This window comes from Bombina bombina, chromosome 2 (genome assembly GCF_027579735.1).
Source record: "Bombina bombina isolate aBomBom1 chromosome 2, aBomBom1.pri, whole genome shotgun sequence".
Taxonomy (NCBI): Eukaryota; Metazoa; Chordata; class Amphibia; order Anura; family Bombinatoridae; genus Bombina; species Bombina bombina.
The window spans coordinates 864,237,912-864,306,705 of record NC_069500.1 but is presented as its reverse complement, the minus strand read 5'-3'; the positions used below and the strand labels follow the sequence as shown (position 1 = coordinate 864,306,705).

The window sequence follows — 68,794 nt, the reverse complement described above, 5'->3', positions numbered from 1 at the left end:
AGCAAAAGACAAATTTTAAATGGCATTCTACCTCCAAAAAAAGCATCATAGCAACAGAATGAAAACCATGACATTGTTTATTTGAAATGTAATATGAGTGACTGACCTTTCTTTCATGTAATTGGCAAGAGTCCATGAGCTAGTGACGTATGGGATATACAATCCTACCAGGAGGGGCAAAGTTTCCCAAACCTTTAAAATGCCTACAAATACACCCCTCACCACACCAACAATTCAGTTTTACAAACTTTGCCTCCTATGGAGGTGGTGAAGTAAGTTTGTGCTAAGATTTCTACTTTGACATGTGCTTCTCAGCATTTTGAAGCCCGATTCTTCTCAAAGTACAACGAATGTCAGAGGGATGTGAAGGGAATATCACTTATTGAATGCAATGGTTTTCCTCACGGGAGATCTATTTCATAGGTTCTCTAATATCGATCGTAGAGATTCATCTCCTACCTCTCTTTTCAGATCGACGATATACTTTCATATACCATTACCTCTACTGATAACTGTTTCAGTACTGTTTTGGCTATCTGCTATATGTGGATGGGTATCTTTTGGTAAGTATGTTTTTATTACTTAAGACACCTCAGCTATGGTTTGGCACTTTATGCATTTATATAAAGTTCTAAATATATGTATTGTACTTATATTTGCCATGAGTCAGGTTCATGTATTTCCTTTTTGCAGACTGTCAGTTTCATATTTGGGGAAAACAAACATATTAAGAAATATTTTTCTTACCTGGGGTTTAAAATTGACTACATTTTCTTTGCAAACGGGTGCGCCAAATGCTAGACTTTATTGCGTCATTCTTGGCGCGATAATTTTTTTTAGCGTGAAAGTACGTCCGTTGACGCAAGTTCGTTATTTCCGGCGTCGTAGTTGACGCCGAGTACCTTGCACAAGGTTGCGTCATTAGTGCTTTATATGTTGTTCTTTATTTTACATTTTGCAAGATGTCTCAATCTGATCCTGTCTCAGAAGTATCTGTTGGAGCTTTGCTGCCTGATGTCAGTTCTACTAAAGCTAAGTGCATTATATTTCCGAATGTCATTTGTAATAGTTGTCATGATAAACTTTTACATGCAGATATTGTGTCCATCAGTAAATAGTACATTGCCTGTTGTTGTTCCTTCAACTTTTAATGTACGTTCTGGATTTTGATTGTGATTTCTTTTTAAAATGATCTGAAACACTGTTTGACAAACTAATCTATATTGTCTATGTGCTCACATAATCTTCTTTCTTCTACAAGATACGACGAGTCCACGGATTTCATTCTTACTTGTGGGATATTATCCTACTGCTAACAGGAAGTGGCAAAGAGCACCAGAGCAGAGCTGTATATATATATATATATATATATATAGCTCCTCCCTTCCCCTCCACCCCCAGTCATTCTCTTTGCCTGTGTTATACTAGGAAGAGGTAAAGTGAGGTATTAGTTTTAGTTTCTTCAATCAAGATTTTTTTTAATTTTTAAATGGTACCGGTGAGTACTATTTTCCTCTGGGGGATATGGAAGAAGATTTCTGCCCTGAGGTTGATGATCTTAGCAGCTGTAACTAAGATCCATGTTGGTTCCCACACTACTTCTGAAGGTAACACAAGAGACAAATTCAGTGTGGAGAAAGGTTTCATGCTACAAGCAGCATTGAGGTATGTGCAGCCCTTTATTTCCGAGGAGACTTGATATATCAGAACTGGCTGGCATTTATTTCCCTGCAAGGGAATGGGGTAAGCAGTAGACCTGTTAAACAAAGGGGTGTTACTGGGAGACCTATGTTTTATTTTTTCTGTTGACAATCACTATAATGGGCTTTGACATTATATGAGACACTGGGAGAGGCAGGAACTGTTTATCGGGTTTTGTGTTACACTAAATAACCGGTTTGTCAATACTGGTGTGTTGTTTGTGGTTTAAATGTTCCACTTAGTTTTTGCTTAAAACCGCGTCACCATGCGGTTGTTTTAGGCCTACTCGAGCATCGGCCATGATGGGCGGGGCTTAATTTTGCGTGCTGAGATGCGCACTTCCTTCTGGCTGAGAAGCAGCAAGCATTAACTCAGGTTGACAGTGGTTCTCTTATCCGGATCGTTGCGAGTCATTTTAAAGTACCCTGGGGGCAGGTAGACAGGGGGTATTTTTTGTAAAATTTGACATTTTTGTTATTTAAGTTCATTTTAGAGGTTAATTTCTCCCCTTACCCTTGGGGTGCAATAATTTTTGGAGCCATTAATGAGCTACAGTTAATTTTTAAAGCAAATTAACGTTTTTGAAGCAGTTTTGGAAAAATTGTGCACTTTTATTTCTTAAAGGCGCAGTACACATTTCTCAAAATTTGTTTAAAGCAATAAATAAAGTGTTTAACTACTTTTGTGGCTATTACTAGTCTGATCAACATGTCTGACATTGAGGAATCTCATTGCTCTATGTGTGGCTATTGTGGAACCCCCTCTTACATTGTGTACCTCTTGTACTGAAAAGGCCTTACATTGTAAAAAGCATATTTTAGGTCAAGAAAGTGTGCCTAAGGATGATTCTCAGTCTGAAGAGAATCAGGATATGCCATCCAATTCTCCCCAAGTGTCACAACCTTTAACGCCCACCCAAGCGACGCCAAGTACCTCTAGTGCGTCTAATTCTTTTACTCTGCAGGAGATGGCTGCAGTTATGTCAACTACCCTTACAGAGGTATTATCTAAATTACCAGTGTTACAGGGTAAACGCAGTAGGTCAGGTTTTAATGTGAATACTGAATCCTCTGATGCTTTATTGGCTATTTCCGATGTACCCTCACAGTGCTCTGAGTTGGGGGTCAGGGAAAAGCTGTCTGAGGGAGAGCTTTCTGACTCAGGGAATGTGTTACCTCAGACAGATTCAGACGTTATGTCCTTTAAATTTCAGCTTGAACACCTCCGCCTGTTACTTCGGGAGGTTTTAGCGACTCTGGATGATTGTGACCCTATTGTGATACCACCAGAGAAATTGTGTAAGATGGACAAATATCTAAAGGTGCCTACTTACACTGATGTTTTTCCGGTTCTAAAAGAATTTCGGAAATTATAAAAAAGAATGGGATAGGGGGGCGGAGCCGGCCAACGTCTGTGATGGCCGCATGATTTCTAGCTCCGGTTAAAGGAGCTCTTTCCACGGCACTTTCAGGGGACATCCAGGCCACTATAAAACTGGGAAAGGCAACTTAGCCTCAAGCGAAGCTTCGGAGCACCGAATGCAATGCCCAGATCACTAAACTGAGAAGTTTGGCGACGGAACCAGATCCCAGACCACAACGGGCCTAAGTGCGCACCACACTAAAGTAAAAAGACAGTGCACGCGCCATTGCTACAAGAGGTAAGAGTGAAACACTCAGTGCTCCAGCGATCACACATCAACCTATCGATTGCCCCCTCTGAGAAAAATGACCTGTAGCCCTGTCGCCAGCACGATTTAACACCTGGAAACGGCCGTGCAATACAATCAATAGCAAACCTCATTTAGGCCTTATCGGACAGACTATCATTAGCTACTGGGGCAGAAACATCACATTCCCTGCAACTATAGCCTTCTAGACATCACTTATAGCAAAGTGCAGAGACGAACAGCTGCTTATGGTGTACTATCTTTGAGCATGTGAGCAATCCCTAACAGAAACTGCATTAAACAGCTTAAAACGACATCGATCTATAGGAGTACACAAGCTTAAAAATCTACAAGTCACTTCACTAATGGTTGTGCTTAAACAGATCGACATAGACTGACAGCATACAATTGGTAAAGATACCATTTTACATCGCATCTAAATGGGACATTTGTTTATTTCCTGAATATCTCCATCCTGAACCAAAACTCTCTGTGCTACCTTTACACTGCAAAGTGATTAAGCTAAATTATAGCTTGGAGATTGAAACTCGCCAGACACACTAATATTGCAAAGCCAGAAATGGCATCTAGACGCACACCTAGGCCAGATAAAAATATTAAAAGCCTAGCACCTACCAATGCAAAAATGGACAATTTCTTTAAAGTTCTAGAATCCTCCATGTCAGCTACAGCTGATCCAACAGACACTGAACAAACCACCTCTGAAGTGGACTCTCCTACTCTCCTCACTAAAGCGGACATACAAAATCTGCCGACTTTGCATCCTTTTTCACCCAAGTGGGGAAACTTATTAAAGAAGGACTATCTGAAGTCAGGAAAGATCTCTCAGACTTGGGGGATAGAGTTTTACAGACAGAAGAGGATTTGGAACAATTTTCAAATACTACAGAACTCCAGAACCGTACTCTTCAAGTGCATGATGATATGATACAGCAACTTCAAAACCAAGTCGAGGATTTAGATAACAGAGGGAGACGGCAGAATCTAAGAATAAGAGGCATCTCAGAGAAAGTTACAACCTCTCAAATCCAGCAACACCTGCAGCAGATGTTCCAACACATCCTACAAGAAGACGTTTCAGCCATCCCTCTAGACAGAGCCCACCGGGCACTACGCCCGAAACCAGCAGACGACAAGCCGCCTAGAGACATAATCCTGCGATTTCAAAACTTCAAAGACAAAGAGAAAATAATGACAGCCTCGCGGAAAACCCGCCAAATCCTGTTCGAAGGAGATACAGTACAAATATATGCGGATCTGAGTAACATCACACTACCCAAACGCAGAGAGGCGAGATACCTCACTACACACCTGCAAGACTTAAAAATACCCTACAGATGGGGTTTCCCTTTCTGCATTAAAGTACTGCATAACTCTCAGATTGTCACATATAGTCACCCAGACGACCTCGAGCAATTTTGTGACAACCTAAAAATTCCACCTCCATCTACACTCTCGACACCCACTCCAATGTCAGGAGATAATCTACCATCACTGGCACCCGAAGCAACAGAGACTTGCCTGGACAAGAGTCTCCAGGAAAGCTAACCAGGGGAGCCAGAAAGCAGCCCGACAAGAAGAAGGACCAACCTGAAAATAAAGAGCTAAGAGACTGGTTACCCTTACAAATGTTTATTACCCGGTATAACAATATGCCAGAAACCTAGAAATATCTGGTAACTTGTATAGAAAATGTTTTATACCTAAATTTAGATAATTGTATTATTACATCAAAATAGATTTATGCTAACTGGCCAAGCCCTATCCATCCCCTAGCTAGGCAACCCCCTATAACACATTTAAGCTCCAAATGGAAATGCTCCGTCATGGTAACTTCCTTTATTTACTATGATCCCCCCATCTGGTTTGAAATACTGTTTTAAGTATTGTTGTTATATTGTTAGTTATGCTGTGTTATTGTTAATGTTTTATTTGTTTTACTTATATTCTTTATTTCTCCTGTTAAGTGTAGTCAGTCCACGGGTCATCCATTACTTATGGGATTATATCTCCTCCCTAACAGGAAGTGCAAGAGGATCACCCAAGCAGAGCTGCCATATAGCTCCTCCCCTCTACGTCATATCCAGTCATTCTCTTGCACCTAACTATAGATAGGACGTGTGAGAGGACTGTGGTGTGTTAAACTTAGTTTTTATTTCTTCAATCAAAAGTTTGTTATTTTAAACGGCACCAGAGTGTGTTGTTTCTTCTCAGGCAGCATTAGAAGAAGAATCTACCTGAGTTTGTCTATGATCTTAGCGGTCGTAACTAAGATCCACTTGCTGTTCTCGGCCATTCTGAGGAGTGAGGTAACTTCAGAACAGGGGATAGCATGCAGGGCCCACCTGCAAGGAGGTATGTGCAGTAAATTATTTTCTAAGGAATGGAATTGACTGAGAAAATACTGCTAAAACCGATGTAATGTAAGTGCAGCCTTAAATGCAGTAGTAGCGACTGGTATCAGGCTGATATGTATGTATGTATACTCTGAGGTATTTCTGGGGAATGGAATTTCACTAAGAAAATACTGTCTATATTAAAGTAATATTTGAGCCTGCACTGCAGTGAAAGCGACTAGCAGCAGGCTTATTAATAACACTTTATAATTTTCATTTTTAAAACGTTTACTGGCATGTTAATCGTTTTTTCTGAGGTACTTGGTGATAAAACTTTATGGGCATGATTTTTACCACATGGCTGTCGTTTGTTTCTGAATAAAAACAGTTTACTGAGCTTCCCCACTGTTGTAATATGAGTGGGAGGGGCCTATTTTAGCGCTTTATTGCGCAGTAAAAATTTAGTCACAGTCTTCCTATTTCTTCCTCCATGATCCAGGACGTCTCTACAGAGCCCAGGGGTCTCCAAAACTAGTTTTGAGGGAGGTAATCAGTCACAGCAGATCTGTGACAGTGTGTTTGACTGTGATAAAAAAAGTTTATTATTTCAACTGTTATCCGTTTTGGGTATTAAGGGGTTAATCATCCTTTTGCTTGGGGTGCAATTCTCTGCTAACTTTATACATTTTCTGTTAAAATTTGGTTGTTTTAACATATTTGGTTCATCGTTAATTCAACTGTGTCACATTTTTATGTTTCTTAAAGGCGCAGTAGCGTTTTTTATGTAGCTTGTAAATTTATTTAAAGGTTTTTTTCCAAGCTTGCTAGTGTTATTGCTAGTCTGTTTAAACATGTCTGACACAGATGAAGCTGTTTGTTCACTATGTTTAAAGGCCAATGTGGAGCCCAATAGAAATTTGTGCACTCAATGTATAGATGTTACTTTGAATAAAAGTCAAACTTTATATGTGAAAAATATATCACCAGACAACGAGGGGGAAGTTATGCCGACTAACTCTCCTCACGTGTCAGTACCTTCGCCTCCCGCTCAGGAGGTGCGTGATATTGTGGCGCCAAGTACATCAGGGCGGCCCATACAAATCACTTTGCAAGACATGGCTAATGTTATGACTGAAGTACTATCTAAATTGCCAGAATTTAGAGGTAAACGCGATCACTCTGGAATAAGAACAGAGTGCGCTGATAATAATAGAGCCATGTCTGATACTGCGTCACAATTTGCAGAACATGAGGACGGAGAGCTTCATTCTGTGGGTGACGGATCTGATCCAAGTAAACTGGATTCAGACATTTCAAATTTTAAATTTAAGCTTGAGAACCTCCGTGTATTACTAGGGGAGGTTTTAGCGGCTCTGAATGATTGTAACACGGTTGCAATTCCAGAGAAAGTATGTAGGCTGGATAAATATTTTGCGGTACCGGCGTGTACTGACGTTTTTCCTATACCTAAAAGGCTTACAGAAATTGTTAACAAGGAGTGGGATAGACCCGGTGTGCCTTTTTCACCCCCTCCTATATTTAGAATTTTTTTTCCAATAGACGCCACCACACGGGACCTATGGCAGACGGTCCCTAAGGTGGAGGGAGCAGTTTATACTCTGGCTAAGCGCACCACTATCCCGGTGGAGGATAGCTGTGCTTTTTCAGATCCAATGGATAAAAAGTTAGAGGGTTACCTTAAGAAAATGTTTGTTCAGCAAGGTTTTATATTACAACCCCTTGCATGCATTGCGCCTGTCACTGCTGCGGCGGCATTCTGGTTTGAGTCTCTGGAAGAGACCCTTAGCACAGCTCCATTGGATGAGATTATGAACAAGCTTAAAGCCCTTAAGCTAGCTAATTCATTTATTTCTGATGCCGTAGTACACTTAACCAAACTTACGGCTAAGAACTCCGGATTCGCCACTCAAGCGCGTAGATCGCTGTGGCTTAAATCCTGGTCAGCTGATGTGACTTCTAAATCTAAATTGCTTAATATTCCTTTCAAAGGGCAGACATTATTCGGGCCCGGTTTGAAAGAAATTATCGCTGACATTACTGGAGGTAAGGGCCATGCCCTGCCTCAAGACAGAGCCAAACCAAGGGCTAAACAGTCTAATTTTCGTGCCTTTCGTAACTTCAAGGCAGGAGCAGCATCAACTTCCTCCGCTCCAAGACAGGAAGGAACTGTTGCTCGCTACAGACAGGGCTGGAAACCTAACCAGTCCTGGAACAAGGGCAAGCAGGCCAGAAAACCTGCTGCTGCCCCTAAGACAGCATGAAGTGAGGGCCGCCGATCCGGAAACGGATCTAGTGGGGGGCAGACTTTCTCTCTTCGCCCAGACTTGGGCAAGAGATGTCCAGGATCCCTGGGCGTTGGAGATCATATCTCAGGGATATCTTCTGGACTTTAAAGCTTCTCCTCCACAAGGGAGATTTCATCTTTCAAGGTTATCAGCAAACCAGATAAAGAAAGAGGCGTTTCTACGCTGTGTACAAGACCTCTTACTAATGGGAGTCATCCACCCAGTTCCGCGGTCGGAACACGGACAAGGATTCTATTCAAATATGTTTGTGGTTCCCAAAAAAGAGGGAACCTTCAGACCAATCTTGGACTTAAAGATCCTAAACAAATTCCTAAGAGTTCCATCGTTCAAAATGGAAACTATTCGAACCATCTTACCCATGATCCAAGAGGGTCAGTACATGACCACAGTGGATTTAAAGGATGCCTACCTTCACATACCGATTCACAAGGATCATTACCGGTATCTAAGATTTGCCTTCCTAAACAGGCATTACCAGTTTGTAGCTCTTCCCTTCGGGTTAGCTACGGCTCCAAGAATCTTTACAAAGGTTCTGGGCTCTCTTCTGGCGGTACTAAGACCGCGAGGCATAGCGGTAGCTCCGTACCTAGACGACATTCTGATACAAGCGTCAAGTTTCCAAACTGCCAAGTCTCATACAGAGTTAGTTCTGGCATTTCTAAGGTCGCATGGGTGGAAGGTGAACGTAGAAAAGAGTTCTCTATTGCCACTCACAAGAGTTCCCTTCTTAGGGACTCTTATAGATTCTGTAGAAATGAAAATTTACCTGACGGAGGACAGGTTATCAAAACTTCTAAATGCTTGCCGTGTCCTTCATTCCATTCAACACCCGTCAGTGGCTCAGTGCATGGAGGTAATCGGCTTAATGGTAGCGGCATAGTACCTTTTGCGCGCCTGCATCTCAGACCGCTGCAATTGTGCATGCAAAGTCAGTGGAATGGGGATTACTCAGATTTGTCCCCTCTGCTAAATCTGGATCAAGAGACCAGAGATTCTCTTCTATGGTGGCTTCTCGGCCACATCTGTCCAAGGGGATGCCCTTCCGCAGGCCAGATTGGACGATTGTAACAACAGACGCCAGCCTTCTAGGTTGGGGCGCAGTCTGGAATTCCCTGAAGGCTCAGGGATCATGGACTCAGGAGGAGAGACTCCTTCCAATAAACATTCTGGAATTAAGAGCAATTTTCAATGCTCTTCTGGCTTGGCCTCAGTTAGCAACTCTGAGGTTCATCAGGTTTCAGTCGGACAACATCACGACTGTGGCTTACATCAACCATCAAGGAGGAACAAGGAGTTCCCTAGCGATGATGGAAGTCTCAAAGATAATTCGCTGGGCAGAGTCTCACTCTTGCCACCTGTCAGCGATCCACATCCCAGGCGTGGAGAACTGGGAGGCGGATTTTCTAAGTCGCCAGACCTTTCATCCGGGGGAGTGGGAACTTCATCCGGAGGTGTTTGCCCAACTGCTTCATCATTGGGGCAAACCAGATCTGGATCTCATGGCGTCTCGCCAGAACGCCAAGCTTCCTTGTTACGGATCCAGGTCCAGGGACCCGGGAGCGGTACTGATAGATGCTCTGACAGCACCTTGGGTCTTCAACATGGCTTATGTGTTTCCACCCTTCCCGATGCTTCCTCGATTGATTGCCAGGATCAAACAGGAGAGAGCATCGATGATTCTAATAGCGCCTGCGTGGCCACGCAGGACCTGGTATGCAGATCTAGTGGACATGTCGTCCTGTCCACCATGGTCTCTGCCTCTGAGACAGTACCTTCTGATTCAGGGTCCTTTCAAACATCCAAATCTAATTTCTCTGAGGCTGACTGCATGGAGATTGAACGCTTGATTCTATCAAAGCGGGGATTCTCAGAGTCAGTGATTGATACCTTAATACAGGCTAGGAAACCTGTTACCAGGAAAATTTACCATAAAATATGGGGTAAATACTTATATTGGTGTGAATCCAAGAGTTACTCATGGAGTAAGGTTAGGATTCCTAGGATATTGTCTTTTCTACAAGAAGGTTTAGAAAAGGGTTTATCTGCTAGTTCGTTAAAGGGACAGATTTCAGCTCTGTCTATCCTTTTACACAAACGTCTGGCAGAAGTTCCAGACGTTCAGGCTTTTTGTCAGGCTTTGGCTAGGATTAAGCCTGTGTTTAAGACTGTTGCTCCGCCGTGGAGCTTAAACTTAGTTCTTAACGTTCTGCAAGGTGTTCCGTTTGAACCCCTTCATTCCATTTATATCAAGCTGTTATCTTGGAAAGTTCTGTTTTTAATGGCTATTTCCTCGGCTCGAAGAGTCTCTGAGTTATCGGCCTTACATTGTGATTCTCCTTATCTGATTTTTCATTCAGACAAGGTAGTTCTGCGTACTAAACCTGGGTTCTTACCTAAGGTAGTCACTAACAAGAATATCAATCAAGAGATTGTAGTTCCATCATTGTGCCCTAACCCTTCTTCAAAGAAGGAACGACTTCTGCACAATCTGGACGTCGTCCGTGCCCTGAAATTTTATTTGCAGGCAACTAAAGATTTTCGTCAAACTTCTTCCCTGTTTGTCGTTTATTCTGGACAGAGGAGAGGTCAAAAAGCTTCGGCTACCTCTCTCTCTTTTTGGCTTCGTAGCATAATACGTTTAGCCTATGAGACTGCTGGACAGCAGCCTCCTGAAAGGATTACGGCTCATTCTACTAGAGCTGTGGCTTCCACTTGGGTCTTTAAGAATGAGGCCTCTGTTGAACAGATTTGCAAGGCTGCAACTTGGTCTTCACTTCACACTTTTTCAAAATTTTACAAATTTGACACTTTTGCTTCTTCGGAGGCTGTTTTTGGGAGAAAGGTTCTACAGGCAGTGGTTCCTTCCGTGTAAAGATCCTGCCTGTCCCTCCCGTCATCCGTGTACTTTTAGCTTTGGTATTGGTATCCCATAAGTAATGGATGACCCGTGGACTGACTAAACTTAACAGGAGAAAATATAATTTATGCTTACCTGATAAATTCATTTCTCCTGTAGTGTAGTCAGTCCAAGGCCCGCCCTGTTTTTTACGGCAGGTCTAAATTTTAATTAAACTCCAGTCACCACTGCACCCTATAGTTTCTCCTTTCTCGTTTGGTTTCGGTCGAATGACTGGATATGACGTAGAGGGGAGGAGCTATATGGCAGCTCTGCTTGGGTGATCCTCTTGCACTTCCTGTTAGGGAGGAGATATAATCCCATAAGTAATGGATGACCCGTGGACTGACTACACTACAGGAGAAATGAATTTATCAGGTAAGCATAAATTATATTTTTTTCTAGCGGGTCCTCGTACTAGAGGGGATTGCTACTCCCTATACAACTTCTCTTTTCCCTCCTACCCTTTATCCGGCAGAGAAGAAACTGAAAGGTACCAACAACAGACACCCAAGCTCAGGTACTATAACATACAACTCGTACACGCTTACATTGAATCAGTAGTAACCCTTTCCACATTAAATATAGCATTCTATAGGATATACAAGCAACATTACGCAAACATCATTATGCATAACACATATGGCGGTCCCTGATCTTCTATTAATCTCCCAAAATGTTAAAGGCCTAAATTCACCCACCAAAAAGTCCATTGCCCTCAATTGGTTTCACAAACATAAGGGAGAGGTGATTTTCCTACAAGAAACCCATTTTTGTAAGCATATGATACCGAAATGCTCCTCTAAAAAATTCCCAGTAGGATACTTTAATTCAGCCCCTGCTAAACGAAACGGAGTAGGTATACTATTTAGACATAGTGTCCCTTTTCAGCTCACCCAGCAGCACACAGACAATGAGGGCTGATTCTTGATCCTAGTGGGCACACTCTACAACCGCCAAATCACTTTTGCAACATATTATGCACCAAACACGGGCCAGGCTCGCTTCTTCAAAAAGCTAATCAGAACAATACTAGAGGTGACACAAGGTACACTGATTCTGACAGGAGATAGCAATGTGGCTATGGAACCGCCACTAGATTGTTCTAATAAAAAAAGCTCAATGCCCAAGAGTTCTTTGAGTGTCATCTCAAGGGTCCTACGCAATGCAACACTCTTAGATACCTGGAGAATCCAACACCCCACACAAAAGACATATACTTTCTATTCAAACCCCCAAAAGTCATATTCCAGAATAGACCACATATTCATAGACCAGAGGAGCTTACCCCTAATGAAACATACGGAAATTTTATCGACCCCATGGTCCGATCATTCGATGGTAACGCTATCTTTGGCCCTACCAGACAAGCCCCTTACTGATCCACATTGGCGACTAGACGAGACACTGCTACTGCAACCACTAATTAAAGATAAAATTACGCGCTCACTTAAAGACTACTTCTTGCACAATGCAATCCCAGATACATCTCCTGCCCTAGTCTGGGAAGCACACAAAGCAGTAATTAGAGGGGAATTCCTGATGCAGAAATCTATAATGAGGAAAAACTATAATAAACAATACAACATACTGATTCATCAACTCCGAGATATAGAGAGGTTACATATGCAAACCCCAACTAATGAACAATACATAACTCAATTAGCGAAGACTAGACACGAATTAAATGAATTGCTCAGCAGAGAAGCGCAGAGAAAGGCAATATATTTAAACAAACTATATTTCATAGAAGGCAATAAGGCAGGTCCACTATTGGCTAGAACCCTTAAAACTCGCACGAACACCCAATTTATTCACAAATTGTCACAGCCAGCCACACCAGGGGAATACACACATGACAGTACAACAATCGCAGAGGTCTTTAGAGATTACTACAAAAACCTTTACAATATCCCTGCAACCCCATACTCCTCGGACCACGGGGCAATAGATTCTTACATACAGAAGGCCAATATTCCAACTCTACCTGACCACATCTCGAAACAAATGGAGGACCCCATATCCCCCCAAGAGGTCATTGCTGCCATAAATAGTACACCACTACGTAAAAGCCCCGGCCCAGACGGCCTATCGGCCTCATACTATAAACAGTTCCAATCCATTTTGGCCCCTCACCTCACGAATCTTTTCAATTCTCTCGATAAAGATGGACTGCTTTCCCCTAACCTCCTGGAAGCCCATATATCGGTTATACCTAAACCAGGTAAACCTCCCACAGAACCAAGTAACTATCGCCCAATATCCCTATTAAATGGGGATATAAAAATATACGCCAAGATACTGGCAAACCGGATCAGTAAAATACTTCCAACTTTGGTGCATGTAGACCAGGCCGGCTTCGTGCCGCTCACGGAGGCCAAAGACAATACGATTCGGGTTCTCCATTTAATGGAATACGTTAAAACAAAACAGATCCCTGCCGTCCTGGCCTCCACTGATGCCGAGAAGGCTTTTGATAGGCTGAACTGGCCTTTTCTGCATAGTACACTAAAACACTTCGGGTTTGGGGAACTAATGATTAAACGAATTTTCCATCTATATAATGGCCCCTCTGCAAAGGTCCGCGCAAATGGGGTCTTATCACACAGTTTTAACATAAATAACGGGACTAGACAGGGTTGTCCACTATCACCCATTCTCTTTGTCCTTACGATGGAGATCTTAGCTTGTCATATCAGGAAAAATCCAGAAATACACGGCATCCCCATTGGTCCAGACTCCCATAAGCTAGCTATGTTTGCAGATGACGTGTTGGTCACAATGACTCTTCCTGACATATCACTGCCCAACCTGACCCTGGAATTTGATAATTTCAGTAAATTCTCGCATTTCCATATCAATTATTCAAAGTCCGAACTCCTAAATATCTCAATGACCCCCAGTACCTTCGCAGCTTTCATACCATCATGTCCATTTAAAATCCAAAATTCACATTTAAAATACTTAGGCATAATACTATCCTCTAATTCCTCGAGATGGTTTGCCCTAAACTACCGGCCCCTTCTACACTCTATACAACACTCCCTATCCTCCTGGAAGGAAAAACCCCTGTCGTGGTGGGGCAGGATACAATCAATCAAAATGACAATACTCCCCAAAATCTTATACATATTACAAGCGATGCCAATCACACTTCCTAAGACATTCATACAACAACTTCAAAAAGCCATAAACACTTTTGTGTGGGGAAGGTCACGCCCAAGGATAGCTCGAGGAACAATGTATAGATCCCTCCAAAATGGGGGACTGGGCCTACCAGAGTTAAACTTATATTATCACGCATCAGTACTGCAGAGAATCCTGGATTGGCACTGTAGAAGAGAATCTAAAGCATGGGTGGCGATTGACTCCCAGCTACTTAAATCCCCTAACCCAGGCCCCCTATGTTGGCTCCCTAAAGCCAGACGCACCCCTGCTTGCCAATCATCCACACTTTACCGACACATATTTAGCACATGGGATCACTTAATTAAAACCACACCGGCCCTGTCCACCCTTGTTTCCCCTCTTACCCCAATTTTTCCCAACATAGAACTGATGGGGGGATACGAAAACAGGAGAAAAGACACACCAATTACTGAACTATTAGACTCTGTCCCCATGGCACTCCTGCTTACACAAGGCAAACTAAAACCCAGGGAGGAACTCTCACCAATTTTATTCGGCTCCTTTGCCCCATGGCTAAAATATGCACAATTACGACACTTTATACAGACTACTCCCAATAAAGAAGACCTTATTAGATTACCGACACTTTTTGAGCAAACTACTGGGGAGCACTACTAGAGGTACATTATCACTTGCTAAAGGAATGCTCCAAAATGCACAATCCTCTCCACTCCCTCCATATGCAGCTAAATAGCATAAAGAACTTGACATAGAAATGGATGCTAAACAATGGCTACAAATTTATCAAAACACACGTATCTCCTCCACCTCACCTAAAGTAATTGAACTCAATTACAAAGTGCTTATGCGCTGGTACTTGACACCAGTTAGGCTAAATAACATTTACCCTACCTCCTCACCCTCGTGCTGGAGAGGTTGCACTGAGCGAGGCACCACATTACATATGTGGTGGTCATGCCCCAAACTTCACTCATTTTGGAAGGGAATAGCATCCATATTGGGGAAACTGGCGGAGACAGACCTTCTTTTAAACCCGAAATTGATCCTCCTAAACGAAACCCCCCCACTCCACTGTAAAATTAGAAAGACATTGATACGAATAGGACTCAATAGCGCCAAAACGCTGATCACCCTACACTGGAAGTCCTCTTTAATACCTTCACAGGATAGCTGGTTACAAAATACTGACAAGATGCTTTCATGTGAAGAATATGGCTACTTTAAAAGAGGTAAATCTGCATTTTATGCAGATGTCAGATTCTACTGGGATTCTATCACTAACACGCAAACACAAAAGATCCCCCACATGATAAATGCGCCACTAGAATAGAGAGGCTATAAACACATTACTGAACATATTTTGCCTCATACACTGTCGATTGCGATTGCTCCACTACCTTATTGCAAGCTACAGTTCAGGGATGTCTCTGTCGGATATCACCCTTTTCCCTATTTCCCCCCCCTCTCCCCCTTTATTTTCTCTTTATACTTTCTTACGGTTCAATTTAGAAATGATTGTAGGTTCAGAGCACAGTAATTGTAATCCTCTGTAATAGCTCCACTTTAACTGATATACCTGGGCAATGATAAGACCAACACTTACAGAGAACAAATATGGACAATAAAGAACTCTATTAAGGTCTACAATTGCCAGGCAGCTCAATTTTCAGAAGCCCACACTTCAGGCATCAGATGCCTAGAGTTTGTGGTCAGTGTTGTGGATAACAGATCAAACACTGTGAACTTTATGATTCTGTGTGTGTAGATTACACTTTTGTGATTTCTTTTCTTTTGTTAAACTGACTATTTGTTGACAAAACCAATAAAAATCTAATTTATAAAAAAAAAAAAAGAATGGGATAGACCAGGTATACCGTTTTCTCCCCCCTCCTAATTTTAAGAAAATGTTTCCCATATCAGACACCATTCGGGACTCGTGGCAAACGGTCCCTAACGTGGAGGGAGCTATATCTACCCTGGCTAAGCGTACAACTATACCCATTGAGGACAGTTGTGCTTTCAAAGACCCTATGGATAAAAAGTTAGAGGGTCTTCTAAAGAAATTATTTATTCATCAGGGTTTCCTGTTACAACCTACGGCTTGCATTGTTCCAGTAACTACTGCAGCAGCTTTTTGGTTTGAGGCTCTAGAAGAGTTTCTGAAGGTTGAGACTCCATTAGATTACATTTTGGATAGAATTAAGGCTCTCAAGCTAGCTAATTCTTTTATTACTGATGCCGCTTTTCAAATTGCTAAATTAGCGTCGAAAAATGCAGGATTTGCTATTCTAGCGCGTAGAGCGTTATGGCTCAAATCTTGGTCTGCTGATGTGTCATCAAAAACTAAGCTTTTAGCTATTCCCTTTAAAGGTAAAACCCTTTTCGGGCCTGAATTGAAGGAAATCATTTTTGACATTACTGGAGGTAAAGGCCATGCCCTACCTCAGGATAAGGTAATTTTTGTTCCTTTCGAAATTTTAAAGCAGGACCCTCTGCTTCCTCTTCCTCCACAAAGCAGGAAGGGAATTTTGCTCAATCTAAGTCAGTCTGGAGACCCAACCAGGCTTGGAATAAAGGTAAACAATCCAAGAAGCCCGCTGCTGCTACAAAGACAGCATGAAGGGGCGGCCCCCGATCCGGGACTGGATCTAGTAGGGGGCAGACTCTCTTTCTTTGCTCAGGCTTGGGCAAGAGATGTTCAGGACCCCTGGGCGCTGGAAATTGTGACCCACGGGTATCAACTGGAATTCAAAGATTTTCTCCCAAGAGGGAGATTTTATCTTTCATGCTTATCTGTAGACCAGATAAAAAGAGAGGCTTTCTTACGTTGTGTAAAAGACCTCTCTACCATGGGAGTAATTTGTCCCATTCCAAAACCCGGAACAGGGACAGGGGTTTTACTCAAATCTTTTTGTGGTTCCCAAAAAAGAGGGAACTTTCAGACCTATTTTAGATCTCAAGTGTCTAAACAAATTTCTCAGAGTCCCATCGTTCAAGATGGAGACTATACGAACAATCTTACCAATGATCCATTAGGGTCAATATATGACTAACGTGGACTTGAAGGATGCTTACCTTCATATTCCTATCCACAAGGATCATCATCAGTTTCTAAGGTTTGCCTTCCTGGACAAACATTATCAGTTTGTGGCTCTTCCCTTCGGCTTGGCTACAGCACCCAGAATCTTCACAAAGGTTCTAGGGTCTCTTCTGGCAGTTCTCAGACTGCGAGGCATAGCAGTGGCGCCTTATCTGAACGACATTCTGATCCAGGCGTCAACTTATCATCTGTCAAAATCTCACACGGACACAGTCCTGTCCTTCCTGAGAACTCACGGTTGTAAGGTTAACATAGAAAAAAGTTCACTAGTTCCACAGACAAGGGTCCCCTTCTTGGGAACTCTGATAGACTTGATAGACATGAAAATATTTCTAACGGAGGTCAGAAAATCAAAAGATTCTAAATACTTGCCGAGCACTTCAGTCCATTCCTCGGCCATCAGTGGCTCAGTGTATGGAGGTAATTGGATTAATGGTAGCGGCAATGGATATTGTTCCGTTTGCTTGCTTTCATCTCAGACCACTGCAGCTGTGCATGCTCAGACAGTGGAATGGGGACTGTGCAAATTTATCTACTCAAATAAATCTGGATCGAGAGACCAGAGACTCTCTTCTTTGGTGGTTGTCACAGGATCATTTATCCCAGGGGACCTCATGGGTGATAGTAACAACGGACGCCAGCCTTCTGGGCTGGGGTACAGTCTGGAATTCCCTGAAGGCTCAGGGTGTTTTGACTCAGGTGGAGTCTCTACTTCCAATCAACATTCTGGAACTGAGAGCAATATTCAGTGCGCTTCAGGCATGGCCTCAGTTGGCTTCGGCCAAATTCATCAGATTCCAGTCGGACAACATCCGGACTGTGGCGTATATCAATCATCAGGGGGGAACAAGGAGTTCCTTAGCGATGATAGAAGTATCCAAGATAATCCGATGGGCGGAGGCCCACTCTTGTTATCTGTCGGCAATCTACATACCAGGAGTAGAAAACTGGGAAGCGGATTTTCTAAGTCGTCAGACTTTTCATCCGGGGGAGTGCGAACTCCATCCGGAGGTGTTTGCTTCATTGATTCGCAAATGGGGCAGACTGGAACTGGATCTGATGGCATCTCGTCAGAATGCCAAGCTTCCACGTTACGGATCCAGGTCGAGGGATCCCCAGGCCGAACTGATAGATGCCTTGGCAGTGCCTTAGTTGTTCAGCCTAGCTTATGTGTTTCCACCGTTTCCTCTCCTTCCACGCGTGATTGCTCGAATCAAACAGGAGAGAGCTTCAGTAATTCTGATAGCGCCTGCGTGGCCACGCAGGACTTGGTATGCGGATCTAGTGGACATGTCCTTTCTGCCACCGTAAAAACTTCCTTTGAGACAGGATCTTCTCATTCAAGGTCCTTTCCAACATCCAAATCTAATTTCTCTGCAGCTGACTGCGTGGAGATTGAACGCTTGATTTTATCTAAGCGAGGATTCTCTGATTCGGTCATCGATGCTTTGATACAGGCTCGAAAGCCTGTCACTAGAAAAATCTATCATAAGATATGGAGTAAATATCTTTTGGTGTGAATCCAAAGGTTACTGATGGAGTAAGGTTAGGATTCCCAGGATTCTGTCTTTTCTCCAAGAAGGATTGGAGAAAGGGTTATCAGCTAGTTCCTTAAAGGGACAAATTTCTGCTTTGTCGATTTTGCAGATATGCCAGATATTCAGTCTTTTTTTCAGGCTCTATCTAGAATTAAGCCTGTATTTAGACCAATTACTCCTCCTTGGAGTTTGAATTTAGTTATTCGAGTTCTTCAAGGGGTTCCGTTTGAACCCATGCATTCCATAGATATTAAATTGTTATCTTGGAAAGTTCTGTTTAGTTGCTATTTCTTCTGCTTGAAGAATTTCTGAGCTTTCAGCATTACAGTGTGATTCGCCTTATCTTATCTTTCATTCTGATAAGGTGGTTTTACGTACCAAACCTGAATTTCTTCCTAAGGTTGTTTCAAATAAGAATATTAATCAGGAAATTGTTGTTCCTTCCTTTTGTCCTAATCCTTCTTCTAAGAAGGAGCGTCTGTTACATAACCTGGACGTGGTTTGTGCCTTGAAGTTTTACTTACAGGCAACTAAGGATTTCCATCAATCATCTTCATTATTCATTGTTTATTCTGGTAGCGTAGGGGTCAGAAAGCTACGGCTACCTTTCTTTTTGGCTGAGGAGTATCATCCGCCTGGCATGTGAGACTGCTGGACAGCAGCCTCCTGAAAGAATTACGGCTCATTCTACTAGGGCTGTGGCTTCCACATGGGCCTTTAAAAACGATGCATCTGTTGAACAGATCTGTAAGGCTGCGACTTGGTCGTCCCTTCATACTTTTTACAAATTTGATACTTTTGCTTCTTCTGAGGCTGTTTTTGGGAGAAAAGTTCTTCAAGCAGTGGTGCCTTCTGTTTAGGTCTCTGTCTTGTCCCTCCCTTTCAGCCGTGTCCTGTAGCTTTGGTATTGTATCCCACAAGTAAGGATGAAATCCGTGGACTCGTCATATCTTGTAGAAGAAAAGGAAATTTATGCTTACCTGATAAATTAATTTCTTCTACTATACGACGAGTCCACGGCCCTCCCTGTCATTTTAAGACACATTATATTTTATTTATTTTTTACAACTTCAGTCACCTCTGCACCTTTTAGCTTTTCCTTTCTCTTCCTAAAACCTTTGGATGACTGGGGGTGGAGGGGAAGGGAGGAGCTATATATACAGCTCTGCTATGGTGCTCTTTGCCACTTCCTGTTGGTAGGAGGATAATATCCCACAAGTAAGGATGAAATCCGTGGACTCGTCGTATCGTAGAGGAAATGAATTTATCAGGTAAGCATAAATTTCCTTTTTTACCTTTCTTTTTGTACTGCCCACATCGATTTTTATCACAGCTACATGTGAGCACATAAACTGCATATGTTGTGTTACAGGCGGCTATGCACTTAGTTTTAAATTGCAGAGATTTATCTTAATTGTGTACCGAATCACCTGTTTTTATTTTTTGACACATACAGCAGTTTAAGCGACCACATTTGTAAAGACCATTATTCAGGCTAAGCCACTGTGACAAAGTCTCAACTTTTTTAATTCCAGGTTTATTAGCAGCGATTGATCTCAATTTTGATGGAGCCAATATGTTTTTTAGATTTTAAATTTTTCCTAAAGATTACATCTGGTTTAACACCCACACTGTTCCCCAAAATGGGATTGAGTTTTAAGACTTTACAATGTTTGGAGAGGACAGATTTGATTAGTTGTCTCCTGTACTGAAAGTTGTAATACATTTGATATCCTCTTTTTTTTTTTACTCTTATTTGTATTTTTAGGTTTTAAAAGAATTTCCCTAGACAAGAAAAACTCTTACCCTTGCTTTCTCAATTAATTCTGAATGATACCCTTTCTGAATGAACTTGTTGAAATCCTTATCCAAGGTACAGTTCCTTCGTATGAGTTAAAACTGCCCAAAAGGGATATTTGACTTCCAACTGGAGATATGTCCACTGTTGGCATTGAGAAAACCGTTTCTGTTGATTTTCTAAAACAGCGACTAATTTGGTGTCTGGATTACAAAAAACTGTGAGGACTAAAAAAGTGTATATTACTCTCTTCAATTTGACATGTGAAGAACAAATTGAGGATATTCATATTTATAAATTTAAAAAAATCCTCTGCTGCCTTAGCTTACCCTTTCCATATTATGATGATATCTTTGATATACCTCCGATACATAACTATATTATTGGAGTACGGATTATTTATCCATATGCAATCATCTTCAAATACAGCCATATAAATATTGGCATAGGAAGGGGCCATAGTAGTAGTGTACTTGTTGGCAAAAAGGTCATTCAGATTGAAAATAAATATGATCTTGAATAAACATACTACTATCCATTAGGAATTTGACATGTATTGGAGGTATATGCCAATTGGCACAATATTTTTGAAAAGCCTAACACCTGTCATGTTTGGGATGCTTGTGTAAAAAAATATACCTAGACTGATGCTAAGACTGGCTGCTCTAATTATCTAGTTTATTTAAAGGACCAGTCAACACAGTAGATTTGCATAATCAACAAATGAAAGATAACAAGACAATGCAATAGCACTGGGAGGCCTACTTATCAAGCCGTCAGCTTTCTTGCATTCAACGGCACCAATACGCTCACCTGACATCGCGGCCGCAGACCTGAATACGATCTCCATATTTAACAAAAAAGCTGTCAAAAAGCCGTGCACCAAGTACGGGGCGATGAGCAGCAGACTGTTGTTAACTAAACAGTCATCGATCTCGCAGCTATTCGGCTTTTTCCCAGCTTTATTTATATCCTGTCACTAAACACCGCCACTATACTAAAATGTTTAACCCCTATCCCACTGCTCCCGGACCATTCCGTAACTAAATAAAGTTATTAACCCCTATCCCACGCCCGCTCCAACTAAATAAAGTTATTAACCCCTATCCCGCTGCTCCCGGAGCCCACCGCAACTCTAATAAACTTATTAAGCCCTGTTCCGCCGCTCCCCGACACTGCAGCAACAAACTAAATGTATTAACCCCTATCCCTCCGCTCCCGGAGCCCACCACAACTCTAATAAAGGTATGAACCCCTATCCCTCCGCTCCCGGACCCCGCCACAACTAAATAAATCGCCATAAAATAAATTAACCTATTAACCCCTAAACCTAACAACCCGCTAACTTTATATTAAAATTACCTCATCCCTATCTTATAATAAATTTAAACTTACCTTTAGAATTAAATTAAACTATATTAAACTATTAATTGCCCTACCCTAACTGTTATACTAAAATTAAATTAAACTATATTAAACTATTAATTAACTTACCCTAACTGTTATACTAAATTACATTAAACTATATTAAACTATTCATTAATCTACCCTAACTGTTATACTAAAATTACATTAAACTACAAATTAAATTAACTAAATTACATATTTAAAAACCTAACCCTACTCAAGTTATTTAAATCTACAATAAAGAATTACTAAGTTACAAAAAACTAACAACTAAGTTACACAAAATAAAAAATAAATTATCAAATATTTAAACTAATTACACCTAATAATATGAAAATAAAAAAGCCCCCCCAAAATAAAAAAACCCTAGCCTACAATAAACTACAAATGGCCCTTAAAAGGGCCTTTTGCGGGGCATTGCCCCAAAGAAATCAGCTCTTTTACCTGTAAAAAAAAAATACAAACAACCCCCCAACAGTAAAACCCACCACCCACACAACCAAACCCCCAAATAAAAACCTAATCTAAAAAACCTAAGCTCCCCATTGCCCTTAAAAGGGCATTTGGATGGGCATTGCCCTTAAAACCCACCCAATAAACCCTTAAAAAAATCTAACACTAACCCCCGAAGATCCACTTAGAGTTTTGAAGACCGGACATCCATCCTCAACGAAGCCGGCAGAAGTCCTCATCCAAGCGGGCAGAAGTCTTCATCGAATCCGGCAGAGTCTTCATCCAGATGGCATCTTCTATCTTCATCCAGCGTGGAGCGGCTCCATCTTCAAGACATCCAGCGCAGAGCATCCTCTTCAATCGACGTCTTCTTCCGAATGAAGTTTCCCTTTAAATGACATCATCCAAGATGGCGTCCCTTAGATTCCGATTGGCTGATAGATTTCTATCAGCCAATCAGAATTAAGGTTGAAAAAATCCTATTGCCTGTTGCAATCAGCCAATCTGATTGAGCTTTCATCTTATTGGCTGATCCAATCAGCCAATAGGATTGAGCTTGCATTCTATTGGCTGATTGGTGTAAAGTAGTCAGTGCCAAATTTGTATTCGGAACATCTGTAATGACATAAGCATCGATCTGTGTTGGACTGAGACCGGCGGATCATATGTTACGTCACAAATTTCAACTTTTGCCGGTCTGTAGGCTTTGATAAATAAGGGGAATCAGGCTCTCCACAATTACGCTGCGGAATTCCAGCGTATTTGCGGTTGACGGCTTGATAAATAGGCCTCATTGTCTGAACTTCAAAATAGTAGTAGATTTTTTTCTGACAATTTTAAAAGTTATGTTTATTTCCACTCCCCCTGTACCATGTGACAGCCATAAGCCAATCGCAAATACATACACGCTTATTCTGTGAATTCTTGCACATGCTCAGTAGGAGCTGGTGACTCAAAAAGTTTAAATATAAAAAGACTGTGCACATTTTGTTAATGGAAGTAAATTGGAATGTTGTTTAAAATTGCATAATGAAAGTTTAATTTTGACTTGAGTATCCCTTTAATGCCAGTTTAAAAAGTGTTGCAAAGCAGTTTCTTTTGATAATAATGAACTGTTAAAGAAGCAATAATCTAGTGTTTTTTTTTAAACAAATGCATATTTTATTACAATTTTAATAAACAAAGTTGTAAACGTTACAGTGTGATATTTTTTTTAAACTCTATAGTCTGTTGTGGATCTATAGTTATATTATGTAAAATAAGCAGAAATGGAAATTAGCATGGTGCTTATCTATAGAAATTAGCAACTGAACTTTAAAGAGAAAAAAATTAAATATATTTATTGTTACATTTCAACACAATGCATTTTCTTTTTATTATTTTTTTATTTAAAAAAATAGAGATACATAAACAAGACCAATTGGGTCTGACAATAGCATACAATATATGAAACATAAGTATCTAGTGTTGTATCGTTCACTACGATAAAATTCTACAAAAGTTGAGATTAGTCTATGTATCTGAGATGTTATAAAGTTATAAACCTAATAGACGAAGGGGAGACTTAGGAATGAAAGGAAAGAGAGAAACAGAAGTGAGGGTGGTGTAATAAGGAGTTAGTCTGGAAAAAAAGGGGGGGGGGGCAACATTATGGGCTATTAGGATGAAGTGAATGTTGTTGGGGATAAGTGAGAGCAAATATTGTTTATCTCTATTAGGAAAGTGTATTCCATAGTGCCCAGATGGAGCAGGTCAATCTGCTAGGTGGAGTGATATACGAATTCTTCAATTCTCCGAAAATGGTCAATCAACTGAATTACACCTTGCCAAAGGGGAGCTGCTTGTATCTAGTTTCTTGCTAATGCAAGCTTTACTGATGTTAAAAATAACAATAAGAAGACATTGTTGGGGTTTAGGGACTATGCCTAGTTTCAGGTGCAGGAGGACTGTTTCTTGACTTAGGAAAGTGATTAAGTCAAGTTTAACACACAGTTTATTGACTTGGCCCCATAGAGGCTTAGTTACAGGGCAGGTCCACCAGATGTGTTGAAAATCTCTGACGTTGCGGCATTGTCGCCAGCAGCATTTATGAGTGGAGGGGACTAGATACCATCCGGAAAACAGCTTGACATATAGCTCATACAAGGTCACACTGTGTAAGGCTGACCAGACTTGGTGTGGACAGTAGCATCGGACCAAAGTTTACAAGTAAACTCTAAACTGCAATCTTCCTCCCTGGCCTTAAATGCATTTTTTAAAAAAAAAAAAATGAATTTTTGAGAATTTACCCAGTAGTGGGTAGAAAGCAGTGAGCTTAGTTTGCAGTCGGAGGACCACCTGGATTCCCATCTCGTAGGAGGCCTAAGAGATGACTTCAATCTAAGGAGATCAAAGTGCAGTCAGGGAGGAAGCTCAAGGTTTTGGAGAGAATCAGCGTGAGACAGAAGGGAGGAATCCCTGTAATAATCTTTGATTTCCAACCCCAAAGAGACCCCTTCAGACCTCAGGCCTGAGTCAACTAAACCAAAAGAGAGACCTCTGATAAAATGGAATGGAGAAGGATGAGGAGTAATTTGGGGGTTGTGCCTAAGTTTAACCCACGCTTTTCTGAAATGTTTCACTATTTTGTTGTGAATGGGTAGAGGTGCAAAGCGATGGGGAGGTAGCCACCGAAGATCTTCTAATTTTGCTCCTGCTGGATGAAATGCCTTTTCAAATTTCTACCAAGTTGAGGATATGTTAGAGTCCCAGGCCGACACATGAGATATCATGACTGCCTCATAGTAAAGGGAGATAGTGTTGAGTCACAAGCCTTCTAACTCACGTGCATGGAATAGGATTCTAGCTGCAATCCTGGGTTTTTTATTACGCCATACATATGAATTTATGATAGACTGGAATTTGCTTAGGAGAAAGAAAGGAAGTTGTAGTGGCAAACAATGGAAGAGATTGGTGATTTTAGTAAGTTGCATCATCTTAAGCGCTGGTATGCGGCCAAAGCAAGAAATCTCATCATAATGTTTAGAGATGTCAGCTTGCATGCAAAACAAAAGGGCATAGTAATTTGTATCTAGCATAGTTTTGTAGTAATGGGAGAGGAACACCCCAAATTGTTGAAGGCCTTTGGTATTCCATTTAAAGTGGTAAATCTGTTGTAGAGGTTCAAGATCTTCCAAAGGAAGATTTTGTGGATAAAGCCTCAGGCTTATTGATATTCAGTTTATAGTAGGACAATTTACTAAAGGTTTCTAGCAGAGATAAAAAGGGGTGGAAGAAAGGTATCCGGATCTGTAATAACGTTAAATCATCGGTGAACAAGGCAATCTTTTGGTGGGTGTCATGAAGCATGAGGCCATGAATTTCAAGAGACTTTCGTATAGCAGCTGCAAGGAGTTCTATCGCTAGCGTGAAAAGGAGAGGGGAAACAGCATCCCTGTCTTGTGCCATTTTTTATATATGGAAATGTGGAGAGCAGAAGCCAACTCCTCTGATTCATGCCATGTAAGCATGGTATAAAGCACGTATAGCGATACGTAAATGATGGGGTAAACCAAATGCCTCCGTGTGAAAAATGTACTCCCATCTCACCCTTCTCGGCATCCATCGACAGGGTGAGCAAAGGAATCTCCATAGCAACTTCAGTAATAATATTTGATGCAACGTGAACCTTGTCTACCCGCAACAAAGCATACGTGGTCAAAGTTAATTATAGAGGGAAGAAGTGTTCCCATTCTGTTAGCTAGGATTTTCGCATAAAGTTTGATGTCAATATTTATCAGAGTAATTTGACGGTAGTTTTCACATTGAGAATGATCTTTATTATCCTTCTGTAAAGTGAGAAGGAAAGCCTCTAAAAATTAATTCCTGGGAGAGCCAGAAGAGAACACATGGTTGAAGAATCTCAAGAGAGGAAGAGAGAGGTCGCCAGCCAGGGATTTGTAGAACAGGGCTGTAAAGCAGTCTGGACCTGGGGCTTTGTGGGTTTTCAAGGACTTATATTGCTTTTGTAACCTCTTCCCTATTGATACTATTGTTTAACTTCCAGGCTTTCCCAGCATCAATGGTAGGGAGTTTCGAAGAAGCCAAAAACTGCTGAATGTGATCTGAGGGTGCACAGTCCTGCGCCATGGTATTATCTAAGTTATATAGGGATTAGTAATATTTTGTGAATTCCTTACCTATGTCTCCCGGAGAGTAGACTGGGCCAGACTTAGTCCGATGCTGTTGAGTCCGGTGGTGCAATTTTGCTGCTAGCAGCCGATCTGCTCTATTACTTTTATAATAGAATTATGTTGTGGACACGGATTTCCTTACAATGTCTGATAGTTTTTCTAATTTGACCTATAAAAAAAGTGATCATAGGGGAGGGATCTCTTTTGTTTGTCTGCTCTAATTGCCACAGGTCTCAGTATATCTGAGCAAGGGTTTGGCCCCTTCTTTTTTTCTCTTCAGAGGAGAGTTTGATGAGATGACCTCTCAGGTAGGCCTTTAGAGAAGCCCATAGGGAAGAAAGAAAAGTTAAAGGTAGAGGGTTAATGTGACTTGTGTGGTTTATTTGCGCTGGGTGCAAGCAGCAAATACCTACCGCCACACTACTCTGAATGCACCCGATCCCGTCTGATCTTGGAAGTTAAGCAGGGTCAGGCACAGTCAGTACCTGGATGGGGGACCGCCTCGGAACACCGGGTGCAGTAGGCTTTTTTCTTTGATTTTTTTACAGCAACTATGCTTGCATAATATCTCCTGAAAGTGGCGATATTCATTGAAACAACTGTATCTTGCAATTCCTAAAAAACACATCAATTTGAAATAAAGATAATTATCTTTTGTACAGACAGGCAGACAGACAGAGAGGCAGGTAAACCTTATCCATATTTACTTTTTGTCATGGGTCAGCGATTTATTCTGGGCCTGTACTGGCATTTTTTATTTATTAATTTGCGGTCAAAATTGTAACCCCATTTTATCTCTTCCATTGTTTACAAAGCTGTGAATGAAGGCATGAGCAAGCTTAATTCGCGCTGGGTGCAAGCAGCAAATACCTACCGCCACACTACTCTGAATGCACCCGATCTCGTCTGATCTTGGAAGTTAAGCAGGGTCAGGCCCGGTCAGTACCTGGATGGGGGATCGCCTTGGAACACCAGGTGCGGTAGGCTTTTTTCTTTGATTTTTCAAAGCAACTATGCATGCATAATATCTCCTGAAAGTGGCGATATTCATTGAAACAACTGTATCTTGCATTTGCTAAAAAACACATGAATTTGAAATGAAGATAATTATCTTTAGTAAAGACAACTGTATCTTGCTATAAGAACCGTACAGGTAAATGTGGAACACAACTGCAGATTATTAACTATAGTATATATGGTTTGTTTCACTGAATGTAATGAATCAACTACAGGGAAGTAGATTCAAGGTATTAAATGAGTTAATCAGATAGGAACAATAATCTGTATCAGATGGTAACACAGAATTATAATGTGTCTGAGAGAAAGTATCACTCCTTGAAGCAATAAATATAAGGGCTACAAAGTCTCACACTCTGCGTGATCAATTCTCTGGCAAAGAGCGGTTAGTCTGTTAATCAAACTCAGAAGCGTAATACTGAAAATGCCTACTCCAGTAAACAATCCTTTGCTCAGGATAAATCTGTTTATTTAATATGTGCTAGCTAGCTCATACCTTGAGGCCAAAGTGTCAGGAGATTGTACCTCAGAGTCTTGTCTCTTCAGCGTGTGTACACAGACTAAGGCGGCGTGTCTGAATGCGGAAGGAGTAGTCAGTAACGTCAGAGGTTCCGTGAGAGTGCCGTGAATGTTGCTAGTGCTGCGTCAGTGTGAAACAAAGCATAGCAACTGTGGTAGGTAAGTGGAGATACGTAGTAAATGCAATAGTTACCCAACTGAGTGTAAAGGAATCCTTAATAAAACCTAGTCCGGAGTAAAGTTGAGGTTCAGGTTCTGAGCTTAGATGTAGTGATTTGTCCCTAAATAAAGACAAATAAATAGTTAGCTGGAAAATCACAAAATTGTAATCCAAGGCTTGTATCCAAATGAATTCAGGATCTGTATCCACAATACCAAGCACTGACTACTGTGTGTTCAGCTGTGATATAGGAGGAACAACCAATCCTGACAAGGAGGTGGTGAGCTAGTTTTTAAAGAGACAGTCTCAGAACCCTGACACTTGCATTTCCTAAAAAACACATGAATTTGAAATGAAGATAATTATCTTTAATAAAGACAGACAGCCAGGCAGGCAGACAGACAGAGAGGCAGGTAAACCTTATCCGTATATACTTTTTGTCATGGGTCAGCGAGTTATTCTGGGCCTGTACTGGCATTTTTTATTTAGTAATTTGCGGCCAAAATTGTAACCCCATTTTATCTCTTCCATTGTTTACAAAGCTGTGAATGAAGGCATGAGCAAGCTTAATTCGCGCTGGGTGCAAAGAGCAAATACCTACCGCCATACTACTCTGAATGCACCCGATCCCGTCTGATCTCGGAAGTTAAGCAGGGTCAGGCTCGGTCAGTACCTGGATGGGGGACCGCCTTGGAACACCGGGTGCGGTAGGCTTTTTTCTTTGATTTTTCAAAGCAACTATGCATGCGTCATATCTCCTGAAAGTGGCGATATTCATTGAAACAACTGTATCTTGCATTTCCTAAAAAACACATGAATTTGAAATGAAGATAATTATCTTTAGTAAAGACAACTGTATCTTGCATTTCCTAAAAAACACATGAATGTGAAATGAAGATAATTATCTTTAATAAAGACAGACAGCCAGGCAGGCAGACAGACAGAGAGGCAGGTAAACCTTATCCGTATATACTTTTTGTCATGGGTCAGCGAGTTATTCTGGGCCTGTACTGGCATTTTTTATTTAGTAATTTGCGGTCAAAATTGTAACCCCATTTTATCTCTTCCATTGTTTACAAAGCTGTAAAATGAAGGCATGAGCAAGCTTAATCCGCGCTGGGTGCAAGCAGCAAATACCTACCGCCATACTACTCTGAATGCACCCGATCCCGTCTGATCTCGGAAGTTAAGATGGGTCAGGCTTGGTCAGTACCTGGATGGCGGACCACCTTGGAACACCGGGTGCGGTAGGCTTTTTTCTTTGATTTTTCAAAGCAACTATGCATGCATAATATCTCCTGAAAGTGGCAATATTCATTGAAACAACTGTATCTTGCATTTCTAGAAAACACATAAATTTGAAATGAAGATAATTATCTTTAGTAAAGACAACTGTATCTTGCATTTCTTAAAAAATACATGAATTTGAAATGAAGATAATTATCTTTAATAAAGACAGGCAGGCAGGCAGACAGACAGAGAGGCAAGTAAACCTTATCCGTATATACTTTTTGTCATGGGTCAGCGAGTTATTCTGGGCCTGTACTGGCATTTTTTATTTAGTAATTTGCGGTCAAAATTGTAACCCCATTTTATCTCTTCCATTGTTTACAAAGCTGTGAATGAAGGCATGAGCAAGCTTAATTCTCGCTCGGTGCAAGCAGCAAATACCTACCGCCATACTACTCTGAATGCACCCGATCCCGTCTGATCTCGGAAGTTAAGCAGGGTCAGGCTCGGTCAGTACCTGGATGGGGGACCGCCTTGGAACACCGGGTGCGGTAGGCTTTTTTCTTTGATTTTTCAAAGCAACTATGCATGCGTAATATCTCCTGAAAGTGGCGATATTCATTGAAACAACTGTATCTTGCATTTCTAAAAAACACATAAATTTGAAATGAAGATAATTATCTTTAGTAAAGACAACTGTATCTTGCATTTCTTAAAAAATACATGAATTTGAAATGAAGATAATTATCTTTAATAAAGACAGACAGGCAGGCAGACAGACAGAGAGGCAGGTAAACCTTATCCGTATATACTTTTTGTCATGGGTCAGCGAGTTATTCTGGGCCTGTACTGGCATTTTTTATTTAGTAATTTGCGGTCAAAATTGTAACCCCATTTTATCTCTTCCATTGTTTACAAAGCTGTGAATGAAGGCATGAGCAAGCTTAATTCGCGCTCGGTGCAAGCAGCAAATACCTACCGCCATACTACTCTGAATGCACCCGATCCCGTCTGATCTTGGAAGTTAAGCAGGGTCAGGCTCGGTCAGTACCTGGATGGGGGACCGCCTTGGAACACCGGGTTCGGTAGGCTTTTTTCTTTGATTTTTCAAAGCAACTATGCATGCGTAATATCTCCTGAAAGTGGCGATATTCATTGAAACAACTGTATCTTGCATTTCTAAAAAACACATAAATTTGAAATGAAGATAATTATCTTTAGTAAAGACAACTGTATCTTGCATTTCTTAAAAAATACATGAATTTGAAATGAAGATAATTATCTTTTATAAAGACAGACAGACAGGCAGGCAGACAGACAGAGAGGCAGGTAAACCTTATCCGTATATACTTTTTGTCATGGGTCAGCGAGTTATTCTGGGCCTGTACTGGCATTTTTTATTTAGTAATTTGCGGTCAAAATTGTAACCCCATTTTATCTCTTCCATTGTTTACAAAGCTGTGAATGAAGGCATGAGCAAGCTTAATTCGCGCTCGGTGCAAGCAGCAAATACCTACCGCCATACTACTCTGAATGCACCCGATCCCGTCTGATCTCAGAAGTTAAGCAGGGTCAGGCTCGGTCAGTACCTGGATGGGGGACCGCCTTGGAACACCGGGTGCGGTAGGCTTTTTTCTTTGATTTTTCAAAGCAACTAGGCATGCGTAATATCTCCTGAAAGTGGCGATATTCATTGAAACAACTGTATCTTGCATTTCTAAAAAACACATAAATTTGAAATGAAGATAATTATCTTTAGTAAAGACAACTGTATCTTGCATTTCTTAAAAAATACATGAATTTGAAATGAAGATAATTATCTTTAATAAAGACAGACAGGCAGGCAGACAGACAGAGAGGCAGGTAAACCTTATCCGTATATACTTTTTGTCATGGGTCAGCGAGTTATTCTGGGCCTGTACTGGCATTTTTTATTTAGTAATTTGCGGTCAAATTTGTAACCCCATTTTATCTCTTCCATTGTTTACAAAGCTGTGAATGAAGGCATGAGCAAGCTTAATTCGCGCTCGCTGCAAGCAGCAAATACCTACCGCCGTACTACTCTGAATGCACCCGATCCCGTCTGATCTCGGAAGTTAAGCAGGGTCAGGCTCGGTCAGTACCTGGATGGGGGACCGCCTTGGAACACCGGGTGCGGTAGGCTTTTTTCTTTGATTTTTCAAAGCAACTATGCATGCGTAATATCTCCTGAAAGTGGCGATATTCATTGAAACAACTGTATCTTGCATTTCTAAAAAACACATACATTTGAAATGAAGATAATTATCTTTAGTAAAGACAACTGTATCTTGCATTTCTTAAAAAATACATGAATTTGAAATGAAGATAATTATCTTTAATAATGACAGACAGGCAGGCAGACAGACAGAGAGGCAGGTAAACCTTATCCGTATATACTTTTTGTCATGGGTCAGCGAGTTATTCTGGGCCTGTACTGGCATTTTTTATTTATTAATTTGCGGTCAAAATTGTAACCCCATTTTATCTCTTCCATTGTTTACAAAGCTGTAAAATGAAGGCATGAGCAAGCTTAATCCGCGCTGGGTGCAAGCAGCAAATACCTACCGCCTTACTACTCTGAATGCACCCGATCCCGTCTGATCTCGGAAGTTAAGTAGGGTCAGGCTTGGTCAGTACCTGGATGGGGGACCACCTTGGAACACCGGGTGCGGTAGGCTTCTTTCTTTGATTTTTCAAAGCAACTATGCATGCATAATATCTCCTGAAAGTGGCGATATTCTTTGAAACAACTGTATCTTGCATTTCTAAAAAATACATAAATTTGAAATGAAGATAATAATCTTTAGTAAACACAACTGTATCTTGCATTTCCTATAAAACACATGAATTTGAAATGAAGATAATTATCTTTAATAAAGACAGACAGGCAGCCAGGCAGACAGACAGAGAGGCAGGTAAACCTTATCCATATATACTTTTTGTCATGCGTCAGCGAGTTATTCTGGGCCTGTACTGGCATTTTTTATTTAGTAATTTGCGGTCAAAATTGTAACCCCATTTTATCTCTTCCATTGTTTACAAAGCTGTGAATGAAGGCATGAGCAAGCTTAATTCGCGCTCGGTGCAAGCAGCAAATACCTACCGCCATACTACTCTGAATGCATTGTTTACAAAGCTGTAAAATGAAGGCATGAGCAAGCTTAATCCGCGCTGGATGCAAGCAGCAAATACCTACCGCCATACTACTCTGAATGCACCCGATCCCGTCTGATCTTGGAAGTTAAGCAGGGTCAGGCTTGTTCAGTACCTGGATGGGGGACCACCTTGGAACACTGGGTGCAGTAAGCTTTTTTCTTTGATTTTTCAAAGCAACTATGCATGCGTAATATCTCCTGAAAGTGGCGATATTCTTTGAAACAACTGTATCTTGCATTTCTAAAAAATACATAAATTTGAAATGAAGATAATTATCTTTAGTAAACACAACTGTATCTTCCATTTCCTATAAAACACATGAATTTGAAATGAAGATAATTATCTTTAATAAAAACAGACAGAGAGGCAGGTAAACCTTATCCGTATATACTTTTTGTCATGGGTCAGCGAGTTATTCTGGGCCTGTACTGGCATTTTTTATTTAGTAATTTTCGGTCAAAATTGTAACCCCATTTTATCTCTTCCATTGTTTACAAAGCTGTAAAATGAAGTCATGAGCAAGATTAATCCGCGCTAGGTGCAAGCAGCAAATACCTACCGCCATACTACTCTGAATGCACCCGATCCCGTCTGATCTCGGAAGTTAAGCAGGGTCAGGCTTGGTCAGTACCTGGATGGGGGACCACCTTGGAACACCGGGTGCGGTAGGCTTTTTTCTTTGATTTTTCAAAGCAACTATGCATGCATAATATCTCCTGAAAGTGGCGATATTCATTGAAACAACTGTATCTTGCATTTCTAAAAAACACATAAATTTGAAATGAAGATAATTATCTTTAGTAAAGACAACTGTATCTTGCATTTCTTAAAAAATACATGAAGTTGAAATGAAGATAATTATCTTTAATAAAGACAGACAGGCAGGCAGGCAGGCAGACAGAGAGGCAGGTAAACCTTATCCGTATATACTTTTTGTCATGGGTCAGCGAGTTATTCTGGGCCTGTACTGGCATTTTTTATTTAGTAATTTGCGGTCAAATTTGTAACCCCATTTTATCTCTTCCATTGTTTACAAAGCTGTGAATGAAGGCATGAGCAAGCTTAATTCGCGCTCGGTGCAAGCAGCAAATACCTACCGCCATACTACTCTGAATGCACTCGATCCCGTCTGATCTCGGAAGTTAAGCAGGGTCTGGCTCGGTCAGTACCTGGATGGGGGACCGCCTTGGAACACCGGGTGCGGTAGGCTTTTTTCTTTGATTTTTCAAAGCAACTATGCATGCGTAATATCTCCTGAAAGTGGCGATATTCATTGAAACAACTGTATCTTGCATTTCTAAAAAACACATAAATTTGAAATGAAGATAATTATCTTTAGTAAAGACAACTGTATCTTGCATTTCTTAAAAAATACATGAATTTGAAATGAAGATAATTATCTTTAATAAAGACAGACAGGCAGGCAGACAGACAGAGAGGTAGGTAAACCTTATCCGTATATACTTTTTGTCATGGGTCAGCGAGTTATTCTGGGCCTGTACTGGCATTTTTTATTTAGTAATTTGCGGTCAAAATTGTAACCCCATTTTATCTCTTCCATTGTTTACAAAGCTGTGAATGAAGGCAGGAGCAAGCTTAATTCGCGCTCGGTGCAAGCAGCAAATACCTACCGCCAATACTACTCTGAATGCACCCGATCCCGTCTGATCTCGGAAGTTAAGCAGGGTCAGGCTCGGTCAGTACCTGGATGGGGGACCGCCTTGGAACACCGGGTGCGGTAGGCTTTTTTCTTTGATTTTTCAAAGCAACTATGCATGCGTAATATCTCCTGAAAGTGGCGATATTCATTGAAACAACTGTATCTTGCATTTCTAAAAAACACATAAATTTGAAATGAAGATAATTATCTTTAGTAAAGACAACTGTATCTTGCATTTCTTAAAAAATACATGAATTTGAAATGAAGATAATTATCTTTAATAAAGACAGACAGGCAGGCAGGCAGGCAGGCAGACAGACAGAGAGGCAGGTAAACCTTATCCGTATATACTTTTTGTCATGGGTCAGCGAGTTATTCTGGGCCTGTACTGGCATTTTTTATTTAGTAATTTGCGGTCAAAATTGTAACCCCATTTTATCTCTTCCATTGTTTACAAAGCTGTGAATGAAGGCAGGAGCAAGCTTAATTCGCGCTCGGTGCAAGCAGCAAATACCTACCGCCATACTACTCTGAATGCACCCGATCCCGTCTGATCTCGGAAGTTAAGCAGGGTCAGGCTCGGTCAGTACCTGGATGGGGGACCGCCTTGGAACACCGGGTGCGGTAGGCTTTTTTCTTTGATTTTTCAAAGCAACTATGCATGCGTAATATCTCCTGAAAGTGGCGATATTCATTGAAACAACTGTATCTTGCATTTCTAAAAAACACATAAATTTGAAATGAAGATAATTATCTTTAGTAAAGACAACTGTATCTTGCATTTCTTAAAAAATACATGAATTTGAAATGAAGATAATTATCTTTAATAAAGACAGACAGGCAGGCAGGCAGACAGACAGAGACGCAGGTAAACCTTATCCGTATATACTTTTTGTCATGGGTCAGCGAGTTATTCTGGGCCTGTACTGGCATTTTTTATTTAGTAATTTGCGGTCAAAATTGTAACCCCATTTTATCTCTTCCATTGTTTACAAAGCTGTAAAATGAAGGCATGAGCAAGCTTAATCCGCGCTGGGTGCAAGCAGCAAATACCTACCGCCTTACTACTCTGAATGCACCCGATCCCGTCTGATCTCGGAAGTTAAGCAGGGTCAGGCTTGGTCAGTACCTGGATGGGGGACCACCTTGGAACACCGGGTGCGGTAGGCTTTTTTCTTTGATTTTTCAAAGCAACTATGCATGCGTAATATCTCCTGAAAGTGGCGATATTCATTGAAACAACTGTATCTTGCATTTCTAAAAAACACATAAATTTGAAATGAAGATAATTATCTTTAGTAAACACAACTGTATCTTGCATTTCCTATAAAACACATGAATTTGAAATGAAGATAATTATCTTTAATAAAGACAGACAGGCAGGCAGGCAGACAGACAGAGAGGCAGGTAAACCTTATCCGTATATACTTTTTGTCATGGGTCAGCGAGTTATTCTGGGCCTGTACTGGCATTTTTTATTTAGTAATTTGCGGTCAAAATTGTAACCCCATTTTATCTCTTCCATTGTTTACAAAGCTGTGAATGAAGGCATGAGCAAGCTTAATCCGCGCTGGGTGCAAGCAGCAAATACCTACCGCCATACTACTCTGAATGCACCCGATCCCGTCTGATCTCGGAAGTTAAGCAGGGTCAGGCTCGGTCAGTACCTGGATGGGGGACCGCCTTGGAACACCGGGTGCGGTAGGCTTTTTTCTTTGATTTTTCAAAGCAACTATGCATGCGTAATATCTCCTGAAAGTGGCGATATTCATTGAAACAACTGTATCTTGCATTTCTAAAAAACACATAAATTTGAAATGAAGATAATTATCTTTAGTAAAGACAACTGTTTCTTGCATTTCCTATAAAACACATGAATTTGAAATGAAGATAATTATCTTTAATAAAGACAGACAGCCAGGCAGGCAGACAGACAGAGAGGCAGGTAAACCTTATCCGTATATACTTTTTGTCATGGGTCAGCGAGTTATTCTGGGCCTGTACTGGCATTTTTTATTTAGTAATTTGCGGTCAAAATTGTAACCCCATTTTATCTCTTCCATTGTTTACAAAGCTGTGAATGAAGGCATGAGCAAGCTTAATTCGCGCTCGGTGCAAGCAGCAAATACCTACCGCCATACTACTCTGAATGCACCCGATCCCGTCTGATCTCGGAAGTTAAGCAGGGTCAGGCTCGGTCAGTACCTGGATGGGGGACCGCCTTGGAACACCGGGTGCGGTAGGCTTTTTTCTTTGATTTTTCAAAGCAACTATGCATGCGTAATATCTCCTGAAAGTGGCGATATTCATTGAAACAACTGTATCTTGCATTTCTAAAAAACACATAAATTTGAAATGAAGATAATTATCTTTAGTAAAGACAACTGTATCTTGCATTTCTTAAAAAATACATGAATTTGAAATGAAGATAATTATCTTTAATAAAGACAGACAGGCAGACAGACAGAGAGGCAGGTAAACCTTATCCGTATATACTTTTTGTCATGGGTCAGCGAGTTATTCTGGGCCTGTACTGGCATTTTTTATTTAGTAATTTGCGGTCAAAATTGTAACCCCATTTTATCTCTTCCATTGTTTACAAAGCTGTAAAATGAAGGCATGAGCAAGCTTAATCCGCGCTGGGTGCAAGCAGCAAATACCTACCGCCATACTACTCTGAATGCACCCGATCCCGTCTGATCTCGGAAGTTAAGCAGGGTCAGGCTTGGTCAGTACCTGGATGGGGGACCACCTTGGAACACCGGGTGCGGTAGGCTTTTTTCTTTGATTTTTCAAAGCAACTATGCATGCGTAATATCTCCTGAAAGTGGCGATATTCATTGAAACAACTGTATCTTGCATTTCTAAAAAAACACATAAATTTGAAATGAAGATAATTATCTTTAGTAAAGACAACTGTATCTTGCATTTCTTAAAAAATACATGAATTTGAAATGAAGATAATTATCTTTAATAAAGACAGACAGGCAGGCAGGCAGACAGACAGAGAGGCAGGTAAACCTTATCCGTATATACTTTTTGTCATGGGTCAGCGAGTTATTCTGGGCCTGTACTGGCATTTTTTATTTAGTAATTTGCGGTCAAAATTGTAACCCCATTTTATCTCTTCCATTGTTTACAAAGCTGTGAATGAAGGCAGGAGCAAGCTTAATTCGCGCTCGGTGCAAGCAGCAAATACCTACCGCCATACTACTCTGAATGCACCCGATCCCGTCTGATCTCGGAAGTTAAGCAGGGTCAGGCTCGGTCAGTACCTGGATGGGGGACCGCCTTGGAACACCGGGTGCGGTAGGCTTTTTTCTTTGATTTTTCAAAGCAACTATGCATGCGTAATATCTCCTGAAAGTGGCGATATTCATTGAAACAACTGTATCTTGCATTTCTAAAAAACACATAAATTTGAAATGAAGATAATTATCTTTAGTAAAGACAACTGTATCTTGCATTTCTTAAAAAATACATGAATTTGAAATGAAGATAATTATCTTTAATAAAGACAGACAGGCAGGCAGGCAGACAGACAGAGACGCAGGTAAACCTTATCCGTATATACTTTTTGTCATGGGTCAGCGAGTTATTCTGGGCCTGTACTTGCATTTTTTATTTAGTAATTTGCGGTCAAAATTGTAACCCCATTTTATCTCTTCCATTGTTTACAAAGCTGTGAATGAAGGCAGGAGCAAGCTTAATTCGCGCTCGGTGCAAGCAGCAAATACCTACCGCCATACTACTCTGAATGCACCCGATCCCGTCTGATCTCGGAAGTTAAGCAGGGTCAGGCTCGGTCAGTACCTGGATGGGGGACCAGCCTTGGAACACCGGGTGCGGTAGGCTTTTTTCTTTGATTTTTCAAAGCAACTATGCATGCGTAATATCTCCTGAAAGTGGCGATATTCATTGAAACAACTGTATCTTGCATTTCTAAAAAACACATAAATTTGAAATGAAGATAATTATCTTTAGTAAAGACAACTGTATCTTGCATTTCTTAAAAAATACATGAATTTGAAATGAAGATAATTATCTTTAATAAAGACAGACAGACAGGCAGGCAGACAGACAGAGAGGCAGGTAAACCTTATCCGTATATACTTTTTGTCATGGGTCAGCGAGTTATTCTGGGCCTGTACTGGCATTTTTTATTTAGTAATTTGCGGTCAAAATTGTAACCCCATTTTATCTCTTCCATTGTTTACAAAGCTGTGAATGAAGGCATGAGCAAGCTTAATTCGCGCTCGGTGCAAGCAGCAAATACCTACCGCCATACTACTCTGAATGCACCCGATCCCGTCTGATCTCGGAAGTTAAGCAGGGTCAGGCTCGGTCAGTACCTGGATGGGGGACCGCCTTGGAACACCGGGTGCGGTAGGCTTTTTTCTTTGATTTTTCAAAGCAACTATGCATGCGTAATATCTCCTGAAAGTGGCGATATTCATTGAAACAACTGTATCTTGCATTTCTAAAAAACACATAAATTTGAAATGAAGATAATTATCTTTAGTAAACACAACTGTATCTTGCATTTCCTATAAAACACATGAATTTGAAATGAAGATAATTATCTTTAATAAAGACAGACAGGCAGGCAGGCAGACAGACAGAGAGGCAGGTAAACCTTATCCGTATATACTTTTTGTCATGGGTCAGCGAGTTATTCTGGGCCTGTACTGGCATTTTTTATTTAGTAATTTGCGGTCAAAATTGTAACCCCATTTTATCTCTTCCATTGTTTACAAAGCTGTGAATGAAGGCATGAGCAAGCTTAATTCGCGCTGGGTGCAAGCAGCAAATACCTACCGCCATACTACTCTGAATGCACCCGATCCCGTCTGATCTCGGAAGTTAAGCAGGGTCAGGCTCGGTCAGTACCTGGATGGGGGACCGCCTTGGAACACCGGGTGCGGTAGGCTTTTTTCTTTGATTTTTCAAAGCAACTATGCATGCGTAATATCTCCTGAAAGTGGCGATATTCATTGAAACAACTGTATCTTGCATTTCTAAAAAACACATAAATTTGAAATGAAGATAATTATCTTTAGTAAAGACAACTGTTTCTTGCATTTCCTATAAAACACATGAATTTGAAATGAAGATAATTATCTTTAATAAAGACAGACAGACAGCCAGGCAGGCAGACAGACAGAGAGGCAGGTAAACCTTATCCGTATATACTTTTTGTCATGGGTCAGCGAGTTATTCTGGGCCTGTACTGGCATTTTTTATTTAGTAATTTGCGGTCAAAATTGTAACCCCATTTTATCTCTTCCATTGTTTACAAAACTGTGAATGAAGGCAGGAGCAAGCTTAATTCGCGCTCGGTGCAAGCAGCAAATACCTACCGCCATACTACTCTGAATGCACCCGATCCCGTCTGATCTCGGAAGTTAAGCAGGGTCAGGCTCGGTCAGTACCTGGATGGGGGACCGCCTTGGAACACCGGGTGCGGTAGGCTTTTTTCTTTGATTTTTCAAAGCAACTATGCATGCGTAATATCTCCTGAAAGTGGCGATATTCATTGAAACAACTGTATCTTGCATTTCTAAAAAACACATAAATTTGAAATGAAGATAATTATCTTTAGTAAAGACAACTGTATCTTGCATTTCTTAAAAAATACATGAATTTGAAATGAAGATAATTATCTTTAATAAAGACAGACAGGCAGGCAGGCAGACAGACAGAGACGCAGGTAAACCTTATCCGTATATACTTTTTGTCATGGGTCAGCGAGTTATTCTGGGCCTGTACTGGCATTTTTTATTTAGTAATTTGCGGTCAAAATTGTAACCCCATTTTATCTCTTCCATTGTTTACAAAGCTGTAAAATGAAGGCATGAGCAAGCTTAATCCGCGCTGGGTGCAAGCAGCAAATACCTACCGCCATACTACTCTGAATGCACCCGATCCCGTCTGATCTCGGAAGTTAAGCAGGGTCAGGCTTGGTCAGTACCTGGATGGGGGACCACCTTGGAACACCGGGTGCGGTAGGCTTTTTTCTTTGATTTTTCAAAGCAACTATGCATGCGTAATATCTCCTGAAAGTGGCGATATTCATTGAAACAACTGTATCTTGCATTTCTAAAAAACACATAAATTTGAAATGAAGATAATTATCTTTAGTAAAGACAACTGTATCTTGCATTTCTTAAAAAATACATGAATTTGAAATGAAGATAATTATCTTTAATAAAGACAGACAGGCAGGCAGGCAGACAGACAGAGAGGCAGGTAAACCTTATCCGTATATACTTTTTGTCATGGGTCAGCGAGTTATTCTGGGCCTGTACTGGCATTTTTTATTTAGTAATTTGCGGTCAAAATTGTAACCCCATTTTATCTCTTCCATTGTTTACAAAACTGTGAATGAAGGCAGGAGCAAGCTTAATTCGCGCTCGGTGCAAGCAGCAAATACCTACCGCCATACTACTCTGAATGCACCCGATCCCGTCTGATCTCGGAAGTTAAGCAGGGTCAGGCTCGGTCAGTACCTGGATGGGGGACCGCCTTGGAACACCGGGTGCGGTAGGCTTTTTTCTTTGATTTTTCAAAGCAACTATGCATGCGTAATATCTCCTGAAAGTGGCGATATTCATTGAAACAACTGTATCTTGCATTTCTAAAAAACACATAAATTTGAAATGAAGATAATTATCTTTAGTAAAGACAACTGTATCTTGCATTTCTTAAAAAATACATGAATTTGAAATGAAGATAATTATCTTTAATAAAGACAGACAGGCAGGCAGGCAGACAGACAGAGACGCAGGTAAACCTTATCCGTATATACTTTTTGTCATGGGTCAGCGAGTTATTCTGGGCCTGTACTGGCATTTTTTATTTAGTAATTTGCGGTCAAAATTGTAACCCCATTTTATCTCTTCCATTGTTTACAAAGCTGTGAATGAAGGCATGAGCAAGCTTAATTCGCGCTCGGTGCAAGCAGCAAATACCTACCGCCATACTACTCTGAATGCACCCGATCCCGTCTGATCTCGGAAGTTAAGCAGGGTCAGGCTCGGTCAGTACCTGGATGGGGGACCGCCTTGGAACACCGGGTGCGGTAGGCTTTTTTCTTTGATTTTTCAAAGCAACTATGCATGCGTAATATCTCCTGAAAGTGGCGATATTCATTGAAACAACTGTATCTTGCATTTCTAAAAAACACATAAATTTGAAATGAAGATAATTATCTTTAGTAAACACAACTGTATCTTGCATTTCTTAAAAAATACATGAATTTGAAATGAAGATAATTATCTTTAATAAAGACAGACAGACAGGCAGGCAGACAGACAGAGACGCAGGTAAACCTTATCCGTATATACTTTTTGTCATGGGTCAGCGAGTTATTCTGGGCCTGTACTGGCATTTTTTATTTAGTAATTTGCGGTCAAAATTGTAACCCCATTTTATCTCTTCCATTGTTTACAAAGCTGTGAATGAAGGCATGAGCAAGCTTAATTCGCGCTCGGTGCAAGCAGCAAATACCTACCGCCATACTACTCTGAATGCACCCGATCCCGTCTGATCTCGGAAGTTAAGCAGGGTCAGGCTCGGTCAGTACCTGGATGGGGGACCACCTTGGAACACCGGGTGCGGTAGGCTTTTTTCTTTGATTTTTCAAAGCAACTATGCATGCGTAATATCTCCTGAAAGTGGCGATATTCATTGAAACAACTGTATCTTGCATTTCTAAAAAACACATAAATTTGAAATGAAGATAATTATCTTTAGTAAAGACAACTGTATCTTGCATTTCTTAAAAAATACATGAATTTGAAATGAAGATAATTATCTTTAATAAAGACAGACAGGCAGGCAGACAGACAGAGAGGCAGGTAAACCTTATCCGTATATACTTTTTGTCATGGGTCAGCGAGTTATTCTGGGCCTGTACTGGCATTTTTTATTTAGTAATTTGCGGTCAAATTTGTAACCCCATTTCTTCTGTTATGTGTGATCAGTCCACGGGTCATCATTACTTCTGGGATATAACTCCTCCCCAACAGGAAATGCAAGAGGATTCACCCAGCAGAGCTGCATATAGCTCCTCCCCTCTACGTCAGTCCCAGTCATTCTCTTGCACCCAACGACTAGATAGGATGTGTGAGAGGACTATGGTGATTATACTTAGTTTTTATGACTTCAATCAAAAGTTTGTTATTTTACAATAGCACCGGAGCGTGTTATTACTTCTCTGGCAGAGTTTGAGGAAGAATCTGACAGAGTTTTTTTACTATGATTTTAACCGGAGTAGTTAAGATCATATTGCTGTTCTCGGCCATCTGAGGGAGGTAAAGGCTTCAGATCAGGGGACAGCGGGCAGATGAATCTGCATTGAGGTATGTAGCAGTTTTTATTTTCTGAATGGAATTGATGAGAAAATCCTGCCATACCGTTAAAATGACATGTATGTATACACTTCAGTATTCTGGGGATGGTATTTCACCGGAACTACTCTGTTAAAGGTCACTAATCCTTTTAATAACTATTTATCATGTTAAACGTTTTTGCTGGAATGTAGAATCGTTTACATTGCTGAGGTACTGTGTGAATAAATATTTGGGCATTATTTTCCACTTGGCAGTTTTTTTGCTTTAATTGTGACAGTTTCGTTTCTCTTCACTGCTGTGTGGGAGAGGGAGGGGCCGTTTTTGGCGCTCTTTGCTACGCATCAAAAAATTCCAGTCAGTTACTTTTATTTTTCCTGCATGATCCGGTTCATCTCTGACAGATCTCAGGGGTCTTCAAACTTCTTTGAAGGGAGGTAAATTCTCTCAGCAGAGCTGTGAGAATTCTTATAGTGACTGTGAATAAAAACGTTGCTTTGTATTTTTTATGTCAAATTTAATTATTGTTATTTTACTAATGGGAACAAACCTTTGCTAAAAGTTGTGTTGTTTTAAAGTTTGATGCTATAACTGTTTTTCAGTTCATTATTTCAACTGTCATTTAATCGTTAGTACCTCTTTGAGGCACAGTACGTTTTTTGCTAAAAAAGATTATAACCAAGTTGTAAGTTTTTTGCTAGTGTGTTAAACATGTCTGACTCAGAGGAAGATATCTGTGTCATTTGTTCCAATGCCAAGGTGGAGCCCAATAGAAATTTATGTACTAACTGTATTGATGCTACTTTAAATAAAAGTCAATCTGTACAATGTGAACAAATTTCACCAAACAGCGAGGGGAGAGTTATGCCGACTAACTCGCCTCACGCGACAGTACCTGCATCTCCCGCCCGGGAGGTGCGTGATATTTTGGCGCCTAGTACATCTGGGCGGCCATTACAGATAACATTACAAGATATGGCTACTGTTATGACTGAAGTTTTGTCTAAATTACCAGAACTAAGAGGCAAGCGTGATCACTCTGGGGTGAGAACAGAGTGCGCTGACAATGCTAGGGCCATGTCTGATACTGCGTCACAGCTCGCAGAGCATGAGGACGGAGAGCTTCATTCTGTGGGTGACGGTTCTGATCCAAACAGATTGGACTCAGATATTTCAAATTTTAAATTTAAATTGGAGAACCTCCGTGTATTACTAGGGGAGGTCTTAGCAGCTCTCAACGATTGTAACACCGTTGCAATACCAGAGAAACTGTGTAGGTTGGATAAATACTTTGCGGTACCGGCGAGTACTGACGTTTTTCCTATACCTAAGAGACTAACTGAAATTGTTACTAAGGAGTGGGATAGACCCGGTGTGCCGTTCTCACCCCCTCCAATATTTAGAAAGATGTTTCCAATAGACGCCACCACTCGGGACTTATGGCAAACGGTCCCCAAGGTGGAGGGAGCAGTTTCTACTTTAGCTAAGCGTACCACTATCCCGGTGGAGGATAGCTGTGCTTTCTCAGATCCAATGGATAAAAAATTAGAGGGTTACCTTAAGAAAATGTTTGTTCAACAAGGTTTTATATTACAACCCCTTGCATGTATCGCGCCGATTACGGCTGCGGCAGCATTTTGGATTGAGTCGCTTGAAGAGAACCTTAGTTCATCTACGCTAGACGACATTACGGACAGGCTTAGAGTCCTTAAACTAGCTAATTCTTTCATTTCGGAGGCCGTAGTACATTTAACCAAACTTACGGCTAAGAACTCAGGATTCGCCATACAGGCACGTAGGGCGCTGTGGCTAAAATCCTGGTCAGCTGATGTTACTTCTAAGTCCAAATTACTTAATATACCTTTCAAGGGGCAGTCTTTATTTGGGCCCGGTTTGAAAGAAATTATCGCTGACATTACAGGAGGTAAGGGCCACGCCCTACCTCAAGACAAAGCCAAAGCTAAGGCTAGACAGGCTAATTTTCGTCCCTTTCGGAACTTTCAAAACAGGAGCAGCATCAACCTCCACTGCACCAAAACAGGAAGGAGCTGTTGCTCGTTACAGGCAAGGCTGGAAGCCTAACCAGTCCTGGAACAAGAGCAAGCAGGCCAGGAAACCTGCTGCTGCCCCAAAGACAGCATGAACCGAGAGCCCCCGATCCGGGACCGGATCTAGTGGGGGGCAGACTCTCTCTCTTCGCCCAGGCCTGGGCAAGAGATGTTCAGGATCCCTGGGCACTAGAGATCATATCTCAGGGATACCTTCTAGACTTCAAATTATCTCCCCCAAGAGGGAGATTTCATCTGTCAAGGTTGTCAACAAACCAGATAAAGAAAGAAGCGTTTCTACGCTGCGTACAAGATCTGTTATTAATGGGAGTGATCCATCCGGTTCCGCGGTCGGAACAAGGACAAGGGTTCTACTCAAACCTGTTTGTGGTTCCCAAAAAAGAGGGAACTTTCAGGCCAATCTTAGATTTAAAGACTCTAAACAAATTCCTAAGAGTTCCATCGTTCAAAATGGAAACTATTCGGACAATCTTACCCATGATCCAAGAGGGTCAGTACATGACCACAGTGGATTTAAAGGATGCTTACCTTCACATACCGATCCACAAAGATCATCACCGGTATCTAAGGTTTGCCTTCTTAGACAGGCACTACCAGTTTGTAGCTCTTCCATTCGGATTGGCTACGGCTCCAAGAATCTTCACAAAGGTTCTGGGTGCCCTTCTAGCGGTACTAAGACCGCGAGGGATTTCGGTAGCTCCGTACCTAGACGACATTCTAATACAAGCTTCAAGCTTTCAAACTGCCAAGTCTCATACAGAGTTAGTTCTGGCATTTCTAAGGTCGCATGGATGGAAAGTGAACGAAAAGAAGAGTTCTCTCTTTCCTCTCACAAGAGTTCCATTCTTGGGGACTCTTATAGATTCTGTAGAAATGAAGATTTACCTGACAGAAGACAGGTTAACAAAGCTTCAAAATGCATGCCGCGTCCTTCATTCCATTCAACACCCGTCAGTAGCTCAATGCATGGAGGTGATCGGCTTAATGGTAGCGGCAATGGACATAGTACCTTTTGCACGCCTACACCTCAGACCGCTGCAATTATGCATGCTAAGTCAGTGGAATGGGGATTACTCAGATTTGTCCCCTACTCTGAATCTGAATCAAGAGACCAGAAATTCTCTTCTATGGTGGCTTTATCGGCCACACCTGTCCAGGGGGATGCCATTCAGCAGGCCAGACTGGACAATTGTAACAACAGACGCCAGCCTACTAGGTTGGGGCGCTGTCTGGAATTCTCTGAAGGCTCAGGGACTATGGAATCAGGAGGAGAGTCTCCTTCCAATAAACATTCTGGAATTGAGAGCAGTTCTCAATGCCCTTCTGGCTTGGCCCCAGTTAACAACTCGGGGGTTCATCAGGTTTCAGTCGGACAACATCACGACTGTAGCTTACATCAACCATCAGGGAGGGACAAGAAGCTCCCTAGCAATGATGGAAGTATCAAAGATAATTCGCTGGGCAGAGTCTCACTCTTGCCACCTGTCAGCAATCCACATCCCGGGAGTGGAGAACTGGGAGGCGGATTTCTTGAGTCGCCAGACTTTTCATCCGGGGGAGTGGGAACTTCATCCGGAGGTCTTTGCCCAAATACTTCGACGTTGGGGCAAACCAGAGATAGATCTCATGGCGTCTCGCCAGAACGCCAAACTTCCTCGCTACGGGTCCAGATCCAGGGATCCGGGAGCAGTTCTGATAGATGCTTTGACAGCACCTTGGAACTTCAGGATGGCTTATGTGTTTCCACCCTTCCCGCTGCTTCCTCGATTGATTGCCAAAATCAAACAGGAGAGAGCATCAGTAATTCTAATAGCACCTGCATGGCCACGCAGGACTTGGTATGCAGATCTAGTGGACATGTCATCCTGTCCGCCTTGGTCTCTACCTCTAAGACAGGACCTTCTGATACAGGGTCCATTCAAACATCAAAATCTAACTTCTCTGAAGCTGACTGCTTGGAAATTGAACGCTTGATTTTATCAAAACGTGGTTTTTCTGAGTCGGTTATTGATACCCTGATTCAGGCTAGGAAGCCTGTTACCAGAAGGATTTACCATAAAATATGGCGGAAATACCTATACTGGTGCGAATCCAAAGGTTACTCCTGGAGTAAGGTTAGGATCGCTAGGATATTGTCTTTTCTACAAGAAGGTTTAGAAAAGGGTTTATCAGCTAGTTCATTAAAGGGACAGATTTCAGCTCTGTCCATCTTGTTACACAGACGTCTGTCAGAAAATCCAGACGTCCAGTCCTTTTGTCAGGCTTTAGCTAGGATCAAGCCTGTGTTTAAAGCTGTTGCTCCACCATGGAGTTTAAACTTAGTTCTTAACGTTTTACAGGGTGTTCCGTTTGAACCCCTTCATTCCATTGATATAAAGATGTTATCTTGGAAAGTTCTGTTTTTAATGGCTATTTCCTCGGCTCGAAGAGTCTCTGAGTTATCAGCCTTACATTGTGATTCCCCTTATCTGATTTTTCACTCAGACAAGGTAGTTCTGCGTACTAAACCTGGGTTCTTACCTAAGGTAGTCACTAACAGGAACATCAATCAAGAGATTGTTGTCCCATCCTTGTGTCCAAATCCTTCTTCAAAGAAGGAACGTCTTTTACACAATCTGGATGTAGTTCGTGCCCTCAAGTTCTACTTGCAGGCAACTAAAGATTTTCGCCAAACTTCTTCCTTGTTTGTCGTTTACTCTGGACAGAGGAGAGGTCAAAAAGCTTCTGCTACCTCTCTCTCTTTTTGGCTTCGTAGCATAATACGTTTAGCCTATGAGACTGCTGGACAGCAGCCTCCTGAAAGAATTACAGCTCACTCCACTAGAGCTGTGGCTTCCACTTGGGCCTTTAAGAATGAGGCCTCTGTTGAACAGATTTGCAAGGCTGCAACTTGGTCTTCGCTTCATACTTTTTCCAAATTTTACAAATTTGACACTTTTGCTTCTTCGGAGGCTATTTTTGGGAGAAAGGTTCTTCAGGCAGTGGTTCCTTCTGTATAATGAGCCTGCCTATCCCTCCCGTCATCCGTGTACTTTTGCTTTGGTATTGGTATCCCAGAAGTAATGATGACCCGTGGACTGATCACACATAACAGAAGAAAACATAATTTATGCTTACCTGATAAATTCCTTTCTTCTGTTGTGTGATCAGTCCACGGCCCGCCCTGTTTTAAGGCAGGTAAATATCTTTTAAATTATACTCCAGTCACCACTTCACCCTTGGTTACTCCTTTCTCGTTGATTCTTGGTCGAATGACTGGGACTGACGTAGAGGGGAGGAGCTATATGCAGCTCTGCTGGGTGAATCCTCTTGCATTTCCTGTTGGGGAGGAGTTATATCCCAGAAGTAATGATGACCCGTGGACTGATCACACAACAGAAGAAAGGAATTTATCAGGTAAGCATAAATTATGTTTTTATCTCTTCCATTGTTTACAAAGCTGTGAATGAAGGCATGAGCAAGCTTAATTCGCGCTCGGTGCAAGCAGCAAATACCTACCGCCATACTACTCTGAATGCACCCGATCCCGTCTGATCTCGGAAGTTAAGCAGGGTCAGGCTTGGTCAGTACCTGGATGGGGGACCACCTTGGAACACCGGGTGCGGTAGGCTTTTTTCTTTGATTTTTCAAAGCAACTATGCATGCGTAATATCTCCTGAAAGTGGCGATATTCATTGAAACAACTGTATCTTGCATTTCTAAAAAACACATAAATTTGAAATGAAGATAATTATCTTTAGTAAAGACAACTGTATCTTGCATTTCTTAAAAAATACATGAATTTGAAATGAAGATAATTATCTTTAATAAAGACAGACAGGCAGGCAGGCAGGCAGACAGACAGAGACGCAGGTAAACCTTATCCGTATATACTTTTTGTCATGGGTCAGCGAGTTATTCTGGGCCTGTACTGGCATTTTTTATTTAGTAATTTGCGGTCAAAATTGTAACCCCATTTTATCTCTTCCATTGTTTACAAAGCTGTAAATGAAGGCATGAGCAAGCTTAATCCGCGCTCGGGTGCAAGCAGCAAATACCTACCGCCATACTACTCTGAATGCACCCGATCCCGTCTGATCTCGGAAGTTAAGCAGGGTCAGGCTTGGTCAGTACCTGGATGGGGGACCACCTTGGAACACCGGGTGCGGTAGGCTTTTTTCTTTGATTTTTCAAAGCAACTATGCATGCGTAATATCTCCTGAAAGTGGCGATATTCATTGAAACAACTGTATCTTGCATTTCTAAAAAACACATAAATTTGAAATGAAGATAATTATCTTTAGTAAACACAACTGTTTCTTGCATTTCCTATAAAACACATGAATTTGAAATGAAGATAATTATCTTTAATAAAGACAGACAGGCAGGCAGGCAGACAGACAGAGACGCAGGTAAACCTTATCCGTATATACTTTTTGTCATGGGTTAGCGAGTTATTCTGGGCCTGTACTTGCATTTTTTATTTAGTAATTTGCGGTCAAAATTGTAACCCCATTTTATCTCTTCCATTGTTTACAAAGCTGTGAATGAAGGCAGGAGCAAGCTTAATTCGCGCTCGGTGCAAGCAGCAAATACCTACCGCCATACTACTCTGAATGCACCCGATCCCGTCTGATCTCGGAAGTTAAGCAGGGTCAGGCTTGGTCAGTACCTGGATGGGGGACCACCTTGGAACACCGGGTGCGGTAGGCTTTTTTCTTTGATTTTTCAAAGCAACTATGCATGCGTAATATCTCCTGAAAGTGGCGATATTCATTGAAACAACTGTATCTTGCATTTCTAAAAAACACATAAATTTGAAATGAAGATAATTATCTTTAGTAAAGACAACTGTATCTTGCATTTCTTAAAAAATACATGAATTTGAAATGAAGATAATTATCTTTAATAAAGACAGACAGGCAGGCAGGCAGACAGACAGAGACGCAGGTAAACCTTATCCGTATATACTTTTTGTCATGGGTCAGCGAGTTATTCTGGGCCTGTACTGGCATTTTTTATTTAGTAATTTGCGGTCAAAATTGTAACCCCATTTTATCTCTTCCATTGTTTACAAAGCTGTAAAATGAAGGCATGAGCAAGCTTAATCCGCGCTGGGTGCAAGCAGCAAATACCTACCGCCATACTACTCTGAATGCACCCGATCCCGTCTGATCTCGGAAGTTAAGCAGGGTCAGGCTTGGTCAGTACCTGGATGGGGGACCACCTTGGAACACCGGGTGCGGTAGGCTTTTTTCTTTGATTTTTCAAAGCAACTATGCATGCGTAATATCTCCTGAAAGTGGCGATATTCATTGAAACAACTGTATCTTGCATTTCTAAAAAACACATAAATTTGAAATGAAGATAATTATCTTTAGTAAACACAACTGTATCTTGCATTTCCTATAAAAATACATGAATTTGAAATGAAGATAATTATCTTTAATAAAGACAGACAGGCAGGCAGGCAGACAGACAGAGAGGCAGGTAAACCTTATCCGTATATACTTTTTGTCATGGGTTAGCGAGTTATTCTGGGCCTGTACTTGCATTTTTTATTTAGTAATTTGCGGTCAAAATTGTAACCCCATTTTATCTCTTCCATTGTTTACAAAGCTGTGAATGAAGGCAGGAGCAAGCTTAATTCGCGCTCGGTGCAAGCAGCAAATACCTACCGCCATACTACTCTGAATGCACCCGATCCCGTCTGATCTCGGAAGTTAAGCAGGGTCAGGCTTGGTCAGTACCTGGATGGGGGACCACCTTGGAACACCGGGTGCGGTAGGCTTTTTTCTTTGATTTTTCAAAGCAACTATGCATGCGTAATATCTCCTGAAAGTGGCGATATTCATTGAAACAACTGTATCTTGCATTTCTAAAAAACACATAAATTTGAAATGAAGATAATTATCTTTAGTAAAGACAACTGTATCTTGCATTTCTTAAAAAATACATGAATTTGAAATGAAGATAATTATCTTTAATAAAGACAGACAGGCAGGCAGGCAGACAGACAGAGACGCAGGTAAACCTTATCCGTATATACTTTTTGTCATGGGTCAGCGAGTTATTCTGGGCCTGTACTGGCATTTTTTATTTAGTAATTTGCGGTCAAAATTGTAACCCCATTTTATCTCTTCCATTGTTTACAAAGCTGTGAATGAAGGCATGAGCAAGCTTAATTCGCGCTCGGTGCAAGCAGCAAATACCTACCGCCATACTACTCTGAATGCACCCGATCCCGTCTGATCTCGGAAGTTAAGCAGGGTCAGGCTCGGTCAGTACCTGGATGGGGGACCGCCTTGGAACACCGGGTGCGGTAGGCTTTTTTCTTTGATTTTTCAAAGCAACTATGCATGCGTAATATCTCCTGAAAGTGGCGATATTCATTGAAACAACTGTATCTTGCATTTCTAAAAAACACATAAATTTGAAATGAAGATAATTATCTTTAGTAAAGACAACTGTATCTTGCATTTCTTAAAAAATACATGAATTTGAAATGAAGATAATTATCTTTAATAAAGACAGACAGGCAGGCAGGCAGACAGACAGAGACGCAGGTAAACCTTATCCGTATATACTTTTTGTCATGGGTCAGCGAGTTATTCTGGGCCTGTACTGGCATTTTTTATTTAGTAATTTGCGGTCAAAATTGTAACCCCATTTTATCTCTTCCATTGTTTACAAAGCTGTAAAATGAAGGCATGAGCAAGCTTAATCCGCGCTGGGTGCAAGCAGCAAATACCTACCGCCATACTACTCTGAATGCACCCGATCCCGTCTGATCTCGGAAGTTAAGCAGGGTCAGGCTTGGTCAGTACCTGGATGGGGGACCACCTTGGAACACCGGGTGCGGTAGGCTTTTTTCTTTGATTTTTCAAAGCAACTATGCATGCGTAATATCTCCTGAAAGTGGCGATATTCATTGAAACAACTGTATCTTGCATTTCTAAAAAACACATAAATTTGAAATGAAGATAATTATCTTTAGTAAACACAACTGTTTCTTGCATTTCCTATAAAACATCATGAATTTGAAATGAAGATAATTATCTTTAATAAAGACAGACAGACAGCAGGCAGGCAGACAGACAGAGAGGCAGGTAAACCTTATCCGTATATACTTTTTGTCATGGGTTAGCGAGTTATTCTGGGCCTGTACTTGCATTTTTTATTTAGTAATTTGCGGTCAAAATTGTAACCCCATTTTATCTCTTCCATTGTTTACAAAGCTGTGAATGAAGGCAGGAGCAAGCTTAATTCGCGCTCGGTGCAAGCAGCAAATACCTACTGAAGGCATGAGCAAGCTTAATCCGCGCTGGGTGCAAGCAGCAAATACCTACCGCCATACTACTCTGAATGCACCCGATCCCGTCTGATCTCGGAAGTTAAGCAGGGTCAGGCTTGGTCAGTACCTGGATGGGGGACCACCTTGGAACACCGGGTGCGGTAGGCTTTTTTCTTTGATTTTTCAAAGCAACTATGCATGCGTCATATCTCCTGAAAGTGGCGATATTCATTGAAAGAACTGTATCTTGCATTTCTAAAAAACAAATAAATTTGAAATGAAGATAATTATCTTTAGTAAAGACAACTGTATCTTGCATTTCCTAAAAAACACATGAATTTGAAATGAAGATAATTATCTTTAATAAAGACAGACAGGCAGGCAGGCAGACAGACAGAGAGGCAGGTAAACCTTATCCGTATATACTTTTTGTCATGGGTTAGCGAGTTATTCTGGGCCTGTACTTGCATTTTTTATTTAGTAATTTGCGGTCAAAATTGTAACCCCATTTTATCTCTTCCATTGTTTACAAAGCTGTGAATGAAGGCAGGAGCAAGCTTAATTCGCGCTCGGTGCAAGCAGCAAATACCTACCGCCATACTACTCTGAATGCACCCGATCCCGTCTGATCTCGGAAGTTAAGCAGGGTCAGGCTTGGTCAGTACCTGGATGGGGGACCGCCTTGGAACACCGGGTGCGGTAGGCTTTTTTCTTTGATTTTTCAAAGCAACTATGCATGCGTAATATCTCCTGAAAGTGGCGATATTCATTGAAACAACTGTATCTTGCATTTCTAAAAAACACATAAATTTGAAATGAAGATAATTATCTTTAGTAAAGACAACTGTATCTTGCATTTCTTAAAAAATACATGAATTTGAAATGAAGATAATTATCTTTAATAAAGACAGACAGGCAGGCAGGCAGACAGACAGAGACGCAGGTAAACCTTATCCGTATATACTTTTTGTCATGGGTCAGCGAGTTATTCTGGGCCTGTACTGGCATTTTTTATTTAGTAATTTGCGGTCAAAATTGTAACCCCATTTTATCTCTTCCATTGTTTACAAAGCTGTAAAATGAAGGCATGAGCAAGCTTAATCCGCGCTGGGTGCAAGCAGCAAATACCTACCGCCATACTACTCTGAATGCACCCGATCCCGTCTGATCTCGGAAGTTAAGCAGGGTCAGGCTTGGTCAGTACCTGGATGGGGGACCACCTTGGAACACCGGGTGCGGTAGGCTTTTTTCTTTGATTTTTCAAAGCAACTATGCATGCGTAATATCTCCTGAAAGTGGCGATATTCATTGAAACAACTGTATCTTGCATTTCTAAAAAACACATAAATTTGAAATGAAGATAATTATCTTTAGTAAACACAACTGTATCTTGCATTTCCTATAAAACACATGAATTTGAAATGAAGATAATTATCTTTAATAAAGACAGACAGGCAGGCAGGCAGACAGACAGAGACGCAGGTAAACCTTATCCGTATATACTTTTTGTCATGGGTTAGCGAGTTATTCTGGGCCTGTACTTGCATTTTTTATTTAGTAATTTGCGGTCAAAATTGTAACCCCATTTTATCTCTTCCATTGTTTACAAAGCTGTGAATGAAGGCAGGAGCAAGCTTAATTCGCGCTCGGTGCAAGCAGCAAATACCTACCGCCATACTACTCTGAATGCACCCGATCCCGTCTGATCTCGGAAGTTAAGCAGGGTCAGGCTCGGTCAGTACCTGGATGGGGGACCGCCTTGGAACACCGGGTGCGGTAGGCTTTTTTCTTTGATTTTTCAAAGCAACTATGCATGCGTAATATCTCCTGAAAGTGGCGATATTCATTGAAACAACTGTATCTTGCATTTCTAAAAAACACAGGAATTTGAAATGAAGATAATTATCTTTAATAAATACAGACAGCCAGGCAGGCAGACAGACAGAGAGTCAGGTAAACCTTATCCGTATATACTTTTTGTCATGGGTCAGCGAGTTATTCTGGGCCTGTACTGGCATTTATTATTTCTTAATTTGCGGTCAAAATTGTAACCCCATATATACTGTTATATTTTACAAATATATACATATATTTTTCAGCCCCTTATTTTCTATATATATTTCTATATAGATCTAACGCTCTAGCGATACTTAAACTATGATTGTGGGAAGTCGACCTTATAGCCCATATCTTACCAAGTCGTAGCTAAATGCTATACTCAACTAAAATATGTGTACTGTATGGTAAATACTATGTTTCAGTAACTTGAGAGCTGTTGATGTTTCTTTTTTCAACATTTATTATAACTGTAACTTTAACATAATTTTGACATAGCCCAACCTGGTTTTACTTATATTGAGTATTCTTGATGTGACCATAAATAGCCCCCCCCCCCCACGCTCTTATAGCCTACTGGTTAGGCTTAGGGACACAGATCCCATACGACACCCATCTCAACGCATTCACTACTAGTATGTAATTGATATACCCCCCTCTACCCTTTAAAATGAGGTGTTGTTTCCATAGGCTTTATTACTGAATTTTTTTTTCAATTAGACTGAAATGTGCTTGCCTTTTTCTTTTTTGTTCATATATTTGGCTGTTGTTAGATGATTCCATACGCATGAGAGATATGTCTACTTAATTGAGCATAAACTGTTATATTTTTGTTTTGCAACACATTTTATGTATATTTCTCAAATGTCATAGATTGTTTGTATGCCTTATATGCAAACCTCAATAAAAATACTTTAAAAAAAAATAAAAAATTGTAACCCCATTTTATCTCTTCCACTGTTTACAAAGCTGTGAATGAAGGCATGAGCAAGCTTAATTCGCGCTGGGTGCAAGCAGCAAATACCTACTGCCACACTACTCTCAATGCACCCGATCCCATTTGATCTCGGAAGTTAAGCAGGTTCAGGCTCGTTCAGTACCTGGAAGGGGGTCCGCCTTGGAACACCGGCTGCAGTAGGCTTTTTTCTTTGATTTTTCAAAGCAACTATGCATGCGTAATATCTCCTGAAAGTGGCGATATTCATTGAAACAACTGTATCTTGCATTTCCTAAAAAACACATGAATTTGAAATGAAGATAATTATCTTTAGTAAAGACAACTGTATTTTTCATTTCTAAAAAACACATAAATTTGAAATGAAGAGAATTATCTTTAGTAAAGACAACTGTATTTTGCATTTCCTAAAAAACACATGAATTTGAAATGAAGATAATTATCTTTAATAAAGACAGCCAGGCAGGCAGACAGAGAGGCAGGTAAACCTTATCCGTATATACTTTTTGTCATGGGTCAGCGAGTTATTCTGGGCCTGTAGTGGCATTTTTATTTAGTAATTTGCGGTCAAAATTGTAACCCCATTTTATCTCTTCCATTGTTTACAAAGCTGTGGATGAAGGCATGAGCAAGCTTAATTCGCGCTGGGTGCAAGTAGAAAATACCTACCGCCATACTACCCTGAATGCACCCGATCCCGTCTGATCTAGGAAGTTAAGCAGGGTCAGGCTCGGTCAGTAACTGGATGGGGGACCGCCTTGGAACACCGGGTGCAGTAGGCTTTTTTCTTTGATTTTTCAAAGCAACTATGCATGCGTAATATCTCCTGAAAGTGGCGATATTCATTGAAACAACTGTATCTTGCATTTCCTAAAAAACACATGAATTTGAAATGAAGATAATTATCTTTAGTAAAGACAACTGTATCTTGCATTTCCTAAAAAACACATGAATTTGAAATGAAGATAATTATCTTTAATAAAGACAGACAGACAACCAGGCAGGCAGGCAGACAGACAGAGAGGCAGGTAAACCTTATCTGTATATACTTTTTGTCATGGGTCAGCAACCATTTTTTATTTATTAATTTGCGGTCAAAATTGTAACCCCATTTTATCTCTTCCATTGTTTACAAAGCTGTGAATGAAGGCATGAGCAACCTTAATTTGCTCTGGGTGCAAGCAGCAAATACCTACCGCCACACTACTCTGAATGCACCCAATCCTCTCTGATCTCAGAAGTTAAGCAGGGCCAGGCCCAGTCAGTATCCTTATGGGAGACCGCCTCAGAATACCGGGTGCAGTAGGTTTTTTTTCTTTGATTTTTTTTTTAAAGCAACTATGCATGCGTAATATCTCCTGAAAGTGGCGATATTCATTGAAACAACTGTATCTTGCAATTCCTAAAAAACACGGGGGGAGTGGCTAAGAGGCGGCCATGATCAGCCGCATTTCATGAAGCTCCTTGGAATACTCTTTTGGATTATAAATTTCCTTGGGATATAGCTTTTGTTTTCATCTACTCTTATAGTAATCTATTACTGCTCAGTCTGTAGCATTGAAATTCTCTGTTTTTCCCACTACTTAGCACCCAGTGGCTGAACTAGCCTATTATGATCTTAGGCCGTCATCTCTAGTGGGAGCCTACAACAGCATACATTGACCATCTATTTTGTATAGTTGTCTCTCTGAGCTCCAGGATCGTACTATACAGCTGTTATTCACCTGAGGACTGTGGCCCTAACAGGATTATAGCACCCAGCACACTTTACGGAATAACCGCATGTATCAGTAGACGGCCTATAAACTTTTATTCTGCTATACCATCAAACCCCCCCCCCCCGGTAAGCCGGGTTCTATTGGCCTAAGTGATTGTTGGCTTTTGACGGCAAGATGGAGGAGTTTAATCTCACAGCACTAGCCTTACTCCGAGACCTAGACCGCAAGATGGACTTACAGTTTGAGGATCTTAGGGCTTGTATTGGAGAGGCCTGTATGGAAGATGGCGTCCGGATGTCCCTCTCACCTAAGTCTGCTCCCTCCATAACACCGGAGATACACTCTACATCAGTTTTGACACTGCACCATAGCTCCGGAGAGCCTCAGATGACCCAGAGATCAGTGGTGGCCGATGGCTCAGAAGGAAGCCCAGATATATTCTACTTAGGAGTCTCACATGCTCAGACGGAGACACGGCGCCGACTGCAGTCGCTGGGGCATGACCGAGAGCGATCTACACCTGGAGAGCATGTGCCGAGCTTCCAGCCACCTACTTTGAGATCGAATAACAACCAGAAATTTACCCCTCCACCCTCGGTGGCCTGTTCCGGGGATGCGGCCGGCTCCTGGATAGGTCACTGGGGACTCTTCCATTCTCAATTTGCAATGGAGCGATTACATGAACGGGTCACGATCCGGACATTTGCCCCTTCAAGACAACTCTATACAAGGGGCTTCTATGACCTAACACTGGTTCCGGACATATACTTCTACACAGTGGGGGTCCTTTCACGCAACGGAGTGGACTTTAGCAGAGCCGGTATTGGATAGACACAAAAACCTGTTTTTTATTTCTCTCTTATTTTTTATTTTCTTTTTGATAGGGAAATGCATATGGGGTCTGTAATCTGGTGTGTACTGTGTGTGGACCCTACTAATGAATATACCTTTCCTCTCATTTAACATCCAGCCAATAGTTGAATTTGGTGTGTCTTACATGCAGCATTCATGTCCTATTATTATACCTCTTTGCATAGCCAGTTTTTTTCATTTCTTTTTTTTCAGTTCACAATCATATAGTAATACTAAACATAGCTCCCTAACACATAATTCAGACTTAACCTTTTCTATTTATAGCCCTTTAGTAGACATAGCATTTCCCACATATTTAGAGATGAGATGATGGAAAGTTCTGACCTTAGCTGGCTCACCCATACTACCCATATACCCAAGCTCTTACTGTAAAAAGCATACAATACCGCCTAAGATGTCCCACACGCACCTACTTTAGGATTCTAGATATATACTAGTTGCCTGTCTTTGGAACTAAATTTAGTTTATCTCACTTCATATTTGTCTAAGTTATACGCTTATATGTACTAATGTCAAGTAACCCCCCCTATTTGCCCCTGATCTTATATGCCCTAATATTATTTAATGCCTCCCATCTGTCCTTGATAGTATATAGCCTAATATTATTTAACACCCTCCATTTGTCCTTGATCTTATATACCCTAATATGGACTGACACCCTCCATCCACCATACATCTCAGTTCAATGACCGCCCCTCTTCTAAGAAATAGGAGATTGTCTTTAATGTTCTAACCTATTGGTCTTCTCTTTATAGTTACCCATTACTCTCACGAATAGGCATTTCTTTTACTTTTATTATTGTTCATATATATATTTTAACTCGCAATGGATAGACACTCCATCCTGCTTATTTTATGAAGCAATATCTTGCTAGCAACTCTGGCCTCAGTCCCCCTCCCTACCCTCATATTCGAGCAGCTCTTGACTGCTGATCCCCTCCCCACATAACTAGGCCCAAAAGTGGCCATTCCATATTCTAATTTTCTCCTCTAGATTATTTCACTCCTCATGGGTCCAAGAGTGATCCCTCATTTTAAAAGAGGAAGCAAACATAAGGAAAAAATTAAAAAACTGAGGTTTAAAATACTCCTCCACAACACTCTATGCTCCGCTATTTTTATCTGCTGTTACATGTTAACTCTATTCCCATGTGGGCACATATGATCTATTGCCATTGTTCCTTGAGTGATGTGAAGTTTCATTCTTGTGGTTTTTTTATTGTTACATGTTTAACCTCAATAAAAAAATGATTAATAAAAAAAAAAAAAAAAAAACACATCAATTTGAAATAAAGATAATTATCTTTTGTAAAGACAGGCAGCCATGCAGGTAGGCAGACAGACAGAGAAGCAGGTAATCCTTATCCGTGTATACATTTCTTTTTAAAGACACGATGAGTCCACGGATCATCATCCTTACTTGTGGGATATTCACCTCCTGGTCAGCAGGAGGAGGCAAAGAGCACCACAGCAGAGCTGCTATATATAGCTCCTCCCCTCCCACTCCAGTCATTCTCTTTGCCTATGTTATTGATAGGAAGAGGTAAAATGAGGAGTTAGAATAGATTCTTCAATCAAGAGTTTATTATTTTTAAAGTAATGCCAGAGAGTGCTGCTTTGTTCTAGGGTGTAGCCGTAGTCCATATCAGTCTCTACAGGAGAGCTTTTGGTGGCTTTAAAACAATGGGAGCTTGTGGGACATAATACTCACTGCGCCTCCCATGCTCAGTACTTTTTGTTTCCACAGGACAATGTGAGGGGGAGGACCTCGCAAGCTGGGTGGGCTGCCTTACTGCCGGGCAGACTCCTATGGTAAGTGCTATCATTTTATTTTCTGGTTATTATCTTGCTATACAGGATTGTCATGAGGAATAAATGATGTTGCATGTCCCTGCTTCAGCATGAAAGTATTATACAGGGCGTTGTTACATGTCTCTGCCTCCAACGGCTTATATTAATAGAAAACTAACAGCCGACAGGCAGGTTTATTCTGCTTTCAGCATAAATAGTGTTATTCATATTACTACATGTCCTCACTTTCAAAGGCTTATTTTAATAAAACTAACAGCCGGCAGGGAGGTTTCTTTTACTTTAGCGTGACAGTGTTATACATGTTACTGCATGTCCTTGCTCCCAAAGGCTTATATTAATAAAACTAACAGCCGACAGGGAGGTTTATTTTTTTTCAGCATGCAATGTGTTAAACAAGTTGCTACATGTCCTGGCTCCCAACGGCTTATATTAACAAAGCTAACAGCCGTCAGGGAGGTTTATTTTCTTAAGCATGGAATGTGTTATACATGTCTTGCTCCCTACGGCTTATTTTATCCAGATGGCAGCCAACAAGGAGATTTACTTGATGTTGCATGGCCTTTCAACGTTCCCAACGGCTTGTATTACATTGCAAGCTGACTGGGGGGGGTTATTTATTTTTCATAAGTGTCCATGAGGTTCTCCCGACGGCTCCATTTGTCACAAATTAGCAGCCCGGGAGATTTAACTTGATGTGCCCACGATGGGCGGAGCTAAGATACGCGCCATTGTTTGAGCGCCTTTTGAACAAATTACTTGAATGGACGCCAGATGCCTTCTCTGTTGTGTTACAGCATATAGTAGAGAGGCTTTGCGCACTTTATGTGGAAGTGTTTTTCAGTGAACTGGATGCCTTCTCTGCTGCGTTAGGCATATACCAGAGGAGCTTAGCAGGCACACGTATGTACAAGGGTTTATACTGATCCGGATGCATGTTATCGGTCAGTGCCCCATCCGGTTACAGGCAGACTCCTCTAGGCTTAGTTGAAGTCTGGGGATTCTGTGTTATACATCAAATAAAGCAGTACATTTATCATTTGATGACACAGTACCATACATTTTATTATCTACATGGTGATGATAGATGGTTTTAGTGTACCTTCACCATTTTAGTTAATGTGCCATTTAAAGTCTCAGTAATACTCCGGTTTCTCTTCAGATTAAATACATCTTTTGCCTTTTACTAAAGATGACCGTGGAGAGGAACAACCATGAGTTTTCATCAATTTTGTGAGGCTCTGCTTTTCATAGTGCTAAAACATAAAAAGCGAATAAGGATGTTAAACACATGTTATGTCTTGATACTAATGTGGAATTTTAAAGGATTTTTCTGTTCCCCATATATTAAGAGAAATCTTTTTCAGAGACAACATTGCCTCAGGTGCTGCATTTAGCATTCTGGCAATGTGCTATATTTTACACAGTCGTCTCCTCAAGTGTCTTTTCAAACTTATCCATGCTGCAGGGAGAGCGCAAGGGGAAAACTAATCATTCAGTGAGGTTTTCTATCACTGTGGTTACTATTTCAGAGGTACCCTCCCAGATGCCTTAGGAAGGCGATACTCCTGTAACATCTGAGTGTGTGATTTCAGGTTTTCAGACCGTTTGGGAGGATGGATGGTTTGATTCCTCCCAGCTGATCCTGAGGTAGTTTTCTTCTGGTTAAGCTAGTTCACCCCTGACTATTACTAGGGTTTTTTAGCTACTCTGGAACGACATTTTGGTCATGGTCAATTTCATGTGGTGCACGGATTGAGTTTTCCAACGTTACCTAGAAATGAAAGTGAATGAGTATACTTTTTTTAACCTACATTTCCTATATTGTCTGAGAAGTTCCCTTAGCGGACTTCTCAGGGAGTCCTGGCATCTCTAGGTGGAAGGATCAAATTTCCAAGCTAGCCAGAAGACCTACTATCCCAATAGAGGATAGTTGTTCCTTTCAGGATTCCATGGTTTCTTAGGTAGGGGGTTTGCTCAAGAGGGCATCCTAGATTGATATTGCTACCTTTGGAGACAGCATGATAGTTTCTTTGATGTCTGGTTCTATTTGGACAGACACTTTTCTCAAAGAATTCCAGAATATCTGGATCCAGATAGATGAAAAGAGTATTTTCTCTAAGTAGGAGACCTATCCTACCTGAGAGTGATACCTTTAGTTCAGATTCAGGAACAATGTCTGAGGTTTATTCTATTTGTTTTGTGGTTCTCAAGATATAGAGAACCTTCAGACTATTTTTAGATGTTAGGAGTCTAACTGTACCTTCCTTTTTATGGAAGCTATTCGCTCCATTTTCCTTGATCCAAGAGGGGCAATTTATGAAAAGATTGTAAGGATGCGTATTTGCATGTTCCCATTCACAGGGATCATCACATGTCCCTAAGGTTTATTGTCTAGACAGACTTTTTCAGTTTGGTCTTTTCATCACTACCATAATTTTCTCAGAGTTTCTGGTTTAATTATGGGTGGTGTTTCGGTTCTGGAGCATTACACTGGCACGCTTTCTGGGCGTCGTCCTGGTCCAGGCGCCATCCTTTCACTATCAAGGAAATAATTTTTCTTGTTTCCTAATTCAAGTGTATTCTTCTGGGGAACCATAATAAATTCCCTAGCTATGTAGTTTTTCACTGACAAGCATCAGGGAATCTAGCCTTCAATTTTAGTACATGGAGGTAACTGGACTGATCGTAGCAGCATTGACCTCCATTCCATTTACTTGTATTTTTCTTAGACCGCTGCATTTATGATGTTTAGATAATGGAACGGTGGTTAGGACGTTTTGTCTCCTTGAGTATTAAATATTGGATCAGGAGACAAGGGATTCTCCTGAAGGTTGATAGTCCTGGGGTTATTTTCTCCAGGGGACTTGTTTGTGCAGATCATTTGTTCTCTCCGGCATAGCTTAGTGGCTAGCACAGCTGCTTGGAAAGCAAATGATTGAGAGTTCAAATCCACCCCCAGGTGCTGGTACTTTGTATTGTACCATGTATGGCCATCCTTGGAAGTAAGGAGTCTTGTGACAGCAGACACAAGTCCTCTAAGTGGGGAAACAGTTTAGGGTTCCTTAAAGGATTACTTTCTGTTATAATTTTTAAGCTAAACAACTAACATATTAAAGTTAATAAACATTAATTAAAACCTACTGACCTATATTTTCTCCAAAACAAAGTTTCATAACGTTCTAAAAGTTATATCTTTTATTTGCCGATGATGTCACGTTATCCTGCCCACTATTTTCAGCACTGCATGTTCAAAATACTTAAACCAATAACTTTGTGTTTAAAGCGCCATTTTGAAACCTAGGTATTGTAAACGGATTGGTACAGAGCAAAGGATACCCACTGAGTGGGTTTGGAAAACAATTAAATTTGCAGACAAGATTTCTGAAATACGGTAGAGATATGTTAATGAAATGCTATTGATAAAAAGCGTATTTGGGGTAGTTAGTTAGTAACAGGCATAGAAAATATTTACTTACAGTGGCCCTTTAAGGAATTTGGTTTCTGATGGAGTCTGCTCTTACTATAAGCCTTTTGGTTTTGAGAGCGATTTCCCATGCTCTTCTGCCTGATTCTAGTTAGCCTCGGTCCAGTTTCTTAGTTCCAGTAGGAACATATCTTTAGTGGTTTACCATAACCATAAAGAGGGAATGAGGGATTCCTTAGCGCTGTCAGAGGTATCCAAGATATTCCAGTGGACAGAAGTCCATTCCTACTGTCTGTCAACGTTCTCAGGAGGTACTGACAACAGCCCTGGTGGTACCTTAGGCTTTCAATTTTGCATACTTTTTTGGGTTATTGTTTGAGTCACGCAAGTAAGGGGCTCGGTGATCTTCATTGCACTGGCTGGACCTCGCAGGATTTGGTATTTAGATATGGTGGAGATGACATCTCTACCACCCGGGAGACTTCCGTTGAGGAAAGTTCTTCGGATTCAGGGGCCCTTCCTTCATCCAAATCTAGTTTCTCTGAAGGAACATTTCCTTTTATTCAAACGAGCTACCCATGGAGTTGAGTTAAGATTCTTAGAATTTTGTCTTCTCTTCAAGAATGGAGAGGACGTTTATTGACAAGTTCCTTAAGAGGGCAATTCTCTGCATTATCTATTTTGTTTCAGAAATGTCTGGCGACTGTTCCAGATGTGCAATCATTCTGTCATGCTTTGGTCAGGATCAGGCCTGTGTTCATTCCAGTTGCTCCTCCATGGTGTATTGATTTAATTTTCAAAGTTTTTCAAGGGGCTTTGTTTGAGCCTATGCAAGGTTTGGAGAAGGGTTTATCGGCAAGTTCCCTAAAGGGTCAGATCTCTGCCTTATCTATTTTGTTACTCAAGCGTCTGGCAGATGTACAAGATGTACAATATTTTTGTCAGGCCTTGATTCGGATCAAATGTGTTCAAACCAGTTACTCCTCTATGGAGTCTGAATTTAGTTCTTAATGTTCTTTAAGGGGCTGCGGTTGAGCCTATGCATTCCTTAGATATTAAGTTATTATCTTGGAAAGTTTTATTTCTTGTTGCTGTATCTTCAGCTTGAAGAGTGTCTGAGCTCTCGGCGTTGTTATTCAATTCGCCTTACCTTATTTTCCATTCAGATAAGGTAGTTTTACGTACTAAACTAGGGTTTATTCCTAAGGTTGTTTCAGACGGGAACATTATTCAGGAGATTGTTGTTCCTTCCTTGTGTCCTAATCCTTCTTCTTAAAAGGAACGTCTTCTGCACAATTTAGACGTGGTCCGTGCTTTAATATATTTTTTTTTCAAGCGACTAAGGACTTTCTTCAGTCATTTTCTCTGTCATTTTCTCTGGAAAGCATAAGGGTCAGAAAGCTACGGCTACCTATCTTTCTTTTTGGCTGAAGTGTATAATCCATTTTGCATATGAGACTGCTGGACAGCAGCCTCCTGTAAGAGTTAAGGCTCTTTCCACTAGGACTGTTGCTTCCTCGTGGGCATTCAAAAATGAAGCTTCTGTAGAACAGATTTGCAAGGCTGCAACTTGGTTATTATTTTGCCTCGGCTGAGGCTACTTTTGGGAGAAAGATTTTTCAAGCAGTGGTGCCTTCCGTTTAGGTTCCCTGTCTTGTCCCTCCCTCATCATCCGTGTACTCTAGCTTTGGTATTGTATCCCACAAGTAAGGATGATGATCCGTGGACTCATCGTGTCTTTAAAAAGAAAAGAAAATGTATGCTTACCTGATAAATTTGTTTCTTTTTAGACACGAGTCCACGGCCCGCCCTGTTCTCTTGAGACAGGTTGTTAATTTTTGTAAACTTCAGACACCTCTGCACCTTGGCTTTTCCTTTCTCTTCCTAACTTCAGTCGAATGACTGGAGTGGGAGGGAAGGGAGGAGCTATATATAGCAGCTCTGCTGTGGTGCTCTTTGCCTCCTCCTGCTGATCAGGAGGTGAATATCCCACAAGTAAGGATGATGATCCGTGGACTCATTGTGTTTAAAAAGAAACAAATTTATCAGGTAAGCATAAAGTTTCTTTTTATCATGGGCATTGCGGTGCCCCCAGCATTAACCTATTTGCGGCCTAAGGGGCAAGAACTTTATTAGACGCATCTATATGGGCATTAGCATAGGTGATAGATAAGAAGTAAACCAATTCTACCCAAACACTTGTCTGCATCACAATCAACCCGATAACAAGGTTGATAGAAACATTTAACAAGCGTTTAAGGTCTCAGTAATACTGACACATAAAGAGGGTACAAAAAAAAACATTCAGCAACAGCTTCAAGGATATAGAGGACTTTAGGGTTATTAAAGGGCCAACACAACAACCCACAATTTGTGCATCTGAAAGAGCCCTGTTATTCAAATCTGTTCAGAGCTCCCTCGACCACTTCAATTTTTTTTCCTTTTACTGCGACACAGACATGTTACTCAGAAGAAATAACAAAATGGATAAGCCCTCCAGGACTTCTACTTTGACCCAGTATCTCAAGATGCCTGAAAAAACTGTTGACAGTTTAGAGGGTCAAACAGAACCTGTCACACAACATATAACGGCCCAAATACATGAGACCCCTGTCCCAGAAAATGAAACAGCTACTAAAGCTGACCTTAAGCAACTCTCGTCAAAAGACGACATTCAAGCTGTATTAAATGAGGTACGCCAGCTTTTTGGTGACTTTAAAAAAGATATATCTTTGACACAGCAGGTACACCACATAGAAGAAAAACAAAATGAAATAGCAGGCACAGTGAAAAAAGTCACACATACACTTCAAGAGCATGATGATGCGCTATTCTATCTGATGGAAATGGTTGAAGATTTAGATAACAGGAATAGACGCAATAACATTCGCATTAGGGTATACCTGAATCGATAACTCCTAATGCTCTGCCTGGTTATCTCCAAGACTTATTCAGAACCGTGAACCGTGAAGGGGACCCACTCTTTCAAAGAAATAGTAATAGAGAGGGCTCATAGAGCCTTAAAGCCACGACCGCCACCCAAGGCCCTGCCACGGGATGTAATAATTAAAATCTTGAACTTTCAGGATAAGGAGGTAATCATAAAATGCTCCAGATCGAAAAAACATATATCGCATACTGGCATAGCATTACAAGTCTTCTCAGACCTAAGCCCTGCAACCTTGCAAAAGAGGAGAAACCTCAGGTATATTACCTCCAAATTATAAGCAGAAAAAATACAATACCACTGGGGATTTCCACTAAGCATCACGGCTTCTAGAGACGGAAAAACAGCCACGTTTAAAACCGAAAGAGATTTACCTGATTTTCGCAAGCAACTAAACATTCCACACATCATCCCACTTCAAGAAAAGAATACACAACCTACTACAGAAAGCAACAACGCAATATCAGACCCATAGGAGCCAGCTTGACTCTTAAATCTAACAATACGGGACTATATGTGTCATCCTCCTCAAGAACACGTAACTATACACGGATTGATCGTTAAAGAAACTACAAAAATGTCTTTTTTCACTATTAATGGAGTTAATGCACTTAAAACTGTTCTAGAAAAGCTCGGTGACATTGTTATCAACTGCACATGTTATAGGAATGTTTAATGATTTATATTATTTATGCTAATTGAAAGAGATAACACTTATGCCCTTATTTCCCTAGTTAACTAATCCACATCAGGGGCACATAACATTAGATAATTTTTTATTAATTCTCTCAGGACACAGTTTTAAAGCACAAGGTTGTTCAGTCTACTACTTACACTCATCCCTAGCAGGGGATACAGGCCTCACAATGCTCAAATCTTAATTCTTCTTATTGATAACGTTACTAGACTAAAGTTTAATGTTACAATATGTTAGATATTACCATTGTGCAATCTTACAGCTGTAAAATATTTAATGAGTGGAGTCTTCGCTGATATTAGAAACAAGCATAGTCTACATTATTGTTCTTATTGCTGATAGCGCTGACACTTGAACCCTCACCCTATTAGGAAGTTGCTGTACATCAATGGCGTATGGCTTTAGAAAGTTTTTTAACTGACACTGTTAGGTTTAGATTTTTAGGCACAGGGCCGATTGGCCCGATAGCTAAACTTATCTCTAACAGGAGATACAGACCTTAAGTACTCAATACTCATTATTTCTTATAATCAAATTCCTCTCACTAAAGATTGTTTTGTAGCTATGTTAGTTATTGATGTCGGACATTCACACAGGAGGAAAATGTTTATTGAATGCTGTTATGGTTGAAGACTGAGTCATAGTATAGTCAACATTCCCTTTACAATATTTCTATTACTATTGAGCAATTACAGCAGAGGTTAAGAAAGAAGAAAAGAGAGAAAAAAGGGGTTTTACACAACCTACTCCCTATTCTGTAATAGAGCTTCACCTACAGGAGAATCCACCACTACATTACCACTCACAAACACCAACTCAACATGCTAAGACCTTTGACCAATTTAGAAAAACTGCTCTCATCCACATCTGCACTTAGTCACAATCTCACTAAGATATACTCTATTCTAACACACCCTCCCCCTGGTAACATGCCCTCTTCTTTGGAATCGTGGGAGAGGGAATTGGGGGTTATCATTCTCCCTCAAATGGCCTCCTCCATGTTTACTAACCCTAAAACTTCCTCCTCATCAGCAGGGATATTAGAAATGAACTACAAAATCCTTCATAACTGGTACCTCACACCACAACGTATGCATAAGATATACCCTACAACCAGCAACCATTGCTGGCGTTGTGGCCATGTAGGTATTGGTATGGGCCACATGTGGTGGTGGTGGTGTGGTGTCATCAACTCCTTCTGGAGAGCTATCATTCTTGAAATCGAGAAAATTTTTCAAAAAACGATTCCCTGTGACCCACTAATATTTCTACTGCATAAAAATATTAAACTTCCCACCAAAACCCATACTATATTATTCCGCATCTTCACAAATGGCGCTAAATCACTTATCGCTAAAAATTGGAAATCGCAAAATCCCCCTGAGGTAAAACAGTGGAAAGCCAAAGTCTCAGACCTCTTAGAACTAGAGGAATACAGAGCATACAGACTAGACAATAGAGACCACTATATACTTGCCCAAGACATGTGGGATCAGTACCTTAAATCAATTCACAATTTACCTGCCCGCTTACCTTGATAGGTAGTTAGACTTTGTAACATCATACAGACGGAAACCTAATTCTTTTATTTTCTTGTTATTGCATTTTGAAACAGTCTTACAGTGATTCATTTAGATGATTATAACTGGAACAGTAACAGGCCGAATTGGGCCTATTTTATTTTCTTTAACTTTATTTTATTTCTTATATTACCTGTATTACGTTAACTACTTTATTAGTTCTACTCACTTAGTCCCAACAGTTACAAATGCTAGAATCTGATGATGTTATTCAAATTGGAATGTATTTGACTACTTTGTTTTCACATACTTTACATTGTAAACTAATCTTTAAAAAATTCTTCCAATAAAAAAGAACTTGGAATAAAAATCATATATATATACAAAAATGGGAAAAGGAAACGGGGGAGCAATTAGAAGATACATACTGGCTACAGATATTTTCTAAGACAGCCAGTTCATCATCCTCCTCTAATATTCAAGAGTTAAATTATAGATGGTACCTGACCCCAGCCAGACTACACAGCATTTACCCAAATACTTCCAACCAGTGTTGGAGAGGATGTGGGCTGGAAGGTAAGCTGGTAGGTGGGACTGCCCCATGATCAAGAATTTATGGGGTGTAATCACTAAATGTATTCAAGAGATTAGTGGCAAATAGGATTTACAATTATATATATATATATATATACTTCTTTATTAAATAAGCCCATTAAGGGTATATGTAAACTCAGAGTCAAACTTATAATGTATGTATTAAATAGTATAAAATCTATGCAAGCGAGAAACTGGAAGAAAACATGTGTCCCTTATAAAGAGCTAATATTCTCAAGAATTAACAAGCTTTTAAAACTTGAGGAATATTCTTACTTAAAATCTAAAAGAGAACATGTCTTTGAGTCTATACGTTTTTATTGGGACAAATTCCTATATAAAACTACCTAAAACTAGCAATGGGCAGGCTAGCTAGAACATAGGAGTGGATGGA

At 40.8% G+C, this 68,794-nt stretch overlaps 34 non-coding genes and 7 pseudogenes across 34 annotated transcripts; all 41 read left to right on the top strand.

Moving 5' to 3' along the window:
- Positions 1–26,975: 26,975 nt before the first annotated feature.
- Positions 26,976–27,094, top strand: LOC128650958 (uncharacterized; annotated as a pseudogene).
- A 342-nt stretch (positions 27,095–27,436) lies between these two features.
- Positions 27,437–27,555, top strand: LOC128650797 (uncharacterized; annotated as a pseudogene).
- A 1,304-nt stretch (positions 27,556–28,859) lies between these two features.
- On the top strand, positions 28,860–28,978 carry LOC128650535 (5S ribosomal RNA). Its single transcript, XR_008400830.1, has one exon. It is a non-coding gene; the product is annotated as a 5S ribosomal RNA (ribosomal RNA).
- Positions 28,979–29,399: 421 nt separating this feature from the next.
- LOC128650844 (uncharacterized) lies at positions 29,400–29,518 on the top strand (annotated as a pseudogene).
- Positions 29,519–29,933: 415 nt separating this feature from the next.
- LOC128650523 (5S ribosomal RNA) lies at positions 29,934–30,052 on the top strand. The gene has a single exon (XR_008400819.1). It is a non-coding gene; the product is annotated as a 5S ribosomal RNA (ribosomal RNA).
- Positions 30,053–30,467: 415 nt separating this feature from the next.
- LOC128650800 (uncharacterized) lies at positions 30,468–30,586 on the top strand (annotated as a pseudogene).
- A 419-nt stretch (positions 30,587–31,005) lies between these two features.
- Positions 31,006–31,124, top strand: LOC128650747 (5S ribosomal RNA). Its single transcript, XR_008401005.1, has one exon. It is a non-coding gene; the product is annotated as a 5S ribosomal RNA (ribosomal RNA).
- Positions 31,125–31,539: 415 nt separating this feature from the next.
- Positions 31,540–31,658, top strand: LOC128650731 (5S ribosomal RNA). Its single transcript, XR_008400991.1, has one exon. It is a non-coding gene; the product is annotated as a 5S ribosomal RNA (ribosomal RNA).
- Positions 31,659–32,074: 416 nt separating this feature from the next.
- LOC128650751 (5S ribosomal RNA) lies at positions 32,075–32,193 on the top strand. Its single transcript, XR_008401009.1, has one exon. It is a non-coding gene; the product is annotated as a 5S ribosomal RNA (ribosomal RNA).
- Positions 32,194–32,705: 512 nt separating this feature from the next.
- On the top strand, positions 32,706–32,824 carry LOC128650903 (uncharacterized; annotated as a pseudogene).
- Positions 32,825–33,224: 400 nt separating this feature from the next.
- Positions 33,225–33,343, top strand: LOC128650478 (5S ribosomal RNA). Its single transcript, XR_008400777.1, has one exon. It is a non-coding gene; the product is annotated as a 5S ribosomal RNA (ribosomal RNA).
- Positions 33,344–33,762: 419 nt separating this feature from the next.
- Positions 33,763–33,881, top strand: LOC128650766 (5S ribosomal RNA). The gene has a single exon (XR_008401023.1). It is a non-coding gene; the product is annotated as a 5S ribosomal RNA (ribosomal RNA).
- A 415-nt stretch (positions 33,882–34,296) lies between these two features.
- LOC128650787 (5S ribosomal RNA) lies at positions 34,297–34,416 on the top strand. The gene has a single exon (XR_008401044.1). It is a non-coding gene; the product is annotated as a 5S ribosomal RNA (ribosomal RNA).
- Positions 34,417–34,843: 427 nt separating this feature from the next.
- LOC128650511 (5S ribosomal RNA) lies at positions 34,844–34,962 on the top strand. Its single transcript, XR_008400808.1, has one exon. It is a non-coding gene; the product is annotated as a 5S ribosomal RNA (ribosomal RNA).
- A 420-nt stretch (positions 34,963–35,382) lies between these two features.
- LOC128650722 (5S ribosomal RNA) lies at positions 35,383–35,501 on the top strand. The gene has a single exon (XR_008400982.1). It is a non-coding gene; the product is annotated as a 5S ribosomal RNA (ribosomal RNA).
- A 419-nt stretch (positions 35,502–35,920) lies between these two features.
- On the top strand, positions 35,921–36,039 carry LOC128650500 (5S ribosomal RNA). The gene has a single exon (XR_008400797.1). It is a non-coding gene; the product is annotated as a 5S ribosomal RNA (ribosomal RNA).
- Positions 36,040–36,458: 419 nt separating this feature from the next.
- LOC128650494 (5S ribosomal RNA) lies at positions 36,459–36,577 on the top strand. Its single transcript, XR_008400791.1, has one exon. It is a non-coding gene; the product is annotated as a 5S ribosomal RNA (ribosomal RNA).
- Positions 36,578–36,989: 412 nt separating this feature from the next.
- LOC128650477 (5S ribosomal RNA) lies at positions 36,990–37,108 on the top strand. Its single transcript, XR_008400776.1, has one exon. It is a non-coding gene; the product is annotated as a 5S ribosomal RNA (ribosomal RNA).
- Positions 37,109–37,528: 420 nt separating this feature from the next.
- On the top strand, positions 37,529–37,647 carry LOC128650493 (5S ribosomal RNA). Its single transcript, XR_008400790.1, has one exon. It is a non-coding gene; the product is annotated as a 5S ribosomal RNA (ribosomal RNA).
- A 419-nt stretch (positions 37,648–38,066) lies between these two features.
- Positions 38,067–38,186, top strand: LOC128650774 (5S ribosomal RNA). Its single transcript, XR_008401031.1, has one exon. It is a non-coding gene; the product is annotated as a 5S ribosomal RNA (ribosomal RNA).
- Positions 38,187–38,605: 419 nt separating this feature from the next.
- LOC128650492 (5S ribosomal RNA) lies at positions 38,606–38,724 on the top strand. Its single transcript, XR_008400789.1, has one exon. It is a non-coding gene; the product is annotated as a 5S ribosomal RNA (ribosomal RNA).
- A 419-nt stretch (positions 38,725–39,143) lies between these two features.
- On the top strand, positions 39,144–39,262 carry LOC128650491 (5S ribosomal RNA). The gene has a single exon (XR_008400788.1). It is a non-coding gene; the product is annotated as a 5S ribosomal RNA (ribosomal RNA).
- Positions 39,263–39,685: 423 nt separating this feature from the next.
- On the top strand, positions 39,686–39,804 carry LOC128650490 (5S ribosomal RNA). The gene has a single exon (XR_008400787.1). It is a non-coding gene; the product is annotated as a 5S ribosomal RNA (ribosomal RNA).
- A 420-nt stretch (positions 39,805–40,224) lies between these two features.
- LOC128650476 (5S ribosomal RNA) lies at positions 40,225–40,343 on the top strand. The gene has a single exon (XR_008400775.1). It is a non-coding gene; the product is annotated as a 5S ribosomal RNA (ribosomal RNA).
- A 419-nt stretch (positions 40,344–40,762) lies between these two features.
- LOC128650489 (5S ribosomal RNA) lies at positions 40,763–40,881 on the top strand. The gene has a single exon (XR_008400786.1). It is a non-coding gene; the product is annotated as a 5S ribosomal RNA (ribosomal RNA).
- Positions 40,882–41,300: 419 nt separating this feature from the next.
- Positions 41,301–41,419, top strand: LOC128650486 (5S ribosomal RNA). Its single transcript, XR_008400784.1, has one exon. It is a non-coding gene; the product is annotated as a 5S ribosomal RNA (ribosomal RNA).
- A 419-nt stretch (positions 41,420–41,838) lies between these two features.
- Positions 41,839–41,957, top strand: LOC128650480 (5S ribosomal RNA). The gene has a single exon (XR_008400779.1). It is a non-coding gene; the product is annotated as a 5S ribosomal RNA (ribosomal RNA).
- Positions 41,958–48,243: 6,286 nt separating this feature from the next.
- Positions 48,244–48,362, top strand: LOC128650474 (5S ribosomal RNA). The gene has a single exon (XR_008400773.1). It is a non-coding gene; the product is annotated as a 5S ribosomal RNA (ribosomal RNA).
- Positions 48,363–48,786: 424 nt separating this feature from the next.
- On the top strand, positions 48,787–48,905 carry LOC128650473 (5S ribosomal RNA). Its single transcript, XR_008400772.1, has one exon. It is a non-coding gene; the product is annotated as a 5S ribosomal RNA (ribosomal RNA).
- Positions 48,906–49,324: 419 nt separating this feature from the next.
- LOC128650472 (5S ribosomal RNA) lies at positions 49,325–49,443 on the top strand. Its single transcript, XR_008400771.1, has one exon. It is a non-coding gene; the product is annotated as a 5S ribosomal RNA (ribosomal RNA).
- Positions 49,444–49,863: 420 nt separating this feature from the next.
- On the top strand, positions 49,864–49,982 carry LOC128650471 (5S ribosomal RNA). The gene has a single exon (XR_008400770.1). It is a non-coding gene; the product is annotated as a 5S ribosomal RNA (ribosomal RNA).
- A 420-nt stretch (positions 49,983–50,402) lies between these two features.
- LOC128650469 (5S ribosomal RNA) lies at positions 50,403–50,521 on the top strand. Its single transcript, XR_008400769.1, has one exon. It is a non-coding gene; the product is annotated as a 5S ribosomal RNA (ribosomal RNA).
- A 419-nt stretch (positions 50,522–50,940) lies between these two features.
- LOC128650485 (5S ribosomal RNA) lies at positions 50,941–51,059 on the top strand. Its single transcript, XR_008400783.1, has one exon. It is a non-coding gene; the product is annotated as a 5S ribosomal RNA (ribosomal RNA).
- A 420-nt stretch (positions 51,060–51,479) lies between these two features.
- Positions 51,480–51,598, top strand: LOC128651151 (5S ribosomal RNA). The gene has a single exon (XR_008401086.1). It is a non-coding gene; the product is annotated as a 5S ribosomal RNA (ribosomal RNA).
- Positions 51,599–52,073: 475 nt separating this feature from the next.
- LOC128651150 (5S ribosomal RNA) lies at positions 52,074–52,192 on the top strand. Its single transcript, XR_008401085.1, has one exon. It is a non-coding gene; the product is annotated as a 5S ribosomal RNA (ribosomal RNA).
- Positions 52,193–52,611: 419 nt separating this feature from the next.
- On the top strand, positions 52,612–52,730 carry LOC128650479 (5S ribosomal RNA). The gene has a single exon (XR_008400778.1). It is a non-coding gene; the product is annotated as a 5S ribosomal RNA (ribosomal RNA).
- Positions 52,731–53,150: 420 nt separating this feature from the next.
- On the top strand, positions 53,151–53,269 carry LOC128651149 (5S ribosomal RNA). Its single transcript, XR_008401084.1, has one exon. It is a non-coding gene; the product is annotated as a 5S ribosomal RNA (ribosomal RNA).
- Positions 53,270–53,688: 419 nt separating this feature from the next.
- LOC128650484 (5S ribosomal RNA) lies at positions 53,689–53,807 on the top strand. The gene has a single exon (XR_008400782.1). It is a non-coding gene; the product is annotated as a 5S ribosomal RNA (ribosomal RNA).
- Positions 53,808–54,882: 1,075 nt separating this feature from the next.
- LOC128651016 (uncharacterized) lies at positions 54,883–55,001 on the top strand (annotated as a pseudogene).
- A 477-nt stretch (positions 55,002–55,478) lies between these two features.
- Positions 55,479–55,597, top strand: LOC128650896 (uncharacterized; annotated as a pseudogene).
- Positions 55,598–60,357: 4,760 nt separating this feature from the next.
- On the top strand, positions 60,358–60,473 carry LOC128650601 (U5 spliceosomal RNA). The gene has a single exon (XR_008400881.1). It is a non-coding gene; the product is annotated as a U5 spliceosomal RNA (small nuclear RNA).
- Positions 60,474–68,794: the final 8,321 nt, after the last annotated feature.